The sequence below is a fragment of the Oryx dammah genome, unplaced genomic scaffold (assembly GCF_014754425.2).
Source record: "Oryx dammah isolate SB20612 unplaced genomic scaffold, SCBI_Odam_1.1 HiC_scaffold_28, whole genome shotgun sequence".
Lineage (NCBI taxonomy): Eukaryota > Metazoa > Chordata > Mammalia > Artiodactyla > Bovidae > Oryx > Oryx dammah.
The window spans coordinates 8751696-8823784 of record NW_024070212.1 but is presented as its reverse complement, the minus strand read 5'-3'; the positions used below and the strand labels follow the sequence as shown (position 1 = coordinate 8823784).

Sequence of the window (72089 nt, the reverse complement as noted above, 5' to 3'; positions counted from 1 at the left end):
TTGCTGGGAGAAATATGAATAACCTCAGATATGCAGATGACACCACCCTTATGGCAGAAAGTGAAGAGGAGCTAAAGAGCCTCTTGATGAAAGTGAAAGAGGAGAGTGAAAAAGTTGGCTTAAAGCTCAACATTCAGAAAACGAAGATCATGGCATCTGGTCCCATCACTTCATGGGAAATAGATGGAGAAACAGTGGAAACAGTGTCAGACTTTATTTTTCTGGGCTCCAAAATCACTGCAGATGGTGACTGCAGCCATGAAATTAAAAGACGCTTACTCCTTGGAAGAAAAGTTATGACCAACCTAGATAGTATATTCAAAAGCAGAGACATTACTTTGCCAACTAAGGTCCATCTAGTCAAGGCTGTGGTTTTTCCTGTGGTCATGTATGGATGTGAGAGTTGGACTGTGAAGAAGGCTGAGCACCGAAGAACTGATGCTTTTGAACTGTGGTGTTGGAGAAGACTCTTGAGAGTCCCTTGGACTGCAAGGAGATCCAACCAGTCCATTCTGAAGGAGATCAACCCTGGGATCTCTTAGGAAGGAATGATGCTAAAGCTGAAGCTCCAGTACTTTGGCCACCTCATGTGAAGAGTTGACTCATTGGAAAAGACTGTGATGCTGGGAGAGATTGGGCGCAGGAGGAGAAGGGGACAACAGAGGATGAGATGGCTGGATGGCATCACTGACTCGATGGAAGCGAGTCTGAGTGAACTTCGGGAAATGGTGATGGACAGGGAGGCCTGGCGTGCTGCGATTCATGGGGTCACAAAGAGTCAGACACGACTGAGCGACTGAACTGAACTGAACTGAACTGAAACCTATTAGATGATGAAACAGAAGAATATCTTTATAGCTCTGAGAGTGAGGAAATTTTTTAACCAAAATATAAAAAGCAGAAATAATAAAGTGAAGAGATTATTCTTTTTTATGGCTGAGTAATATTCCAGCGCTATATATAAAATCTCACACCTTCCTAATCCATTTTTCTATTGATGGACATTTAGGTTGCTTCCATGTCCTGACTATTGTAGATAGTGCTGTAGTGAATACTGGGGTGCATGTATCTTTTTGAATTATGGTTTTCTCTGGATATATGTTTATAGGATCATGTGGTAGCTCTCTTTTTAGCTTTTTAACAGCATAGTGTTCTCCATAATGACTGTACAAGTTTACATTTACACCAACAGTGTAAGAGGGTTCCCCTTTACCACACCCTCTCCAGTATTATTGTTTGTAGATTTTTTGGTGATGGCCATTCGGACTGGTGTGAGGTGATACTTCATTGGAGCTTTGGGATTTTCATTTCTCTAAAAATTAATGATGTTGAGCATCTTTTCATGTACTTTTTGGCCATCTGTGTGTTTTCTCTGGAGAAATGTCTCTTTAGGTCTTCCAATTCTTTTCTGATCAGGTTTCTTTTTAGATATTGAGCTGCATGAGCTATTTGTGAATTTTGGATATTAATCCCTCATCAATGACTTCTTTTGCAGATATTTTCTCCCATTCTGAGGGTTGTGTTCCCATATTGTCTGTGGTTTCTTTTGCTGTACAAAAGCTTTTCAGTTTGTGTCCCATTTGTTTATTTAATTTTTTTTATTACTATAGGAGGTGGATCAAAAAAGGTCTTCCTGTGATTTATGTCAGAGAGTGTTCTGCCAGGGCTTCCCTGGTGGCTCATTGGTAAGAATCCACCTGCCAGTGTAGGAGACATGGGTTCGTTCCCTGATCTGGGAAGATCCCACATGCCATGGAGCAACTAAGTCCATGCACCACAACTACTGAGCCTGTGATTTAGAGCCTGAGAGCTGAAACTATTGAATCTATGTGCCACAACTACTGAAGCTTGTGCACCCTAAAGTCTGGGCTCTGAAACAAGAGAAACCACTGCAGTGAGAAGCCCGTAAACTGCAACTAGAGTGCAGCCCCCACTCTCTGCAACTAGAAAAAAGCCTGCACAGTAACACTCAGTGCAACCAAAAATAAAAATAAATAAATAAAAATTATTTTTTTAAAAAGAGTGTTCTATGTTTTCCTTTAAGAGTTTTCTAGTATCTAGCCTTACATTTAGGCCCTTAATCCATTTTGAATTTAGGAAGTGTTCTAACTTCATTCTTTTACTTGTAGCTGTCCAGTTTTCCCAGCATCACTTATTAATGAGACTGTCTTTCCTCCATTATATATTCTTACCTCTTTTGTCATAGGTTAGGTGACCAGAGATGCTTGGGTTTATCTCTGTGCTTTCTAACCTGTTCCACTGAACTCAATCAACAGAGGAATAGATAAAGAAGATATGTTACATATATACAATGGAATATTCAGTTCAGTTCAGTTCAGTTCAGTTGCTCAGTCGTGTCCAACTCTTTGCAACCACATGAATCGCAGCACACCAGGCCTCCCTGTCCATCACCAACTCCCAGAGTTCACTCAGACTCACGTCCATCGAGTCAGTGATGCCATCCAGCCATCTCATCCTCTGTCATCTCCTTCTCCTCCTGCCCCCAATCCCTCCCAGTATCAGAGTCTTTTCCAATGAGTCAACTCTTCGCATGAGGTGGCCAAAGTACTGGAGCTTCAGCTTTAGCATTATTCCTTCCAAAGAACACCCAGGGCTGAACACCTTCAGAATGGACTGGTTGGATCTCCTTGCAGTCCAAGGGACTCTCAAGAGTCTTCTCCAACACCACAGTTCAAAAGCATCAATTCTTCGGTGCTCAGCTTTCTTCACAGTCCAAGTCTCACATCCATACATGACTACTGGAAAAACCATAGCCTTGACTAGACGGCCCTTTGTTGGCAAAGTAACGTCTGTGCTTTTTAATACGTTATCTAGGTTGGTCATAACTTTCCTTCTCAGCTGTAAAAAGAACAAAATAATACCATTCGCAGCAATGTGGATGGACCTAGAGATTGTTAAAGTGAGTGAAGTAAGTCAGACACAGAAAGACAAATATCAGATAGTATCACTTATATGTGGATTGTAAAAAAAAAAAAAAGAAAAAAGAGTACAGATGAACTTATCTACAAAACAGAAGTGGTATAGTTGTAGATAGTAAACTTATAGTTACCAGGAGATTGGGAGAAGGGAGTGATAAATTGGAAGATTGTGACTGACATAACCACACTACTCTATATAAAATGCATAACTAATAAGAACCTACTGAATAGCACAGGAAGCTACTCAATACTCTGTAATGGGGGTGGTCCTAAGATGGTGGAGGAATAGGACAGGGATACCACTTTCTCCCCCACAAATTCATTGAAAGAACATTTGAACGGTAAACAAACTCCACAAAACAACTTCTGAACACTGGCAGGGGACATTAGGCACCCAGAAAAGCAGCCCATCATTTCGAAAGGGGGTAGGACAAAATGTAAAAGATAAAGAGACAAAAGAGTTAGGTATGGAGATTCATCCCAGGAAGGGATTCTTAATAGAGGAGAAGTTTCCAAACACCAGGAAACCCTCTCACGGGCGGGTCTGGGGTAAGTTTTCGAATCTCGGAGGGCAACATTACAGAGAGGAAAAATAAATAAATAAAACCCACAGATTACGTGCCTAAAGGCGACTCCCAGCAAAGAGGTAGCCCAGATTCTCGCATCTGCCACCAGCCAGTGGGGGCTGAATGGAGAAGAGCGGGTGGCATTGCTTAGGGTAAGGACTGGACCTGAATGCCCTGAGGGCAATCTGAGGGAGCTAATGTGGGATAGCAACCCAAACTGTAGGATAGCGGGGGAGGGGGGAGGGCGGGGGAAGAGAAACTATCCTGCGAAACACTCTAACCTAAGGCACTGCCAGGACACTCACAGAACAAAGGACTGAGTGAATACCAGGGGAGAGCTAGCTGGCTGCAGACCAGCCCATACCCCACTGGACACAGGGGTCAGGCGGGCACCAGCCAGAGCAGGAAGGGGCAAACTCGGCCCCAGAGAGGGCATCCCCTACCAAACTGCAAACAGGCTTCCAGTTTCTAACCAAAGACTTCCTGGGATTCTGGATGGTTGACATCCTCTGGGAGGGCCACAGCCAGAGATCAGCTCCCCAGAAGAGACACATGGCACACTGGTGATGGGCACTCCTGGAAACCCAAACGGCTGGGACCAGGGAGCTGATAAGACGCACCGCACCTGAGAAGAGTGTGCTCGCCACGCACCTGGTCGCCTGAGCTGCTCTAACCAGGGAATGGCACAAAACGCAGGCCCAACTGAGTCTGCGCCATTGTGGAGTACCTGAGAACCTGAACCTGACTGGCTTAGACCTGAGAAGTGCACACAATCCAGGGCCCGTTCCCTGCAGAGCAACCTGAAGCCTGAGCAGTGTAGACTGGGAAAGCACATGTGCTGTGAGCAGGGGCAAACCCAGTGTGGCTGAAACACTGCAAGCACTCCCCCCACACACCAGTGATATTTGTTTACAATGTTCCTCCTTCCCCACAGCACGACTGAACAAGTGAGCCCAAACAAGAAACCACCTTTGCCCCCTTGTGTCAGGGTGGAAATTAGACACTGAAGACACCTGCAAACAGAAGAAGCCAAATAAACAGAGGGAATCGCTTTGGAAATGACAGATGCAACAGATTAAAATCCCTGCAGTTAACACTGACTACATTGGAAGGGGCCTATAGATCTTGAGAAGTATAAGCTGGAACAAGGAACAATCTGAAACTGAACTGACCTCACACTGCCTGCAACAGCACCAGAGAAATTCCTAGATATATTTTTACTATTATCATTTTTTTAATTAAAAATTTTTTTTTCTTTTTTTTAAGTCCTCTATTACTCCTTTAATTTTCATTTTTATAACCTACTGCTAAGTTGCTTCAGTCGTGTCTGACTCTGTGCAGCCCACCAGGCTCCCCCATCCCTAGGAGTCTCCAGGCAAGAACACTGGAGTGGGTTGCCATTTCCTTCTCCATGCATGAAAGTGAAAAGTGAAAGTGAAGTCACTCAGTCGTGCCTGACTCTTAGCAACCCCATGGACTGCAGCCTACCAGACTCCTCCATCCATGGGATTTTCCAGGCAAGAGTACTGGAGTGGGGTGTCATTGCCTTCTTCGTATAACCTACTATTACCTTGCAAAAAAAATAAGACCCTATTTTTAAAGCAAACTTCATATATATTTCTTATACTTTTGTGATTTTTAAAAAAATGTTGTATTTTTGAGAGTCTAACCTCTACTCTAGATGTTTAATCTTTGCTTTATAGTATTATCAATTTTGTACATTTAAGAATCCCATTTTCAGTACCCATTTTTACTTAGGAGTGTGATTACTGGCTTGATTACTCTCTCCCCCTTTGACTCTCCTTTTTGTCCCCCCGGGCTCCCCTATCTCCCCCCCCCCCCCCCCCTTCTCTTCTCAACCCAACTCTGTGAATCTCTGCAGGTGTCCCAGGCTGTGGAGAACACTTAGGGAACTGAGGACTGACTAGATCTATCTCTCTCCTTTTGATTCCCCCTTTGCTCTCCTCCTCACCTCTATCTCCTTCATCCCTCTTCTCTTCTCTGTGTAACTCCATGAACCTCTCTGAGGGTTCCAGACTGTGGAACGCACATAGGGAATTGTTTACTGGTTAGATTGCTCTCGCCCCTTTTGATTCCCCTTCTTCTCCTCCTGGTCACCTCTATCACCCACCTCCCTCTTCCCTTCTCCATGTAACTCTGTGAACCTCTCTGGGTGTCCCTCACTGTGGAGAATCTTTTCACCATTAACCTAGAAGTTTTATTATCAGGGCAATATGAATAGAGAAGTCTTGAGGCTACTCTAATAATAAGACTGAAAACCAGAGGCAGGAGGTTTAAGCCTAAAACCTGAGAACACCAGAGAACTCTTGACTCCAGGGAACATTAATCAACAAGAGCTCATCCAAAAGCCTCCATACCTACACTGAAACCAAGCACCACCCAAGAGCCAATACGTTCCAGAGCAAGACATACCACGCAAATTATCCAGCAATGCAGGAGAATTTATAGCCCTGAGCTATATATACATATAGCCCTGAGCGTCAATATACAGGCTGCCCAAAGTCATACCAAACCCACAGACATCTCAAAACTCACTACTGGACACTTTACTGCACTCCAGAGAGAAATCCAGCTCCACTCAGCAGAACACTGATGCAAGCTTCCCTAACCAGGAAACCTTGACAAAACCACTCGTCCAACCTCACCCACAGGGAGGAACCTCCACAATAAAGAGGAACCACAAACTGCCAGAATACAGAAAGGCCACCCCAAACACAGAAATCTAAACAAGATGAAAAGGCAGAGAAATTCTCAGCAGGTAAATGGACATGATAAATGCTCACCAAACCAAACAAAAGAGGAGGAGATAGGGAGTCTGCCTGATTCTATCAGAATAATGATAATAAAAATGATCCAAAATCTTGAAAACAAAATGCAGTTACAGATAAGTAGCCTGGAGACAAGGATTGAGAAGATGCAAGAAATGTTTAACAAGGACTTAGAAGAAATAAAAAAGTCAATCAATAATGAACAATGAAATAAAAAACACTCTGGAAGGAACCAACAGTAGAATAACGGAGGCAGAAGATAGGATAAGTGAGGTAGAAGATAGAATGGTAGAAATAAATGAAACAGAGAGGAAAAAAGAAAAAAGAATTAAAAGAAATAAGGACAACCTAGGGACCTCTGGGACAATGTGAAACACCCCAATATTTGAATTATAGGACTCCCAGGAGAAGAAGACAAAAAGAAAGGCCATGAGAAAATACTCGAGGAGCTTCCCTGTATAACTCTGTGAATACCTCTGAGAGGTCCAGACTATGGAGCACACATAAGGAAGTGACTATTGACTAGCTTGCTCTCTCCTCTTTTGATCTCACCACATCTCATTCCAGTCACCTCTAACTACCCCCCCCCCGCTTCTCTTCTCCATGTAACCCAGTGAACCTCTCTGGGTGCCCCTCAATGTGGAGAAACCTTTCATCTTTAGCCTAGATGCTATATCATTGGTGCTGTATAGATGGAGAAGTCTAGAGACCACCATAAAAATAAAACCGATAACCAGAAGCAGGAGGCTTAAGTCCAAAGCTTGAGAACATCAGAGAACTCCTGAATTCAGGGAACATTAATCAATAGGAGCTCATCAAATGCCTCCAAACCTACACTGAAACAAAGCTCCACCCAAGGGCCAACAAGTTCCAGAGCAAGACATACCACACAAATTCTCCAGCAACAGAGGAACACAACCCTGAGCTTCAATATACAGGCAGCTCAAAGTTACTCCAAAACTTTAGACGTCTCATAACCCATTACTGGTCACTCCACTGCACTCCAGAGAGAAGAAACCCAGCTCCACCCACCAGACCTCCAACACAAGCCTCCCTAACCAGGAAACCTTGACAAGCCACTGATACAACCCCACCCACAGTGAGGAAGTGCAACAATAAAGAGAACTCCACAAATTACCAGAATATAAAAAGGCCATCCCAACCGCAGCAATATAACCAAGATGAAGAGACAGAGGAATACCCAACAGGTAAAGGAGCAGGAGAAATGCCCACCAAACCAGACAAAAGAGGAAGATATAGGGAATCTACCTGAGAAAGAATTCCGAATATTGATAGTGAAAATGATCCAAAATCTTGAAGTCCAAATGGAATCACAGATAAATACCCTAGAGACAAGGATTGAGAAGATGCAAGAAAGGTTCAACAAGGACCTAGAAGAAATAAAAAAGAGTCAATATACAATGAATAACACAATAAATGAGATCAGAAACACTCTGGAGGCAACAAATAATAGAATAACGGAGGCAGAAGATAGGATTAGTGAAATAGAAGACAGAATGGTAGAAATAAATGAATCAGAGAGGAAAAAAGAAAAACGAATTAAAAGAAATGAGGACAATCTCAGAGACCTCCAGGACAATATGAAACGCTCCAACATCCAAATTATAGGAGTCCCAGAAGAAGAAGACAAAAAGAAAGACCATGAGAAATTCCTTGAGGAGATAATAGTTGAAAACTTCCCTAAAATGGGGAAGGAAATAATCACCCAAGTCCAAGAAACCCAGAGAGGTCAAAATAGGATAAACCCAAGGTGAAACACCCCAAGACACATATTAATCAAATTAACAAAGATCAAACACAAAAAACAAGTATTAAAAGCAGCAAGATAAAAACAACAAATAACACACAAGGGGATTCCCGTAAGGATAACAGCTGATCTTTCAATAGAAACTCTTCAGGCCAGGAGGGAATGGCAAGACATACTTAAAGTGATGAAAGAAAATAACCTACAGCCCAGATTACTGTACCCAGCAAGGATCTCATTCAAATATGAAGGAGAAATCAAAAACTTTACAGACAAGCAAAAGCTGAGAGAATTCAGCACCACCCAACCAGTTCTCCAACAAATGCTAAAGGATCTTCTCTAAAAGGAAACACAAAAAGGGTGTATAAACCCGAACCCAAAACAATAAAGTAAATGGCAACAGGATCATACTTATCAATAATTACCTTAAACGTAAATGGGTTGAATGCCCCAACCAAAAGACAAAGACTGGCTGAATGGATAAAAAAACAAGACCCCTATATATGCTGCCTACAAGAGACCCACCTCAAAACAAGGGACACATACAGACTGAAAGTGAAGGGCTGGAAAAAGATATATGACACAAATAGAGACCAAAAGAAAGCAGGAGTGGCAACAATCATATCCAATAAAATAGACTTTAAAACAAAGGCTGTGAAAAGAGACAAAGAAGGCCACTACGTAATGATCAAAGGATCAATCCAAGAAGAAGATGTAACAATTATAAATATATATGCACCCAACATAAGAGCACTGCAATATGTAAGACAAATCCTAACAAGTATGAAATGGGAAATTAACAATAACACAACAGTGGGAGACTTTAATACCCCACTCACACCTATGGACAGATCAACTAAACAGAAAATTAACAAAAAAATGCAAACTTTAAATGATACAATAGACCAGCTAGACCTAATTGATATCTATAGGACATTTCACCCCAAAACAACGAATTTCACCTTTTTCTCAAGTGCTCATGGAACCTTCTCCAGGATAGATCACATCCTGGGCCATAAATCTAACCTTGATAAATTCAAAAAAAATCTAAATCATTCCAAGCATCTTTTCTGACCATAATGCATTAAGATTACATCTCAATTACAGGAAAAAACTATTAAAAATTCCAACATATGGAGGCTGAACAACACGCTTCTGAATAACCAACAAATCACAGAAGAAATCAAAAAAGAAATCAAAATATGCATAGAAACAAATGAAAATGAAAACACAACAACCCAAAACCTGTGGGACACTATAAAAGCAGTGCTAAGAGGAAAGTTTATAGCAATACAGGCATACCTCAAGAAACAAGAAAAAAGTCAAATAAATAACCTAACTCTACACCTAAAGCAACTAGAAAAGGAAGAATTAGAGAACCCCAGAGTTAGCAGAAGGAAAGAAATCTTAACAATTAGGGCAGAAATAAATGCAAAAGAAACAAAAGAGACCATAGCAAAAATCAACAAAGCCAAAAGCTGGTTCTTTGAAAGGATAAATAAAATTGACAGACCATTAGCCAGACTCATCAAGAAGCAAAGAGAGAAAAATCAAATCAATAAAATTAGAAATGAAAATGGAGAGATCACAACAGACAACACAGAAATACAAAGGATCATAAGAGACTACTATCAGCAATTATATGCCAATAAAATGGACAATGTGGAAGAAATGGACAAATTCTTAGAAAAGTACAACTTTCCAAAACTGAACCAGGAAGAAATAGAAAATCTTAACAGACCCATCACAAGCACGGAAATTGAAACTGTAATCAGAAATCTTCCAGCAAACAAAAGCCCAGGTCCAGACGGCTTCACAGCTGAATTCTACCAAAAATTTCGAGAAGAGTGAACACCTATCCTACTCAAACTCTTCCAGAAAATTGCAGAGGAAGGGAAACTTCCAAACTCATTTTATGAGGCCACCATCACCCTAATACCAAAACCTGACAAAGATACTACAAAAAAAGAAAACTACAGGCCAATATCACTGATGAACTTAGATGCAAAAATCCTCAACAAAATTCTAGCAATCAGAATCCAACAACACATTAAAAAGATCGTACACCACGACCAAGTGGGCTTTATCCCAGGGATGCAAGTATTCTTCAACATCCGCAAATCAATCAATGTAATTCACCACATTAACAAATTGAAAAATAAAAACCATATGATTATCTCAATAGATGCAGAGAAGGCCTTTGACAAAATTCAACATCCATTTATGATAAAAACTCTCCAGAAAGCAGGAATAGAAGGAACATACCTCAATATAATAAAAGCTATATATGACAAACCCACAGCAAACATTATCCTCAATGGTGAAAAATTGAAAGCATTTCCCCTAAAGTCAGGAACAAGACAAGGGTGCCCACTTTCACCACTACTATTCAACATAGTTCTGGAAGTTTTAGCCACAGCATTCAGAGCAGAAAAAGAAATAAAAGGAATCCAAATTGGAAAAGAAGAAGTAAAACTCTCACTGTTTGCAGATGACATGATCCTCTACATAGAAAACCCTAAAGACTCTACCAGAAAATTACTAGAGCGAATTAATGAATATATAAAGATGCAGGATATAAAATCAACACACAGAAATCCCTTGTATTCCTATACACTAACAATGAGAAAGTAGAAGAAGAAATTAAGGAAACAATTCCATTCACCATTGCAACAAAAAGAATAAAATACTTAGGAATATATCTACCTAAAGAAACTAAAGACCTATATACAGAAAACTGAAAAACACTGATGAAAGAAATCAAAGAGGACACTAATAGATGGAGAAATATACCATGCTCATGGATCGGAAGAATCAATATAGTGAAAATGAGTATATTACCCAAAGCAATTTACAAATTCAATGCAATCCCTATCAAGATACCGGCGATATTTTTCACAGAACTAGAACAAATAATTTCAAGATTTGTATGGAAATACAAAAAACCACGAATAGCCAAAGCAATCTTGAGAAAGAAGAATGGAACTGGAGGAATCAACTTGCCTAACTTCAGGCTCTACTACAAAGCCACAGTCATCAAGACAGTATGGTATTGGCACAAAGACAGACATATAGATCAATGGAACAAAATAGAAAGCCCAGAGATAAATCCACATACATATGGACACCTTATCTTTGACAAAGGAGGCAAGAATATACAATGGAGTAAAGACAATCTCTTTAACAAGTGGTGGTGGGAAAACTGGTTAACCACTTGTAAAAGAATGAAGCTAGATCACTTTCTAACACCGCACACAAAGACAAACTCAAAATGGATTAAAGATCTAAATGTAAGACCAGAAACTATAAAACTCCTAGAGGAGAACATAGGCAAAACACTCTCTGACATAAACCACAGCAGGATCCTCTATGATCCACCTCCCAGAATTCTGGAAATAAAAGCAAAAATAAACAAATGGGATCTAATTAAAATTAAAAGCTTCTGCACAACAAAGAAAAACATAAGCAAAGTGAAAAGACAGCCTTCCAAATGGGAGAAAATAATAGCAAATGAAGCAACTGACAAACAACTAATCTCAAAAATATACAAGCAACTCCTGCAGCTCAATTCCAGAAAAATAAATGACCCAATCAAAACATGGGCCAAAGAACTAAATAGACATTTCTCCAAAGAAGACATACGGATGGCTAACAAACACATGAAAAGATGCTCAACATCACTCATTATTAGAGAAATGCAAATCAAAACCGCAATGAGGTACCACTTTACACCAGTCAGAATGTCTGCGATCCAAAAATCTGCAAGCAATAAATGCTGGAGAGGGTGTGGAGAGAAGGGAACCCTCCTACACTGTTGGTGGGAATGCAAACTAGTACAGCCACTATGGAGAACAGTGTGGAGATTCCTTAAAAAATTGCAAATAGAACTGCCTTATGACCCAGCAATCCCACTGTTGGGCATACACACAGAGGAAACCAGAATTGAAAGAGACACATGTACCCCAATGTTCATCGCAGCACTGTTTATAATAGCCAGGACATGGAAACAACCTAGATGTCCATCAGCAGATGAATGGATAAGAAAGCTGTGGTACATATACACAATGGAGTATTACTCAGCCATTAAAAAGAATACATTTGAATCAGTTCTGATGAGATGGATGAAACTGGAGCCGATTATACAGAGTGAAGTGAGCCAGAAAGAAAAACACCAATACAGTATACTAACACATATATATGGAATTTAGGAAGATGGCAATGATGACCCTGTATGCAGGACAGCAAAAAAGACACAGATGTGTAAAGCGGACTTTTGGACTCAGAGGGAGAGGGAGAGGATGTAATGATTTGGGAGAATGGCATTGAAACATGTATAATATCATGTAAGAATCGAATTGCCAGTCTATGTCTGATGCAGGATATGACACGCTTGGGGCTGATGTGCGGGGATGACCCAGAGAGATGTTGTGGGGAGGGGGGTGGGAGGAGGGTTCATGTTTGGGAACACATGTACACCTGTGGTGGACTCATGTCAATGTATGGCAAAACCAATACAAAATTGTAAAGTAAAAATTAAAAATAATAAAAAAAAACTGTTAATAAAAAGAAAATACTTGAGGAGATAATAGTTGAAAACTTCCCTAAAATGTGGAAGGAAATAGTCACACAAGTCCAAGAAACCCAGAGAGTCCCAAACAGGATAAACCCAAGGTGAAACACCCCAAGACACATATTAATCAAATTAACAAAGACCAAACACAAAGAACAAATATTAAAAGCAGCAAGGGAAAAACAACAAATAATACACAAGGGGATTCCCATAAAGATAACAGCTGATCTTTCAAAAGAAACTCTTCAGGTCAGAAGGGAATGGCAGGACATTCTTAAAGTGATGAAAGTGAAAAACCTGCAACCCAGATTACTGTACCCAGCAAGGATCTCATTCAGATATGAAGGAGAAATCAAAAGCTTTACAGACAAGCAAAAGCTGAGAGAATTCAGCACCACCAAACCAGCTCTCTAACAAATGCTAAAGGATCTTCTCTAGACAGGAAACACAGAAAGGGTGTATAAACTCAAACCCAAAACAAAAAAGTAAGTGGCAACAGGACCATATTTATCAATAATTACCTTAAATGTAAATGGGTTGAATGCCCCAACCAAAAGATAAAGACTAGCTGAATGGATACAAAAACAAGACCCCTATATATGCTGTCTACAGGAGACCTACCTCAAAACAAGGGACAAATACAGACTGAAAGTGAGGGGCTGGAAGAAGATATTTTACACAAACAGAGATCAAGAGAATGCAGGAGTAGCAACACTCATATCAGATAAAATAGACTTTGAAACAAAGGCTGTGAAAAGAGACAAAGAAGGACACTACATAATGATGAAAGGATCAATCCAAGAAGATATAACAATTATAAATATATATGCACCCAACATAAGAGCACTGCAATATGTAAGGCAAATGCTAACAAGTATGAGAGGGGAGATTAAAAATAACACAATAATAGTGGGAGACGTTAATACCCCACTCACATCTATGGATAGATCAACTAAACAGGAAATTAACAAGGAAACACAAACTTTAAATGACACAATGGACCAGCTAGACCTAATTGATATTCATAGGACACTTCACTCCAAAACAATGAATTTTACCTTTTTCTGAAGTGCACATGGAACTTTCTCCAGGATAGATCACATCCTGGGCCATAAATCTAGCCTTGGTAAATTCAAAAAATTGAAATCATTCCAAGCATCTTTTCTAACCACAATGCAGTAAGATTAGATCTCAATTACAGGAAAAAAAATATTAAAAATTCCAACATATGGAGGCTAAACAACACGCTTCTAAATAACCAACAAATCATAGAAGAAATCAAAAAAGAAATCAAAATATGCCTATAAATGAATGAAAATGAAAACACAATGACCCAAAACCTGTGGGACACTGTAAAAGCAGTGCTAAGGGGAGGGTTCATAGCAATAGAGGCTTGCCTCAAGAAGCAGGAAAAAAGTCAAATAAATAAACTAACTCTACACTTAAAGCAACTAGAAAAGGAAGAAATGAAGAACCCGAGGGTTAGTAGAAGGAAACAAATCTTAAAAATTAGGGCAGAAATAAATGCAAAAGAAACAAAAGAGACCATAGCAAAAACCAACAAAGCCAAAAGCTGGTTCTTTGAGAAGATAAATAAAATTGACAAACCATTAGCCAGACTCATCAAGACACAAAGGGAGAAGAATCAAATCAACAAAATTAGAAATGAAAATGGAGAAATCACAACAGATAACACAGAAATACAAAGGATCATAAGAGACTACTATCAGCAACTATATGCCAATAAAATGGACAACTTGGAAGAAATGGACAAATTCTTAGAAAAGTACAACTTTCCAAAACTGAACCAGGAAGAAATAGAAAATCTTAACAGACCCATCACAAGCATGGAAATCAAAACTGTAATCAGAAATCTTCCTACAAACAAAAGCCCAGGACTGGAAGGCTTCATAGCTGAATTCTACCAAAAATTTAGAGAAGAGCTAACACGTATCCTACTCAAACTCTTCCAGAAAATTGCAGAGGAAGGTAAACTTCCAAACTCATTCTGTGAGGCCCCCATCACCCTAATACCAAAACCTGACAAAGATGCCACAAGAAAAGAAAACTACAGGCCAATGTCACTGATGAACATAGATGCAAAAATCCTTAACAAAATTCTAGCAGTCAGAATCCAACAACAAATTAAAAAGACCATACACCATGACCAAGTGGGCTTTATCCCAGGGATGCAAAGATTCTTCAATATCCACAAATCAATCAATGTAATTCACCACATTAACAAATTGAAAAATAAAAGCCATATGATTATCTCAATAGATGCACAAAAAGCCTTTGACAAAATTCAACATCTATTTATGATAAAAACTCTCCAGAAAGCAGGAATAGAAGGAACGTACCTCAACATAATAAAAGCTATATATGACAAACCCACAGCAAACATTATCCTCAATGGTGAAAAATGGAAAGCATTTCCCCTAAAGTCAGGAACAAGACAAGGGTGCCACTTTCACCACTACTATTCAACATAGTTTTGGAAGTTTTGGCCACAGCAATCAAAGCAGAAAAAGAAATAAAAGAAATCCAAATTGGAAAAGAAGAAGTAAAACTCTCACTGTTTGCAGATGACATGATCCCCAGAAAATTACTAGAGCTAATCAATAAACCATCAATACACAGAAATCCCTTGCATTCCTATACACTAATAATGAGAAAATAGAAAGAGAAATTAAGGAAACAATTCCATTCACCATCGCAATGAAAAGAATAAAATACTTAGGAATATATCTACCTAAAGAAACTAAAGACCTATATATAGAAAACTATAAAACACTGGTGAAAGAAATCAAAGAGGACACTAATAGATGGAGAAATATACCGTGTTCATGGATCAGAAGAATCAATATAGTGAAAATGAGTACACTACCCAAAGCAATCTATAGATTCAATGCAATCCCTATCAAGCAACCAACGGTATTTTTCAGAGAACTAGAACAAATAATTGCACAATTTGTATGGAAATACAAAAAACCTCGAATAAGCAAAGCAATCTTCAGAAAGAAGAATGGAACTGAAGGAATCAACCTGCGTGACTTCAGGCTCTACTACAAAGCCACAGTCATCAAGACAGTATAGTACTGGCACAAAGACAGAAATATAGATCAATGGAACAAAATAGAAAGCCCAGAGAAGAATCCATGCACCTATGGACACCTTATCTTTGACAAAGGAGGCAAGAATATACAATGGAGAAAAGGCAATCTCTTTAACAAGTGGTGCTGGGTAACTGGTCAACCACTTGTAAAGAATGAAACTAGAACACTTTCTAACACCATACACAAAAAGAAACTCAAAATGTATTAAAGATCTAAACATAAGACCAGAAACTAGAAAACTCCTAGAGGAAAACATAGGCAAAACACTCTCTGAGATAAATCAAAGCAGAATCCTCTATGACCCACCTCCCAGTGTATTGGAAATAAAAGCAAAAATAAACAAATGGGATCTAATTAAAATTAAAAGCTTTTGCACAACAAAGGAAGCTATAAGCAAAGTGAAAAGACAGCCTTCAGAATGGGAGAAAATAATAGCAAATGAAGTAATTGACAAAGAATTAATCTCAAGAATATACAAGCAACTCCTGCAGCTCAATTCCAGAAAAATAAATGACCCAATCAAAAAATGGGCCAAAGAACTAAATAGACATTTCTCCAAAGAAGACATACAGGTGACTAACAAACACATGAAAAGATGCTCAACATCACTCATCATCAGAGAAATGCAAATCAAAACCACAAAGAGGTACCCATCTCACGCCAGTCAGAATGACTGCTATCCAAAAATCTACAAAGAATAAATGCTGGAGAGGGTGTGGAGAAAAGGGAACCCTCTTACACTGTTGGTGGGAATGCAAACTAGTACAGCCACTATGGAGAACAGTGTGGAGATTCCTTAAGAAATTGGAAATAGAACTGCCATATGACCTAGGAATCCCACTGCTGGGCATACACACTGAGGAAACCAGAATTGAAAGAGACATGTGTACCCCAATGTTCATGGCAGCACTGGTTATAATAGCCAGGACATGGAAGCAACATAGATGTCCATCAGCAGATGAATGGATAAGAAAGCTGTGGTACATATATACAATGGAATATTACTCAGCCATTAAAAAGAATACATTTGAATCAGCTCTAATGAGGTGGATGAAACTGGAGCCTATTATAAGGAGTGAAGTAAGCCAGAAAGAAAAACACCAATACAGTATACTAAGGCATATATATGGAATTTAGAAAGATGGTAATGATAACCCTGTATGCAAGACGGCAAAAGAGACACAGATATATAGAACAGTCTTTTGAACTCTATGGGAGAGGGTGAGGGTGGGATGATCTGGGAGAATGGCATTGAAAGATGTATAATATCATATGTGAAATGAATCACCAGTCCAGGTTCGATGCATGATACAGGATGCTCAGGGCTGGTGCACTGGGATGACCCTGAGGGATGGGATGGGGAGGGATGTAGGAGGGGAGTTCAGGATGGGGAATGCATGTACACCCATGGCTGATTCATGTCAATGCATGGCAAAACCCACCACAATATTGTAAAGTAATGAGCCTCCAACTAAAATAAATAAATTTTTAAAAAAGAAAAAAAAATGTAATGGCCTGTATGGGGAAAGAATCTAAAAAAGAGCGGATATATGTGTATGTTTAACTGCTTCACTTTGTTATACATCTGAAACTAACACAACATTGTAAATCAACTATACTCTAATCAAAGAGTGAAAATGTATAACTACATCAAAATTGTTTTACACTTTGTGAAAGACACTATGCACAGTGTTAAAAGAGAGCTGCATGTATGTAACCAGCTGAGCCTGAATATCCCAAATAAATAGGAATAACCTGAATATTATCAAGAACAGAATACCTCATGAGAAAATGAGTCAATAATATGCATATGAAATTCATTAAAGTGGAAACTAGAAAAGCAAGCAAACATATGGAGAGAAGCAGAATCCTTTAATAGGAATCAGAGGAGTGAATATTAAAACAACTATGTTAGATCACATACTTGACTGGCCAAAAACAAAACAAAATCCAGATACTATCAAGTGCTGTTGAGGAAGGGGGAAGGAGAAACTTTGTATACCCTCAATAGGATTATAACTTTTGTAGAACAATTGCATACATCTAGAGAGGTGAGTATTTACATAATTTATTACCCAGAAACTGCACCCCTTGTACTACCCAGAGAATCACTTACATGGGTGGCAAAAGAGATATAAAAGAATGGGAATAAGGTTGTTCATCATGGCATTATATGTAATAAGAGAGAGTTAGAAAAACTTCAATGTCTATCAAAAGGGAAATAGATAGATGAAATGTAGCATGTCTGGAGGCTGTAACACTAGACATTATTTGAAAAGATGGAACTAAATCTTCCTGTTTCAATCTGGAAAGATCTAAAAATCACAACACTGAGTGACAAAATGAAAATGAAACTGAGAATCAGAATGAGATGTCTGTATATATGTAACTCAAAAGCAATTCTAGATATCCACATCCACTTGCAAACACACACATAAATAAATATATAGATAATGGTCTAAAAGGGCCCACATTAGATAGATTCTATTCAGGGACATGAAGGTGGGAAAGAGAACAGGGTTGTGGTGTGAAGGGGGAAAATAAGAAAAAAATTAAAACAAGATATAAGAGATGTGGTACATGGACCATTGATGATTAGCCATCATGAACTGAGGAATATGCTTAATCATATTCATCCATTTCTGTAGACTTGAGTCCAACTTAAAAGCCAAAATGATTGTACATTGCTCCTATCGTGGAAGATAACAATTCTCAGTCTACATTGGTATATTTACATCTGAAGCAGAGTTCAATTTTGAGCAGCAAATTTTGAGAGCATTGACAAATCAGACTGTGTTCAGGAGACCAGTCAGAACAATGGGAAGGGCATGTAAGGGGCTTGTGTCATGTAACAGGTAATTGAAGAAAGGGAGACTTAGACAATAGAATTTTAGGACAAGGAGACCTTTATTTTTATTTTTAAAATAAATTTACTTATTTTAATTGGAGGTTAATTACTTTACAATATTGTATTGGTTTTGCCATACATCAACATGTATCCACCACAGGTATACACGTGTTCCCCATCCTGAACCCCCCTCCTTCCTCCCTCCCCGTACCATCCCTCTGGGTCATCCCAGTGCACCAGCCCTAAGCATCCGGTATCATGCATCAAACCTGGACTGGCGATTCATTTCACACATGATATTATACATCTGTCAATGCCATTCTCCCAAATCATCCCACCCTCGCCCTCTCCCACAGAGTCCAAATGACTGTTCTATACATCTGTGTCTCTTTTGCTGTCTCGCATACAGGGTCATCATTACCATCTTTCTAAATTCCACATATATGCATTAGTATACTGTATTGGTGTTTTTCTTTCTGGCTTACTTCACTCTGTATAATAGGTTCCAGTTTCATCCACCTCATTAGAGCTGATTCAAATGTATTCTTTTTAACGGCTGAGTAATACTCCATTGTGTATATGTACCACAGCTTTCTTATCCATTTGTCTGCTGATGGACATCTAGGTTGCTTCCATGTCCTGGCTATTATAACCAGTGCTGCCATGAACATTGGGGTACACGTGTCTCTTTCAAATCTGGTTTCCTCAGTGTGTATGCCCAGCAGTGGGATTGCTGGGTCATAAGGCAGTTCTATTTCCAGTTTTTTAAGGAATCTCCACACTGTTCTCCATAGTGGCTGTACTAGTTTGCATTCCCGCCAACAGTGTAAGAGGGTTCCCTTTTCTCCACACCGTCTCCAGCATTTATTGCTTGTAGACTTTTGGATCACAGCCATTCTGACCGGCGTGAGATGGTACCTCTTTGTGGTTTTGATTTGCATTTCTCTAATAATGAGTGATGTTGAGCATCTTTTCATGTGTTTGTTAGCCATCCATATGTCTTCTTTGGAGAAATGTCTATTTAGTTCTTTGGCCCATTTTTTGATTGGGTCATTTATTTTTCTGGAATTGAGCTGCAGGAGTTGCTTGTATATTTTTGAGATTAGTTGTTTGTCAGTTGCTTCATTTGCTATTATTTTCTCCCATTCTGAAGGCTGTATTTTCACCTTGCTTATAGTTTCCTTTGAGGTACAGAAGCTTTTAAGTTTAATTAGGTCCCATTTATTTATTTTTGCTTTTATTTCCCATATTCTGGGAGGTGGGTCATGGAGGATGCTGCTGTGATGTATGTCAGAGAGTGTTTTGCCTATGTTCTCCTCTAGGAGTTTTAAACTAAAATAAGCTCACTCTCCTCACTCCTGAAGTCTGAGATTTGGGCATCTTCTCTGTACTCACTGTATGTCCCTTACCCTTTGTCATTAGGGTAGCTACAGATTCTAATTTGCCTAGCCATTGCCACAGTATAATTATTAATAGCACTTCCTTTTACTTTCAAGTAGTCCCAGTAGATCAGGTGCTTGTCTACCTATGGCAGTATTTTATTGATTTATTTTAATTTTATTGGAGTATAGTTGGTTTGCATTGTTGGTTTCAGGTGTACAGCAAAGTAATTCAGATATACATATATTTATTCTTTTTTAGATTCTTTTCTCATATAGATTATCACAGAATGTTGAGTAGAGTTCCCTGTGCTATACAGTAGGTCCTTGTTGATTATCAATCTTATAGATAGTAGTCACACCAAGCTTCCAATTTATCCCTCCTCCTCACAATGTTTCCCTTTTGGTAACCATTAAGTTTGTTTTCAGTATTTGTAAGTCCATTTCTATTTTGTAAATAAATTCATTTGTATCTTTTTAAAATATTCAGTTCCACTTATGAGTGATATCATATGACATTTGTCTTTCTCTCTCTGACTTACTTAGTATGAAAACCTCTAGGTCCCCATTGTCACAAATGGCATTATTTCATTTTTTTTATGACTGAGTAATATTCCATTGTATATATGTACCACAGAGGCTTCCCCAGTGGCTCAGAGGTAAAGAATCCACCTGCAGTGCAGGAGATGCGGATTCGATCCCTGGGTCAGGAAGGTCCTCTGGAGAAGGAAATGACAGTTCCCTCTAGTATTCTTGCCTGGAAAATCTTGTGGTCAGAGGAACCTGGGGGGCTACAGTCCATAGCATTGCAAAGAGTTGGAGTGAGTGAGCACACACGCACTGGATGACAATCCCTAGTAGAAACTTAATAGCTGTTTTGTGTGTGTGTGTTTATTAATTTACTTTTGGCTGTGCTGGGTCTTTGTTGCGGCACAGGCTGTTTCTCTAGCTGTGGTGAGCAGGGGCAACTCTCTAGTTGTAGTACATGGGTTTCTCATTATGGTGGCTTCTCTTGTTGCAGAGCACAGGCTTCAGAGCATGCAGGCTTTAACAGTTGCAGCACTTGGCTTAGTGGTTGTGGGTTTTAGGCTCTAGAACACAGGCTCAGAAGTTGTGGGATCTTCCCAGACCAGGGATCGAACCCATGGCTCCAGAATTGGCAGGCAGGTAGATTCTTTGCCACTGAGCCACCAGGGAAGCCCAGAAACTATTTGTTGAATGAGTAGGGCACTGAGGAGAATTAGGAGTTCTGTGAGATAAACTTTTGCAGTCAACTTTGATTAAAGTCTGTTACAAACCCACATTGGACCTCATTATCTCTAAGGGGAAAGGATCGACTTTCCCTCCAGCATGTAAATGCTGTGAACTGGTGGGAATTCAGCCACTATTTCAACGAGTCCCTGATCACATCCTTCAAATACTGGCAAAGTGGTGTTGGGGATGCTGGTGTAGGGTGGACTGAATTGCTATGTCTCCCTCTAGTGGCTGCTGAGTGCAACTCTTCACAGAATCCTTTCTGGCTATAATCATAGCCTCTAAGTTACTGCTTCTATAAATCTTCACCAAGACATCATTCAGATTTGAGGTAGGGTTTGGGCAAAGCTTCCCTGGTGGCTCAAAGGTTAAAGCATCTGGCTGCAATGTGGGAGACCTGGGTTCGATCCCTGGGTTGGGAAGATCCTCTGGAGAAGGAAATGGCAACCCACTCCAGTATTGTTGCCTGGAGAATCCCATGGACGGAGGAGCCTGGTGGGCTACAGTCCACGAGGTCGCAAAGAGTCCAACACGACTGAGTGACTTCACTTCACTTCACTTCACTTCACTTGGGCAAGCAGCTCGAATGTAGATAACCTTCTTAATATTGGCAGATGTGGGCCATTCTTAAGTGACTAGGTGGCCACTTTTAAAATATGATTTTTAAAAAAATTTATTTATTTTCTTATCGAAGGATAATTACTTTACAGAGTTTTGCTGTTTTCTGTCAAACCTCAACACGAATCAGCCATAGGTATACACATATCCCCTCCCTTATGAACCTCCCTCCCATCTCCTGCCCCCTTGCACCCCTCTAGGTTGATACAGAGCCCCTGTCTGAGTTTCCGGAGCCACACAGCAAATTCCCGTTGGCTACCTTTTGTTTGCCTTTCCTACTGTTCTTTCCCCCTTATAGTTAATCTTTAATGTATATAGAAAATATGATTTTTCATAGATCCACTTCTTGGTATATTCATGTATATTTTAGTCTATGCAAAGACAACTAGGTGGCCAGTATGTTTCTAGATCAGTGGTTCTCAATTTGGGGGTTCTCAGTCAGTAGGAAGATTGTGCCCTGCAAAAATATCTGGTAATGTCAGGAAGCATCTTTGATTGTCATGACCAGGGACAGGGCATGTGCTACTGGCATCTAATGGGCAGAGGCCACTGATGCTGCTAAATATCATACGATGTACAAAACAGTCTGCCATGTCAAGCAGTTATCTGGACCAAAATATCAATAGTGCTGCTGCAGTTGAGAAACCCAATCTAGATTTGCTCCACAGGGGGAAGTTGAAGAAATTCAGGGAAGGCAATAACTTTGGCAGTGACAAAAATTAATCCTTTAAAAATTGTTTCTTCTTGGTGTGGAGTGTGACTCCTGACATTTCCCCTAGGAAAAGGACAACCTCGCAGTTCATCAAATCAAATCAGCCACCTTCAGGGCTTTACGACTATAGCTATAGAGACACAAGGTCATGAAACCTGTTTTGCCACACTGCTATATCACATATTCTCTGGGTAACAAAGACAAAAGTACAATTTCTTGGGTGAACTGTCTGTATTTTACTCTTTCCAGGAGGTAGAAACAAAATCTTGAGGAAGAGAAGTAACTTGCTGTAGTCAGTGGTTTCACAGTCAGCATATGGACGCTTTATCTAGCAGATCCTGGTAGTGTGACTAGAGTAAGTGTCCTAAGGAAGCTTAAGGTTACGCCCAGTTTATTTCAGAACCCCAGCCCCTTAAAACTGAGAATGGGTCTGTTCCTCCTGAGTTCTCCAGAATTCAGATATGCTCAGTCAAAAGAAAACATTAGAGAAACACGGGGAAACCAGATTCTAAAATATCAGTTTAATTTTTTATTTTTTTGTAAGACTGAGGAAAAAGAAAGCTCCAGCTCACCCACAATGTCTTAGGGGGAAACTGGGGAGCAGTAAAAGAGTGATCTGAGGGATTCTTTGATTTTCGGCTGGAATCTGGAACCTGGTGATGTAGGACATACACTGAATGCTATTTCAAGGATAGCCAAAAAGATTCCAAGACACAGCCATTCTCCCAGTGAGTTCACAAGCCTTGGGAAGGGAATTTTGAAGGGATAGCCTCTTCTTTCCCCCATTTGTTTCTTCCTTTCCGTCAGGTAGAATTCAGCCACAGGAAAAACCCAACTGCTGGGAACTGAGCTGCTAAAAAGTCTGAGTTATAGTAAACAAGTGATTGCTCATCACCCTGGGGTTTGCAAATCCTGGGTTTTTGGTATAGGCAGCTAATGAGCTTCAGTTCAGTTCAGTTCAGTTCAGTCGCTCAGTTGTGTCCGACTCTTTGCGACCCCATGAATCGCAGCACACCAGGCCTCCCTGTCCATCACCATCTCCCGGAGTTCACTCAGACTCACGTCCATCGAGTCAGTGATGCCATCCAGCCATCTCATCCTCTGTCATCCCCTTCTCCTCCTGCCCCCAATCCCTCTCAGCATCAGAGTCTTTTCCAGTGAGTCAACTCTTCGCATGAGGTGGCCAAAGTACTGGAGCTTCAGCTTTAGCATCATTCCTTCCAAAGAAATCCCAGGGCTAATCTCCCTTAGAATGGACTGGTTGGATCTCCTTGCAGTCCAAGGGACTCTCAAGAGTCTTCTCCAACACCACAGTTCAAACGCATCAATTCTTCAGCGCTCAGCCTTCTTCACAGTCCAACTCTCACATCCATACATGGCTACTGGAAAAACCATAGCTTTGACTATACAAAAGTAGTATAGTGGGAAGTGTGTGTGTCTCTGTGTGTGTGCGTGTGTGCACTCACCTGCCCAGCATTGAATCCCAGTCATTGTGTTTGTGGAAGACCCAACCACCACTATGAAAGTGGAAAATGCCAGAAGTTCAATTCCCAACCTCCCTTGGAAGTAGAACATGGACGTATGACCTGGGATTGGTCACTTGATCTTAGCTTCTGATTTAGAAACTATTGAAGAAAAGATGAAGAATGGACCCTGGAGAAGTCACTTTGGTACAGACGGTACAACAGCAGTTTGGAGTCCAAGTCTAGCTGAGGCAGGGAGGGAGTGGTGGAGTCTGAGTCTAGTGCTGGGAAGACAACAGGAATACACCTGGTACCAGCATTGTCGTCCCTGGGCTGCTTTTATTTGGGCGGTACTCCTAGCCGCAGCCAAAGTCTCCCCTCTTCTTGCTCATTTTCAAACCATCATCTTACAGAACCTCCCAGTAGTTATTGGGACTAAACAGCATTTTTTCAGGAGATTCCTTTTCTTTATAAACAATTCAGTGTCAGTTTCTGCTCATCACAAATTGGAATACAACTGGGATTGGTTCTAAGAAATGAGATGCACTGAACAACAGAAATAAAATGTGAATTGATTGACTAGGGAGGGTAAAGTATAAGGCTATGAGGACCTCAGAGTTTTGAGCTGGAAAGTTAGTGACCCTTGTTATATGGTTGTAAGACTGTTGGCAGTTTCTTAAAGTGTTCGCTGAGGTCATACAAGACCCTATCAGAAAGAAGAAGTGCTGAAATTCAAGAAGGCTTCTCTGAAAGCAGAGAATAGATGGGAAATAGGACTTCACTGGAAGAGGCTCTGTCTGCAGCCTATAATTTAAACTATTAAGTATTTAATTAGCTGAAACTGTTGGGCCAAAATATGTTAATTTTCTACTTCAGGATAGGTTTAGCGGTGAGGGGAGGTATGCAAAGATTAAGACATGTTTGATAGAGACCCTGAAAACATGAGGCCATGGATGTAAAATGGTCTCACAATCAGTTTGCAGTCTTAGTTGAGGCTCCAGGTTTGTTGCTTGATGGAACAAATAGAGAACTAGGATTTAAAAATCATTTTGGGAAGTGAAAGTCAAGTTCCTTTGTAATAGCATCACCGAACACGGGCCGATTTTCTTTAAATCTGACTGCCATTTCCACAGAACAGTACTCTTAAGCATCTTAGATTTTTTTTTCATTCTGTTATTCAAAGCTCAGAGACCTCAAAATCATGTTTTCAGTTTATTGACTCTTTAGCTTCCAGGTTTTACAAATAAAATACTTTATTAGCTTCTTTTATAGAATAATGTCAGAGTGTTTTACATACAATGAGGAATTCATCCTTCACTGTCTGTTCAGAGAGAGAAACTGAGGCACAGAGCCTTGATCAAGTCTATTTGGTGATCAGGAGCAGCTCCCAGACTGAGTTCAGGCAGCCAAGGTGTAAGCAGTTCCAGACTCTGTGACTGGTGGTCAGCTGTGTGAGATAGGTCCTAGACATCCTGTGCTGGCTTTCTGCCTTTAGCTTTTATCATCAAGTTGCGGCAAAACGCAAGACACCTGAAGGTCCAGACTCACTGGACTAGCATTATCCATTTCATCGGCTATACCCCGGAGATGTAAAGTTGTATCAACTAGCTCTCTGCTCTGAGCCTGGGCCATGCACAGAGCAAAGTAAGTGCTTGGGAAGCCTCACTTCCGTATCCATTTCACAGGTAGATGTGGAAGCAACGTCACCAGGGAACCAAACCGAGAAGAATGCAGATGTGCAGATGTCACGAAATACTTGGGGTCTGGGACCAAGTTCAGTGTTTATTTTGGCTCTTGTATATTCCTTCAGAAAGTCCTTTCACTGACTCTGTGATGTCAGCTCTCTGGAAGCGTCACACTGGCATAGACTGTGAAGGAACCTGATTCCTGGGGGAAAAACAGAACAAGTCTGTAAGAAGAGGGACCAGCACTAGGTTTACAGGCTATAAATGGAAAGTGTGATGCTTAGGAAAAGGAAACGTTCTTAAGAATCAGGTAGCATTGCACCTTGCTCAGCATCTGTCACAGCTGGGTTTATCAAGATTGTTTTGATATGAATCATTTTTAAAGTCTCTGTTGAGTTTGGTACAATATTGCATCTGTTCTATGTTTTGGTTTTGGGGGCCATGAGGCATGTGGGATCTTAGCTCCTCAATGAGGGATCAAATCCACATCCCCTGCATTGGAAGGCAAAGTGCTAACCACCAGACCTCTGGGAAACCATAGAGTTAGAGGCAGCACTCAGGTCCCCAGACTGTCTGCCTGCCCACAGATGGGCTGCAGTTTCCTTCAAGCATATGCAAGCCATCAGGGAGACTAGGACAATTGACCCAGTCATCTGAGGGCTGGCACTCAACTTAGAGCAGCCAAGAGAGTTCTAAATTAGCAAGTTTTAAAAAAGGGAAGATCAGTGAGACCTAAAGGGAGAAGGAAGAAGAGGTTCAGGTGGGAGAGGGATGGGGAGGAGATGGAGACTGAACAGAGAATTCTCATAAGGAGAGGAGATTCAGGAGTCAGAGACACAAAGAGACAGGAGTGGGGGAATTCAAGTGGTTTTGCTGCAAAATGTGAATATATACCAAGTGCTGTGTTTCTTCCCCAAGAAAGCATCATTAAAAACCTACATGATTTTTTAAAGTCAGATCTATGTTTTTACTTCCCTTTGGAGAGGAGTGTTCTGTAACTAAACCTCAGAATGAAGATAAGGCATCCTTCTAGGCATTGCTGGGTATGTGTACAGTAGGCTTGAGGAAAATAGGTAAAAGTAGGTATTTCTGTGGTCTTTTGATCCTCCATTATCTCCTGAAATGCTTTACTTAATAAAGCCCAACTGGAGCCAAGACCTCAGCCCAGAATTTACTTCTGTTCATTTAGTAAAAGGAAGATTTTTGTCAAGTAAACTTCTTGCAACGGGATAAAACAGGTGGGCTAGGCGTCATATTCTTTACACGTTTGCAGAGCTCTACTCCTAAATATTCTGATAAATAGGGCTGAATGAAACTAGGCATGGGTATTTTTACAAAGCTCCCTTGGCTATATGCAGCTGGACTTGAGAAGTCCTGGACTCAAGATGCACTTCCTGAACTTAAGCATGCATCAGGACCACCTGGAAGATGTTGTTTTTTAATGTGCAGATGCCTGGTGACCTGTTATAGACATTCTGATTGAACAGATCTTAAAGAGAAGTTTCCAGAATCTTTATTTTTAAGAAATATGCCAGCTGATTCTGATGTGGTCCTTAGACAGCTCTCAGAGAGATACTGGCAAAGAGAAAGCGAGCAGGGATGGCATATGAGAAGCCGTGAGGGTTTTCCCAGAAGCCCTGCAATCAAGGCTGCAGATGCTCTTTGCTTCCTGCTTGCTAGGACCTGCGTTCTCCATTTCAGCTCCACACAGGTTCCACCCTTTCCCAGCCTCCATCTAGTTCCTCTCTACAGAGAGGAGGCACAGAGTGATGCCTCACCTGGATGGGCTCTGGGACAGGCTCTGTGGCAGCGACATAAATGGTGGTGCAGGGGTCCTGTGCTGGCAGGGGGTCAGGTTTCTTCTGAATGGACTACAAGGGAAACAAAGTGAACAAGCCATCAGTTGAGCAGCGAGTTATTTCCCATCTAATTCTCCTCATGGAGAAGCGCAGAATCAAGAAGTTAGGAGCTGCAAAGTTCTTTGGAGTCATTTGGTCCTTTTCAGGTGAAAATTCTCCCCCAGATTCCCTGGAACTCAATTCCCTGGGCTTTGCTTAAGACTCCTCGAGTGACATCTTGGAGCTTACAGACTTGTGAGGCAGGCTGATTTACCATTACCACTTCCCAGCTGTTTTAAAAGTCTTCCTCATAGTGAACTGAAATTGGTGTGGCTCTTACATGAATAGCTGATGAGAATGAGATATATATAGTATTTTAGTCTCACTTGTATCACCTACATAGGACTTCTCTGATACTCAGACTGTAAAGAATCTGCCTGCAATGTAGAAGACCCAAGTTTGATCCCTGGGTTGGGAAGATCCCCTGGAGAAGGGAATGGCAACACACTCCAGTATTCTTGCCTGGGAAATCCCATGAACAGAGGAGCCTGGCAGGCTATAGCCCATGTGGTTGCAAAGAGTCAGACACAACTGAGTTACTAACACCCACATACACACACACACATCACTCACAACATGCAGAGGTCTTGCTATTCCTCACTATCACGGCTTCTCATCAATTCTCTTTCCTATGTAAATATCGAACTTAATAATAACCATACATATGCAAGTGTTTTAAGCTTACAAAGTTCTTCACAAATATCTTCCCATTTGTCTCACATCCACTCTATATGTTAAATACTATTGTTACTCACATTTCATAGATGAAGATGCTAAAGTCCAGAAAGGTTTAGTGCTTTCTTAATGACACATACAAGAAGTATCAAAGCCAGGATTTTAACTTAAAGCACATGTACTTTCTATCATGTTCTTCTTTGGTTGCCCCAACTTATGATAACTTCTCCTTTACTTAAATTCCTTAGGTACTTAAAGTCTAATTCTCACATTATGGCACTTAACTGTACACTGTATACAAGACACTCTGATATATTTATATGTTGCTTCTCCAAACAAACCATCAGTTCCTTGACAAATAGCCTTTTTTGTTTTGTTTTGTTTTGCATTCCCTACAAAGCAGTGCTGGGCACACAAGAACCTTCAGTCGATGTTTGTTAATGTTACTTAGAATGAATTAAAATGCACAATACCAGGACAAAATCAATGTAGGTGTCAACTGAGACCACATCTCTCTAAGATGGAGATGACATATCTGATGCCTAGAAAGTCATCCTTTCAACATACATAGGGGCACTGGTGTAGGATAATATTATACTCTCCCTTTCCTGAACATAAAGACTTAACAATGAAGCCCATGGGTTTTAATGGGAGAGAACTTGGAATCTTGTCATCCGATGGAAGAGATCTGTGGTGGATTCATGTCAATGTATGGCTAACCAATACAGAATTGTAAAGTAAAATAAAAAATAAAACAAACAAACAAAAAGAAATTGGAAAAGTTTACTAGAGGAAAGAAGATTCTAGATGTGACATGATCTTTGTTTTCGTATATCTGATTAATTGCCATGTAGAAGAGGAATCACATTTGTTCTGTACTTTAGCTTTAAACCAAGGTTGGAAGCTTTAGGGTAAGATTTTGGTTCAGTATACTGAAGATTTTTCTAATAGTAAAAGAAAAGAAAGAAAGCGTTAGTCGCTGAGTTGTGTCCGACTCTCTGTAACCCCGTGGACTGTAGCCCTCCAGGCTCCTCTGTCCATGAGATTCTCCAGGCAAGAGTACTGGAGTGGGCTGCCATTCCCTTCTCCAGGGGAGCTCCCTGACCCAGGGATTGGACCCAGGTCTTTTGCATTGCAGGCAGATTCTTTACCATCTGAGCCACCAGGGAAGTAAGAGGTGCTCAAATGTGGGATGAATTGTCTTGAGAGGCAGTGAATTCCCCACCACTGGAAGTGGTTGGGGTAGAGCAGGAATTCTCACACTTTAATGTGCATAAGAATTTCCTAGGGATCTTGTTAGAAGTTTGGTTCTATTTCAGAAGATCTGAGGTGGGAACCTTCTGCATTTGTAATTAGGTCCCAGGTAATGCTTTTAGTAAAAGATTGTTTTAGTAAAAAGGAGCTAGCCAGCACTTTGGAAGTAATGTTGTAGAAGATAATTCATGCAGTAACTGGGTGAAATTAAAGAAGATCTAAATAAAGGAAAGGACATAACATTTTGTGAATTTAAAGTTCAATATTAAAACATACATGGTCTTCTCAAATTGATCAATGCAGTTCTAATTAAAATTCCAGCAAAATTTTAAGGAGGGTCTTGAAAGTTGAATCTAAAATATATAGATGAAAATGCAAAGGACTTTTCATCTACATGAAAGTGAAAGGCCAAGAACTTGAAGAAGAGCAAATGAAAAGAAAGAAAGTGTTAGTCACTCAGTCATGTCTGACTCTGCAACCCCGCTCGCCAGGCTCCTCTGTCCATAGGATTCTCCAGGCAAGAACACTGGAGTGGGTTGCCAGGCCCTTCTCCAGGGGATCTTCCTGACCCAGGGATGGAACCTGGGTCTCCTGCATCACAGGCAGATGCTTTACCATGTGAGCCACAGATTTGTAATAAATCTGTAAGCACAGGTTTGTAAAGACAGTATGGAACTGGTGCAAGTGTAAAGAAATAGAACAATGGAGCAGAATAGAGAACTTCAGAATAGATCCACACATATACGGACCCTTGATTTATAATGATGTGGCACTGCAGTGGGTCAAGAACAGTCTTTTAAATATAGTCAATAGGATATCCATACGGAAAAAATATAAAACAACCCATCTCATACCATACTCAAAAGACCATTTTCAGGTACATAACAGACATACGTTTAAAAGATAAACCACACTGTTTTTAGAAGACTATAGAAGAATATCTTCTAATATTCTTAACTGGAATATCTTGAAAATTTCTTAACCAGAATACAAAAAGTTTTATCTACAAAGGAAGAGATTACTAAATTGTTTTATGCAAAAATTGAGAATGCTCCTTTATCAAAATGTATCTCTGAGAAATTTCAGAGGCAAACCAGAAGATGGGTGAAGGTATCTGCTAACATATAACTGCCAAAAAGCCAAATATTTAAGTATCTTAAGAAAATCCCACCCCAAACAGACTGAGACTCAAAGGAAAAATGAGTAAGAGATTTAACAGCCACTTTAAGAAAGAGGATATTAATATGGCAATAAACAGTATGAAAAATTGTTCAACTTGCTTAATAATTAGTGGAATGCAAAATAAAACTATAAAAAGGTATCCAACAGAATGACTAAAATTTAAAAGACTAATAAATAAGAATAAATAAATTCTTAAGTGAACAATGCAAAGAAATAGAGGAAAACAATAGAATGGGAAAGACTAGAAATCTTTTTAAGAAAATTGGAGCTATCAAGGGAACATTTCATGCAAGGATGGGCACAAGAGAGGCAGAAATGCCAAGGACTTAACAGAAACAAAAAAGATTAAGAAGAGGTGTCAAGAACACACAGAATTATACACAAGAAGTCTTAATGACCTGGATAATCATGATGGTGCGGTCACTCACCCAGAGCCAGGCATCGTGGAGTGTGAAATCAAGTGGGACTTAGGAAACACTACTGTGAACAGAGTTAGTGGAGGTGATGGAATTCTAGGTGAGCTCTTTCAAATCCTAAAAGATGATGCTGTTAAAGTGCTGTGCTCAATATGTCAGCAAATTTGGAAAACTCAGCAGTGGTCACAGAACTGGAAAAGGTCAGTTTTTATTCCAATCCCAAAGAAAGGCAATGCCAAAGAATGTTCAAATTACCACACAATTGCACTCATTTTACATGCTAGCAAGGTGAAAATTGCTAGAGAATGTCCAGATGTACAAGCTGGGTTTAGAAAGGCAGAGGAACTAGAGATCAAATTGCCAACATTCACCAGACATTAGAGAAAGCAAGGGGATTCCAGAAAAGCATCCACTTCTGCTTTACTGACAATGCTAGACCCTTTGACAATGTGATTCACAGCAAACTATGGAAAATTCTTAAAGAGATGGAAATACCAGACTACCTTACCTGTCTGCTGAGAAACCTGTATGCAGACCAAGAAGCAACAGTTAGAACTGGACATGGAACAACAGACTGGCTCCAAATTGGGAAAGGAGTACATCAAAGCTATATATTGTCACCCTACTTATCTAACTTATATGCAGAGTACATTATGAGAAATGCTGAGCTAGATGAATCACAAGCTGGAATCAAGATTGCCAGGAGAAATATGAACAGACTCAGACGTGCAGATGACAACACTCTAATGGCAGAAAGAGAAGAGGCACTAAAGAGCCTCTTGATGAAGGTGAAAGAGGAGAGTGAAGAAACCTGGCTTAAAACTCACCATTCAAAAAGCTAAGATCATGGCATCCAGGTCCATCACTTCATGGCAAATAGTAGGGAAAAGTGGAAACAGTGACAGATTTTATTTTCCTAGGCTCCAAAATCACTGCAGATGGTGATTGCAGCCATGAAATTAAAAGACTCTTGCTCCTTGGAAGGAAAGTTATGACCAACCTAGACAATGTATTAAAAAGCAGAGATATCAGCCAACAAAGGTCCATCTAGTCAAAGCTATGGTTTTTCCATGTATGGATGTGAGAGTTGGACCATAAAGAAAGCTGAGCACTAAAGAATTCATGCTTTTAAATTGTGGTACTAGAGAAGACTCTTGAGAGTTCCTTGGGCTGCAAAGAATCAAACCAGTCAATCCTAAAGGAGATCAATCCTGAATATTCATTGGAAGGACTGATGCTGAAGCTGAAGCTCCAATACTTTGGCCAACTCATGCAAAGAGCCACCTCATTGGAAAAGACCCTGATGCTGGGAAAAATTGAAGGCAAAAGGAGAAGGGGGTAGCAGAGGATAAGATGGTTAGATAGCATCACTGACTCAATGGACATGAATTTCAACAAACACCAGGATATAGCAAAGGACAAGGAAGCCTGGCATGCTATAGTCCATGGTATTGCAAAGTGTCAGACACAGCTTAGCGACTGAACACCACCACCATCAAGTTTTGATTAGAATGTGTAACAGCTGAAACTCTGGTATACAGGTGCAAAAAAGTAAATTGATATACATATTTTGAAATACACCTTGGCCTTGTCTAGTCAGTTTGAAGACATGTATACTGTATGACTTAGCAATTCTACCTCTAGACATATCCCCAACAAAAATATGTGCACATATCTACCAAGAAGCACACATATTAATATGATAGCTGTAGTTTTCATAATCCCTCAGACTAGAAATAAAGTAATTGTCCATCAATAGTTAATTGGAAAAATAAACTCTAGTATATGCATACACAGATATTCCATAAAGCAATGAATATGAATGCTTTGTTTCTAAGCTCAAAGACATGGATGCATCTTCTAAAGGTAATATTAAGCAAAAGAAACCAGATATAGGGGGAAAAGTACTGTAGGATTCCATTTTTATAAAGTCAAAAAAAAGGAGTAAACTTTATTTTTAGGAAGTCAGGATAAGGAATCTTTGAGGAGACAGAAAAGAGTGATTAGGAGACATACAAGGGGGTCGTCTAGGGGTCCAGATGATGTTCTGTTCCTTGATCTAGGGGTTCATTTTATGGTCCTAAAAGACTCAATACTGAGAGCTATAATTTCTCCTCAAATATAATAGATGTGCAGATTCAGTGCAATCCTAACAGGATTTTTTCCGTTTTTGTGATGCTTGAGAAGCTGATTCTAAAATACAGATGAAAGTACAAAGGGACAAGGATAGTCAAAACTCTTGAAGGAAAACAGGATGAGAAGACTTTATTAGATATGAAGATGGGATAATTCACTGAGGTGACATTTACAGATTGCACACTGCTTAGTATGTATGTCATGCTGTTAATCGCTCAGTCGTGTCCGACTCTCTGCGACCCCATGGACTGCAGCCCGCCAGGTTCCTCCGTCCATGAAATTCTCCAGGCAAGAATACTGGAGTGGGTTGCCATTTCCCCCTCCAGGAGATCTTCTGAACCCGGGGATTGAACCCAGGTCTCCTGCACTGCAGGCAGATTCTTTACCATGCGAGCCACCAGGGAGTAAAAAGAGAGATGCTAACAAAATGGGATAGAATAGACAGGGAAGGCACCATGGTAAACTTGAACCTAATTACCTAAAAGTATTAATGCGAAAGAGGTTGCTCTTGGGCCTCATGTATTTAAACGGAGTTTGGTTCTCAATGGTAGTCATGGCCTGTGAAACAAATCCTCTAGGCCTCTAGGGGACAGTGGAGAGATTTTTGTCCAAGAGTTCATCTCTGGTTTACAGAAATGCATTTACTGTCATTTGATGCAATTTCCCAAGGTGTTAATCAAAACTGTATTTACCTTCACATCTTTTACTCAAGAATTTGCCTTCCCTTGTAGCCTAAAGGTCAGATTCTGGCCTATACATCACTTAGAATTGCTTTCAGTTGTGAAAAACTATATCTTCATCAGTTCAGTTCAGTCACTCAGTCATGTCCTTCTTTTTGCGACCCCATGCACTGCATCACGTGAGGCTTCCCTGTCCATCACCAACTCCCAGAGATATAATATCTTCATATCTAACCATTATCCTTTTACTTCTAACATATCTGCTCCTCAACTTTATCTTGACTCTTTTTTAAAATCCAGCTCTTCTATTTCAACCCAACCATCACTCCATCACAGTTCTGCTTTCATCTCCTGCCTACATACCCTCTTCCATCTCACCAACCACTCTCTAGGCAGAATCCTCAAGATCCTCCTCCTCTATCTCTTTGATGTTTGCAAACTCTTAAACTTGGATCAGACCAACATGTCACACAATAGCCTCTCTCAACCATTCCCTCTCTCCTCAAGCTGCATCTTTTTCCTTAGAGAAGGAAAGAGTTTGATAACATAGAACTGTAAACTGCTAAAATGCCAGCGGGGGAAGGAGCCGTACATTACATGTTTCTAGTGTCCTCATTTTTTTCCTATGAAGAAACAGATGGCTAGAAAAGTACCCAGTGTTTCCCATCATTTCAAATGATAAATCATCCCATCTGATACTGAAGTTTAATGCCCTTTTAGAGAGCTCTTGTTCTTGCCTTCTGCTTTCCAAATTTCTTCTGCTTCATAACTCATGTAGAACAATGAATGTCAGGCATACAAAGTGAACTGACTGGCCAGGGAGTCCATGGGAAGCATGACAGGTCCACCCCAGACAAAGAAAATATGGAACTTACACCTGATTTCTGCACTTGGGCATAGATAGTAAGGCTTTTTGCTTCCATTGTTGGCTGGTAATTGTCTGTTTTACCTGGGGAAAAGAAACCATAATTGTTATCTCTCTCTCTGGTTTCCAGCATGAACTCTCTGCTTGCACTTCTCTGGTCTTTGCACCTCGGTGCATACCCACACACCCCAGGAGTACCACAGAAAAAAGCATTGCGTCCCAAATCCCATGCACATTTGTCCTATGACATTGGGTTAGTCACTCGGTCTCTCTGAGCCTAATGTCCCTATCTGTAAAATGAAATTGAAATACCTGCCTCTCAGGGCTGTTGTGATGATTACATGAGATATTACCTGTAAAGTGTATAGGATGGTGCCTGGCACATAGTGTTACGTGTAATTGACATGCCATTTAATTATTTTGATCTCTATTGTTTGATGTGCATATCTAGTCTCCTATTAGAATTTCAAGTTTTTAAGGGTATGGAAAGTTATTTATACCTCTTTTTTATTCTTCAGTTCATAGAGGTTCATTCACAGCTTTCTCACCTCCTTGTTTCTGGGGAACCTGGTAGAGGTGTAGTGGCAGGGGTATAAGAGGGATGATCTGCCAGGGACTATTTGGAATAAAGCTGCCATGTCATTCTAATGCCTACATCTTTTTTTTTTCCCCTCTAAGTCCAGACTCTCTGAAAATTAATATGCTGCAGAATATTTAAATTTTTAAATAGTTTTAATCTTTTTTCTTTTTAAATCTATAGAAATAATTCATTGCTACAAAAATTTAAATAGTAGAGAGCAAAAAGTACTTCCTCCTTCACCCAGTAACCAGTATGATTTCATTCTCAGAAGTAATAGTTTTCAACAGTTTGATGTATCTCCTTCCAGATGAACTCTGAACAATAGAACTTCATCTTTGATGATGGAAATGTTCCCTGTCAGCAATCTAAGTAGCCGCAAGTCTCACATGACTACTGAGCACTTGAACTGAGGCTAATGCAACTGAGGAATTGAACTTTCAGTTCAACTCAATTCAATTTTAAATTGCTTTCAATACTATGAAAAGAATATACATAAATGCATAACTGAATCACTGTGCTGTGCAGCAGAAATTAACACAATGTTATAAATCAACTATACTTCAATAAAATTTTTAAAACAATTGTACTTAATTCTAATTAATTTAAATTTAAATAGCCACATGTGGCTGGTAACCACCAAATTAGGCAGTGTGGTTCTGGACACTTGTATAGATTTTTTTTAATGCAAATATGGTCATTCCATACACACTTCTCTGTAATACGACCTTCTCCCTTACCATATATTAAGCACATTTTCCTTGCTAAAGCAATAGATCAATCTCATTCTTTCTGATGTTTCATGGTATTCCTTGCATGCATCATGTAGCAGTGAGGATGATGGAGGGAAAAAACAGAAGCAAGGATGCCTGTTTTGGGGACTATTCCAAAGTCCAAGCAAAAGCAATGGGGCTTAATGCAGAGGAAATCACAGTCTTTAGGGTAGACTTATTTTAACACCGGTTAATTTATTCTCTCGAAAAACTAGACATGTCTCTGAGGAAATAGCACTTAGGAGAGGTGTATTTTTATTTGGAAGGAAAAGGCCTTGTGTGTGTGTTCGTGATAAAGGTGGTGGAACGTGCTGCTTGAGGGTGTGACCCTTGGGGAGGAAATGATGGGCAGCCCCAGGAGAAGCTCAGAGAATTCAAAGAAACCAAAATATGGTTTTCCTGTGTGGGTGTGGGCATGGAGTGCTTACCTTCCTGGTGGTTGCAACTTCCCTTTTTTGGTCTGAGTGGATCATTGGCTAAGGAGTGTGCATATGTTTGGATATGGGAATGGAGTATAGATGTTGGGTGATCAGAGGAGATAACAGAGGGGTTGCAAGTTAGTTCTGTGAAATACATCCTTTCAGTTCAAATCTGGAGTGTCTGCACAGATATAACCCTCACTTAGCATTGTCCTCAGTGTTGTAGGGGAACAGAGATGGTACAGAATAAATTCCAGTCCTTAAGGACTTTCAGCCTTTCAGGTCAGCTCAAGCTGAAAATTACAATAGAGGGGACAGTCTTAAACGGTCAGAGAGATGCAAAAGGCTGAATGTTGCTTCTCAAAAAGACTGCTGGATCAAGATAATTCAGTCTCATGCATTTTCTCCTCAATGCAGGGACAAGTTTTCATGAGCCAGCTCAACTCTAGTCACTGAGACCTTAGGATCTAATGAAAAAGTTCTTGGCCTTCAAACTGGGGTATCTACCTTCTAGTCCTCACTAGTTGTGTGGCATTAGATAACACATGTCATCTCAATGGATCTCTTCTCCTACCTTCACTGTAAAATAAAGGAGTGGACTGTCTACTATTCTTTTTCAGCTCTTACCTGCGGCCTTAAGTTATCTCATGCTGCCCTAATCTCAAGTATTGATACTTTAAATCCACTCTCTGTGCCCGTCCCAGAGCCTTCCAGTGCTGCCCTCTGCTGGCAACAGGATTTAAATAGTAATGCCTGCGTTAAACACTGTTTATTTGTGTGTGTGTATGTATCGATCCATCAATTTATCCATTTATTATCCATCACTTATCAGTGCTTTCTGGGATTGACTCTTGAATCCACATAAAAACGCCATGAAGTATGTATTATTATCCCCATTTTGCAGAGGAGAAGTTAGATTATCTGTTTGATCACAGAACTCATAAGTGGCAAAGTCTGCACTTGAAGGCTAAAATCTCTGTTCTTACCCAGTGTACCTTCTGAGCCCAGAACTTCCAGAGAGCCCATTTGAAATCCTTTGCATGGACTGCGTTCTGGAAATGACACTCGTAGAAGTTGCCAATAAAATTTCTTGAACCAAGTCTTATGGGGTTACAGTAATTGAGTATAGGTTTTAACCACAGATTTAAGGCAAGATTTTTGCGTGTTCCTGGCTTACAAAGAATACACAGTGATTAGAAACAAGGATGGGTATTTGTGTTGGAAAAAGTGTTGGAGCATTACTGCGGGGGGTGGGGGGGGAGTACTAGTCCCTTCAGAGGCAACCATGTGATAGCAGCATGTAGCTGAGGATAGTGTGGGTTAGGATCCCAGGGCCTTCACCAGCAGGGTTAATGTATGTACGTTAATCTCAGTGTTCTCATTGCTAGTATTTCAGTGCTTCTTCATCGTCTTAGCCAACAGTGGTTACCCTGCCTCATCCCCATAAGCTTTCATCGTGATGTCTGTCTGAATCGCCCCACCCCCTCCCAGTTCCTCCCCAGCTACCACTTAGATGGAGGAAATGAGACAAGGTAGGTGGCCTGCTATGACCTAGATTATTTTATATAAGCAAAACCAACATCAGAGTGCTGAGGTAGGGCTTTTCCAAGAAGGTTGTATGTGGAGAACATTAATCTGCTTGAGAATGAGATTGGCCATCAGATCGGTGGTGTGAAGATCAAGTTCTATCTTCCCCGTGGGCAGACCAGCCCGGGGACCTGTCCTGATTGTGGAGCAGGAGCTTCTGCTGCTAGCGTGGGCGGGTGGTGGGTAGTGTAGCCAAGGAGAGCACATGGGCTTGAAATATTGAATCACAGGACAACATGGAGGAGAGGCCAGGAGATACTAACGCTAGGCATTGAAACTTCAAGGGAGTCACTGGATTTTAATTGTTTCAGTCCACCCTGGGTGACTTTCCATAACTATTTAGTTTGGCTTTAAGTGACCTCATAGATTGCACGCTTGACCAAGGTGAGTCAGAATATGTGCTAAATCGTAGTAAACTGTGTTCCCTCTGCTGTCTTCCGATGACCTGTGGGCCTTCCCAGAGGGACATACCCTGGGAGTTGGAACACATGGTTGCAGTTCTGATTCCCTCACCAACCAGTTGGGTGACCTTGCAGGAGTCACTTAGCCTCTCTGTGCCTTGGTTACACCATTGCTAAGTCTCAGAGACATATCTTAAGTGTAAAAAGAAAATATAGAAAGGTTTCAACCCTTGGGTAAAAACATCTTACTATAAGGTTCTTTTTATCAGTCAGTAGATATAGCTTCACTTAAACAAGATCCAAGACTCCTCTGAATTCTGCTCCTAGTTTCAGCCTCTTATCTGGCCCCCTTCAGCAATCTATACACACTTCAGCTGCAGTGCTAGTCATATTGAATTTAAATTATCTGTGTAATGTCTCCTGTGTTAGATACCTGTGGTTCATCTTTCCTTTCATCCCTATAGACTAGCATGGGGGTGGGGGTGTGATCAAGCAAGACATGTTGAATGAGACTGAATTAAGCAAGGTCTCAGGATATGTTTATTTAGTGTTTTTGCAAAGGTGCTTGCTCCCTGCAGAAAGCCAAATGGTGAGAGCAAGTGATTGTGGGGAGAGGTCCCCTGCTTACCACAGGGAGCCTGATAAGAATCTCTTTGTTGTCAAACACCTACCTCTTCTTCTCAACAGTAGTATCACCACTTGGAGAATCATGATAATGCCAACGATGCCCCCTAAGAAGAGCCCAGCATATAGTCCCCATTGTCTTGATTCTGAAAAAAAAGAAGTTAAAGGGCAAACTCAAAAGTGCTGTGAGTTTAAAAACATCCCACGCAGAAGTGGGGAGACCTAGCCTCATGTTTTCTGCCTATGTTCTTTCTCAAGGGAGACATTAATTCTCATGGCTTTAGAGATCAAATTTAGCCCACTGAAGAGTTCCAGATCTGTTTCCTTATCCTGATTTCTGTCGCTATACTTGACTTCCATACACATAGTTTTTGTAAAGACTCTTTTACTCAGATGTTTTATTTTTCACTTCACTTTAGACATTTTACCACGTGACTAAAGCTAAACTTATCTTTGTTTTTTCCTAAGTCAATCTCTCTGCTCGGTTTCTCTGTAAATTTCTAATGTGTCCTGCATCCATTTCGGTAAAAACAACACGATGGCTCCACATGCCGTCCCCACGCTCCCACACAGTTCTCATGAGACACCAGGAGGAAGGAGGATCTACTTTACTTTTAAAATAAACACAATAGTGCTATTATTGTCCTTCCATGCAAATAATTGTATTGAACCCACTAGACCTGAACTGAAAGAAAAGCATGTAGTTTTCCTCTGAATCATTCCCGTGTTTAATGTTAGCACTAGAGTACCAGTCACTAAGTTAAAAATCAGAGAACCAGTTTTCATTGCTGTCTCTCCTCTCCCTCCTTTACCAAATCCTTCTGAACCAGGAGCAGCATCTTAGTAAATAAGATATTTAGCTCAATAAGATAATAATAGATACTTACTGAGCATTTACAATGGACCAAGAATTTTTTAGTGCATCTTGTCTATTAATGCATTTAATCCTCAGAGCAATCCTATGAGGTAGATACTCATTACTCCCATTTAGTGGATAAGGAAGCGGGCACAGAGATCCTTGAGAACTATAGGTTGGTCTAAGAGTAGAAATATGGCTGAATATTGAAGGCAGACTTCTTGGAGAGTCAGGGAGATATATGGGCTTGAGGTTAAGTTACATCAGGGTAATGAATAGTGGCAGACAACCCAAAGCACTAGGGTTCTAAGTGAAGTAATAGCATTCACATTCTAAACAGAAAGACATCAAGAGGTACTGTTACATTAATGTGTAAGGGTAACTTGTTAAGATGATTGTGGAATCAGGCTGTTTGTTGTTAAATCTGTGATGGATTTGCTGGGAAGTAACTGAAAGAAAGGAATAAGTAGGGGACAGAAGGGCAGGGTACTTACAGACACAATTCAGACATTTACAGAGTTGGCCAGAGATATATAGCCTGAAGTTGCAACAAACTGATAAAATGCATCCTGCCAAGATCCAGCTGGGCCTGATAGATGAGCAGAAGTTGCCTCCAGGATTTGAAAAGATTTTTTTCTTTTTAGGTCTTTAACACATCAAGTCATCCCAGGGAATCCCACTGAACTGGGGTTTTGTAAGCTTCTTGATTATAGAGTTTCTTCCCAGAACTAAACATATTTTAACCCTGCCAGATAACAATTTTAGCAGTCACATGACCCCCAATCAAAACCCAAGGGTGCAAGCAGAGTTGTAAGAAGGCTTTTAAATTTACATAAAGCCTGAAATGAGTACAAAGTCAGTGCGGAAGCTGGAGTTGCCCTGTGAACAGCTCTAGCCTGAATGGCTGACGGTTGCTGAGAGCCCACTTCACGTGTGTGTGTGTGTGTGTGTGTGTGTGTGTGTGTGTGTGTATCTGAGGAATAGTGACAGATTGATTATTTAGTGCTTATGTTGCCAACACCAGAAAACTCATGGAGAAACCTTTCGAACCTAAGATAAAGAAGCAGGGCCCGCAGCCTAAGTACCACCAGGTTTCTTCAACCCATGGGATGGACCCAGCAGACGGTTATAGTAGCAGGTAGTATTTCAAGACTATTTCCTCTTTTTTCTTCCCTCATGTATTTTGAGACCTTCTAAAACAACAGTTAATTTAAGAACAAGCACTGCAACTACAAAAGTGAATTTTAAAAGTAGCATTTCTTTCAAATTTCTTTTATAAAAAAAAATAAAGCCAATAAGGTGGTGTACCTAAAACTAGAAAATAGCAAGATAGTTAAGTAAATTAATTAAAGTAAAACTAGAAGATGACATAAGTGCAAAAGTAACACCTGCCAAATGAGAGTTTCTTCTGTTGTGACAGCCCAGCCCCCTACCTACTCAGATAAACTAAAAATAACTGGGGCATATTACTGGCCCAGAGGACATAATAGCAACAGCTCTCTCTTTCTTTGCAGGGTCTCAGGAGGATGAAAGCTATCTGCTCCTCTTGTCCTATGACATACATGACCACCTTCTAAAAGCCAGGTCAGCCACATCTGAAAGGCAACCTGGTCACAGTCCTGAAAGATATTTCATAAGCCCCAATTTCCCCCTTAATCTTTGGATACAGATTGATATGAATCTATTGGAGGATGTAAGTTATAGGACCACAGACTTTTTTAACTTTAAAGGAATTACTGAGCTTATCTGACTCAGCTCACTAGTTTTATGTTGAGAAAACTGAGACTCAGGCAAGCATACCTAGAGTCACAGAAGAAGGCAAAGGCCAAAACAGGTGAGAAGAGACCTGAAGACTTCGCCGTTTGCTCTAGCCTATGGAGGTGAGGCCTCTTACAATGAGCAGCAGCAGGGTAGGACACCTGGCAGATGTTCGGAGTCAAAAGCTCTTGAGCCCCAGCTCCCCCTTCACCACCCTTCATCCCACATCTGCAGGTGTGCTTCCTCCCACAGCACCTTCACCAGTCCCATCGCCTGCCTAGCCCTGGCCCCAGGCCAAGCTTAATTGCTCTGTGTAGCTTTTCCTTCCACTCCAGCTCCCATTCTTCCCTCTCTTTTGGACTCTGAAGCCCCTTGATTTATGTCCTACATCTTAAAATTATCTTTGCTGTGGAGACTGTCTTCAGGGAGGGCACCTGGAGCCAGACAGATGGACTCAAATTCTGGGTCTACGCTTGATAGCTCTGTGACCTCCAGAGGCCGCACACCTCCTGGGGTCCCTGTTTCCTCAATGGCAAAACAAACTTAAAAATATTCAGTTCGCAGAGTTGTTCTGATGAACCAATGGAATAACATATGGATAGTGCTTAGGGCAGTGCCTAGAATCTAGCACGTAGTGAGTACATGATAAATCACTTCTGATTTATCACAACAAAGAGTTGTGTCCGATTCTTTGCGGCCCTAAGAACTGTAGCCCACCAGGCTCCTCTGTCCATGAGATTCTCCATCCCATGGACATTCTCCAGGTAAGAATACGGGAGTAGGTTGCCATGCCCTCATTCCAAGGGATCTTCCTGATCCAGGGATCAAACCTGCATCTCCTGCACTGGCAGAGGGGTTCCTTAACATTAGCACCACCTGGGAATCCCAAGGCAAGTGGAATTGATGTTTATTCACCACACGCTTCCCAGGTGTAGCTTCTACACTTGGTGCTCACCTTTTTGGTGCTCTTATTCAATTATGATATGTACATGGAAACTAAATGCTATGGACTGCCTTTGGGAATTTAAATAAATACGGACAAAAAGCTACTTCTACAGCTTGTGGGGGTCAGGCTGCCCCCGATCTCTTTAATTTCTGTCAATAACTTCCTATAGTCCCCTGAGTTCTCTCTCCTGCAGCCCTGTAGTCTGAGCTGTCCTGAGTGCAAGGCTCAGTGTCTTCACCCGTTTCCACACACACACACACAAATAAAACAAAACTAAAAAAACCTATACTAATAATTTTGTTGGGGGACTTCCCTGGTGATCTAGTGATTAAGACTCTATGCTTCCACTGCAGGGGGCATGAGCTCGGTAGCTGGTCTGGGAATTAAGATCCTGCCTGCTGTGCGGTATAGCATGCTGTGTGGTGTAGCAAAAACAAACAAACAAAGAGAATGTCATGGGTTCTACTGTAGATTTGGATGTTCACAAGGAGCAGATTCCATCATGAAAAGGGAAGGTTTCTAACACGTGAGAGGCTCAGACCTTATCTTTCTCTTCCTATATCTGCATAAGCAACAGCTTCCCCCATTATAACACAGAAGTATTGAACCTACAGCTGGATTGTTTGGGGAAGGGAGGTCTTATCTTCTGTTCTCCATAAAGAGCAGCTTACACTCTTCATAAAGCATTTATGAAGCTCTTTATCCTAAAGAAGCTCTGTTCCCTCCCAAAGAGGAATTCTAATAGTGGTTTCTTTAATATGATCATGTGTTCTAACCCAGTAAGGTGTAGGAATCCTATCTAGATGGTAAACTCCTTGAAGGGAGATCCTGTACCTTATGCTTCACATGCATTCCCCTTTCCACATTACACAGTATAGTGCAGGGGGGCACTCAATATGCACGTGATGGACAAGTGATTTAAGTTAAATTAAATTAGGAGCCATAGAATGAAGCTTGGAGAAGACTGCCATATACCCTTTGGCTAAGAATTATCCTAACTCTAAGTTCTGATAAGTCAGTGGAAAAGAATCCACCTTCCAATCCGGGAGACACAGGAGATACAGGTTTGATCCCTGGGTCGGGAAGATCCCCTGAGGGAGGAAATGACAACCCACTCTAGTATTCTTGCTGGGAAATTCCATGGACAGAGGAGCCTGGAGGGCCACAGTCTGTGGGGTTGCAAAGAGTCAGACGTGACTAAGCGTGCATGCACATACACAAAATAAGAAGGTCTCAGAAGGAATGCAGGGTCACCTTCTGAATGGCCCAAGGCAGGAGTAGAAGGGAACAATCAATGACCTACTTGGCAGTGCTTTATTATAGCCGAATGGAACCAGAAACAAGGTGTGCATCTGTGCTTTCAGCACCATCTGTGTTCCCATTTTCAAACCACCACTTCCTGTGGCAGAGACTCTGGCTCTTTTTGCTCTCCCTCTTTTTGCTCAGTCATATAGTGAGGCCCCTCAGGATGACGATGCTCAGAAATCAGATCAACATTGTTCTGGGGTCCACAGGTCCCAGTCTTCGTCCAAAAAGAATCCTTATCTGAACAGTCTTCTTTTTAAAAAAAAAATTAAAAAATCATTTTTAAAAATCTTTATTGAATTTGTTACAACATTGTTTCTGTTTTATATTTTGGTTTTTTGGCCAAAGGCACATGAGATCTTAGCTCTCCAACCAGGGATCAAACCCACACCCCCTGTATTGGAAGGAAAAGTCTTAACCACTGCCAGGGAAGTCCCTGAACATTCTTAAAGAGGAGACTTAGGACTTTCCCCCTCCGTGGAACCTCTTAGAGACAGCTGAGCAGGCTGGTTGAGAACTCCAGTGCCATTTATGAAGAGTTCTTTGCATGAGTTTCCATCCTTTGGTCTTCTATTTGATTGGTTGTGGTTTAAACCTGATAACTCGGCAGGTAGTCACGCCTCTAAGGAAAAGGCTGAAAGGCCTTTTTTATTTATCTCTGAAAGTCTGCTGCCACAGAAACACAAAAGTCTCTCTCAAGTCCCCAAACTCTAATTGTTTAAGGGAAGATAAAGAAGAAAATAAAAAGGATCTGAGAAACAAATGTAGCTCACCCCAGGAGATACCGAGATGCTAATATAACGGTCTGAGAGCGCCATATCTCTTTCCTGCCTTTCATGTGGTTCTGTCAGCAAGGCCGTCTGCCTGGAGCACATCAACGTGAAGAAGTCAGTCATCTTCAAGAGACACCTTTTTGTTGATGGCAGCTTCCTCTCAGAATTGGGAGTGGGGGAAGGGTGGTCCCAAACCATACACTAATTTAAGATATGGTGCCGCCCAAGTAAAAATGATTACACAGAGTTCTCAGCTTCCAGAAAAATCCCTCACACTTGCTATCCCACCCAGCATCGTGTTGCAGGGACGACTGGGTGTAACCCCTGGGGCCATTTTCATCCTTCCCCGACAAAGCAAGTCTTGTCCAGTCACATGACTGCCCAGCTAAGGACTCCATTTCTCAGCTTCCTGTGTAGCAGGTGCGGCCACGTGACAGGGCTCTGGTCCATGAGAGGGGACAGGTTTCATCCTTCCAAGATTGTTGCCATGCTTCCTGGGTTGGGAGTACCAGGGAGAGGGACTTGCCTGTACACAGAACAGCTAGATGACTCAGTAGCAATGGGAGCTCCCTTTTGATGAGATGGCCTTGTTAGAAAGGGGGAGCCCCCGGAGCACACTGGCAGGCGTCAGATTTTCCTTCCACTGAGCTAACCTAGACTTGCTGAGCCAACCTTTTGCTGATCTACTGAAAGGGGTCCTCTTTTCAAAATGAGCTCCCAGGGGCATTCCCTCTGAGTTCAACTGTTTAAGGTTTAGTATTACTCACTACTGCACAGACAGAACTATTTCAGAACACAGTCATGAAAGATGGCAGCAACTCACTGTCCAGTGCTGACCCACGTTAACATGACCTAGGAGAAGGCTTGGTAGCATCCCTGGATTTGTTTTTTGTTGTTGTTGTTGTTTAGTCACTAAATCATGTCCAGCTCTTTGGGACCCTGTATACTGTAGCCTGCCAGGCTCTTCTGTCCATGGATTTCCCAGGCAAGAATACTGGAAAATACTGGTTGCCATTTTCTTCTCCAGGGAAACTTCTTGACCCAGAGATTGAACCGGCATCTCCTGTATTGGTAGGTGGATTTTTTTTTTTTTTCACCACTGAGCCACTAAGAAAGTACTTTGTAGTAAAGAGGCTTCATAACAATAGATATGAAGGTATTTCTTGCTGTAAAACACTGAGATAACAATTGGAATAAAGATGAATATATGATGGAGAGCCTGGAAAATTGTTAGGAAAAAAAGATCTTGAGAAACAAATATGTTCTTGTGTGGTTTAGTCTGAGTCCTGATGAGAACCAGTGCTGACATCATGTCACATTTCCTTCTATCACATCATTACCATTCGAATTTTTCATTAAGGAAAGTGAAAAATGTCTCAAGATCACTGTCCTTATTATAGATGACAAAGAGACCTCTAGCAAATCCTCATACCCCACCACATCATCCCAAGGCTGGGATTTCCCTCCCTTGAATGGGATCTTTGTTAAAGGAACAGCCAGTGCTCTGGCTCAGGACTCATCATCTCTTGATGGGTAACTGCAATAATGGGCCCTCCCCACAGCTAGTTTCTTTTTCTTCTGCTTCTTCCCCACCACAGTCTACTGTCCACACCACTGAAAATTCTCTCTGAAATGCAAAACTAATCACATTACTCCTCTGTCTAAAACTATCTATTAGTTCCCATCAGAATACCATAGGACAATACAGAACAAGGCCCAGTTATATCTGCTTTTCTCTCTGCCTTGAGTGTCTTTCTCTTATCTGCTTGGGTAATTTCTACTTATTCTTCAAAACCTAGTTTGTGTCACATTCTCCGTGATGCTCTTTCTGATTCCCTGAAACAGTGTCAATCATTCCCTCCTCTGGGTTAACTTGCACATATTTCTGTTTTGCCCTTATCGTACTACTTAACCTGGAATAATAGTTACTTATAGAGCTATTCCCTTTCTTAAGAGCAAAGAGTGTGTCTTTTTTTTGTCTTTGTGTTCTCAGCACCTGGCACAACATTGGAACATAGCAGAATCTCAGTAATGTTTTGTTTGTTGAACCAAGCATGTTATTTTAAAAATCAGTGATATTCCTTTGCAAACCCAAATCAACGAAATAATGAAATTCTGTTTTCCATATTTAGGCAATCTGGTGTACTGAAAATGGCATGCCACAGACTAGCTGTGTGATTTGGTTCTCGAATGCTGTGGTTCCCCATCCCTGGAGGCAGGGCAGGGGATCTCTATTTGTGTTATGGGTTGACTGTGTTTCCCCAAAAATTCATATGTTGAAGTCCTTAAAATGTGGCCTTATTTGGAGACTGGGTCTTTACAGAGGTAATCAAGTTAACATGAGGTCATTAGGGTGGATCTGAATCTAATCTTACTAGTGTCCTTGTAAGAGGAAATCTGGACATACAAAGAGTCGCTAGGGATGAGCATGCAGAGACCACATGAAGACACAGCAAGAAGACAGCCATCTGCTGTTCAGGAGAGAGCCCTCAGGAAAAAATCAACCCTTCCAACACTTTGATCGTGGACTTCTAGCCTCCTTTATCCTGTGAGAAAGTAAATTTCTGTTATTTAAGCCACCTCATCTGTGGTGTTTTTTGTTTTTTTTTTTTACGGCAACCCTAGCAAAGTAATTACAGGTGGGTCCTAATCCAATATGACTGGTGTCATTTTAATAAGGGGAAATTAGGACAGACATACGCAGAGAGGGAAGACAATGTGAAGAGACAAAAGGAGAAGACAGCTATCTCCAAGCCAAGGAGAGAAGCATGGAACAGCTCCTTCCCTCATGGCCCTCAGAAGAAACTTAACACTATTGACATTTTGATTTTGAACTTCTAGCCTCCAGAGCTGTGAGACAATAAATTTCGGTTATGTAAGTCACTCAGTTTACAGCACCTTTTTACAACACCCCTAGGAAATGAATGTACAAATGGTAATCCTTCATTAGCATTTCTTATTAATGTACATAAAAATGGACTTATAGACTACTTACTCTGGAAAGAACTTCAGGAGTTCACCCTTTTCAGTTTGCATATAATGAAACAGAGGTCCAAGAAAGTGCAATGGCTGCTGATAGTTGCCTTAACGCCTGAGTCGAGGTCCTGACAGGGTTTTCCCATGGTTCCATGTTTCTGCTGCTTCTTGTCCCTCCCCATCTCATGAAGGCCTGCTCCATATCCAGTAAATCTGGTCACACTAGTGCATACTCGGTCCTCAAAGTGGTTTAGCTGGACCACTCAAACATCTTTGCATGTTTCTTTTTTCTTTCCTTTTTAAACATTTTATATTCCATTTTTATTTTATTTTTTGGCCATGTCATGTGCCATGTATGATCTTATTCTCTAGAAAGAAAAAAGTGATGTCGCTCAGTCATGTCCAACTCTTTGTGACCCCATGGACTATAGCCTACCAGGCTTCTCCATCCATGGAATTTTCCAGGCAAGAGTACTGGAGTGGGTTGCCATTTCCTTCTCCAGGGGATCTTCCTGACCCAGGGATTGAACCTGGGTCTCCCGCATTGTAGGCAGATGCTTTAGCCTCTGAGCTACATGCCTTCTGCAGTGGAAGTGCAGTCTTAACCCCTGGACCACCAGGGAAGTCCCTTTATGTTTTTTAAAGAATGTCCTGAGCTAAGTGCCACTAGCAGAAGCTTTATGGCCAAGACTTTGAGACGCATTAACTAAATTCTTGTTAAACCATACTGAGGAACATGAAGAGAATTATTCTTCTTTTCTGAGATGGGTCAGGGTAAAACATTTGGTGCCCTAAGAGGGTTGCTATGACCCGAGAAGGCTGTGCTGAGGTGAGGGCTACCACTTTCTTAGCCACAAAGGAAAAACACACATATTTATTATGATTTATAAGGCATGTTAAAAGTGTATTATATATTCTGATAGTACCCATGAGGATTTCAGGATCAGACAGCTCAACTCTGCCACTTGCTCAGTGTGTGACTTTTGCATATCTTTGTTTCCTCATCTGTAAAGTGGGGATATTAATACTATTTGGTTGCTGTGAGGATTAAGTGAGAGTCCACATAATTGACACATAGTCAAGAAAAATTTTCAGGTATTATTTTAGATAAAGAATCTGAGTCTTAGGTTAAGTCGCTTATCCTTGTGAGTAAGAAGGGTAACACTAGATCTAGAGTTTACATTCTGTGTCTTTTTGTTGGAGCATTTAATCCATTTACATTTAAAGTAGTTATTGACATATATGTTCCTATTGCCATTTTCTTAATTGTTTGGGGTTGATTTTGTAGATCTTTTCCCTTCCTCTGTATTTCTTGACTATATAAGTCCCTTTAACATTTGTTGTAAAACTGGTTTGGTGATACTGAATTCTCTTAACTTTTGCTTGTCTGAAAAGCTTTTTATTTCTCCATCAATTTTGAATAAGATCCTTGCTGCGTACAGTAAACTTGTTTGTAGATTTTTCCCTTTCAGTACTTTATTATTTAAAAAAATTTTATTTTTACTTTATTTTACTTCACAATACTGTATTGGTTTTGCCAATGGGTGTACTTTAAATATATCCTGCCATTCCCTTCTGGCCTGCAGAGTTTCTGCTGAAAGATCAGCTGTTAAGTGTATGGAGTTTCCCTTGTATGTTACCTGTTGCTTATCCCTCGCTGCTTTTAATATTCTTTGTTTGTGTTTAGTCTTTGTTAGTTTGATTAGTATGTGTCTTGGTGTGTTTCTCCTTGGGTTTATCCTGTATGGGACTCTTTGTGCCTCTTGGACTTGATTGACTATTTCCTTTTCCATGTTGGGGAAATTTTCAATTATAATCTCTTCAAAAATTTTCCCATACCCTTTCTTTTTCTCTTCTTCTTCTGGGACCCCCATAATTAGAATGTTGGTGCATGTGATATTGTCCCAGGGGTCTCTGAGACTGTCCTCAGTTCTTTTCATTCTTTTTACTTTATTCTGCTCTTCAGAAGTTATTTCCACCATTTTATCTTCCAGCACACTGATTCATTCTTCTGCTTCAGATATTCTGCTATTGATTTCTTCTAGAGTATTTTTAATTTCAGTAATTGTGTTGTTTGTCTTTGTAGGTTTATTGTTTAATTCTTCTAGGTCTTTGTGAATTGATTCTTTCATTTTCTCCATTCTGTTTTCAAGGTTTTTGATTTACTTTACTATCATTATTCTGAATTCTTTTTCAGGTAGCTTGTCTATTTCCTCTTCATTTATTTAGACTTCTGTGTTTCTAGTTTGTCCCTTTATTTGTGTAGTATTTCTCTGCCTTTTCATTATTTTCTTTTAACTTACTGTGTTTGAGGTTTCCTTTACCCAGGCTTCAAGTAAAGTTGAATTCTTTCCTTGAAGAAGGTTGAATTCTTTCTTCCTTTTGATTTCTGCTCTCCTAAGCTTAGTCCAGTGGTTTGTGCAAGCTTCCTATGGGGTGAGATTTGTGCTGAGTTTTTGTTTGTTTTTCCTCTGATGGGCAAAGCTGACTGAGCAGTAATCTTGTTTGCTGATGATTGGGTTTGTACTTTTGTTTTGTTTGTTGTTTAGATGAGGCATCCTGCACAGGGTGCTACTGGTGGTTGGGTGATGCCAGGTCTTGCATTCAAGTGGTTTCCTTTTGTGAGTTCTCACTATTTGATACTCCCTAGGGTTAGTTCTCTGGTCTAGGGTCTTGGAGACAGTGCTCCCACTCCAAAGGCTCAGGGTTTGATCTCTGCTATATATCGGGCTTGGTCTGTGACACTTGAGGAGATCCAACAGTAATCCAAACAGAAAATGATGCTCCTCGTAGTATTGTTTTCAAAGGTTAATCTGACGGCTTGTAGAGAACTGGCTGCAGGGGGCCAAGGGTAGCAGCAGGGAGACCAGGAAGAAGGCTATTGTAGAAAACCAGGTGAAAGAGGACAGTAGCTGGAATCAGGGTGGTAGCTCTGTGATGGCACACTTTGGTATCCCCCTCAGCGTGGGCGCAGTGTATGTGGGGACTCTGAGTGGAGTTGCAGGTGCAGGCACCCGAGATCAGGGTCAGGCAGGGATGAAGGGCCTGTGATCCCCTAAAGTTTACATTCTATAAGCTCTACACTCATGAAAGGCTGCTCTCTTGATCCCACCAGCATATTCTGAATAGCTGTGGACAGGGAGAGAGGTCTGAACCGGGGGAGAACCTCTGAATGTGGTTCATGTGCAAGGTAGGCAAGCAGCCAGACACCTCAGGTGAGTGCACAGGTGGCCGATTCTGCCAGGAGTGGCTGGGGGAGGTAACATGCAGCTCTTAGATGCAGAAGGTAGGTGGATTTCCCCAGCAGTCCATCTGGAATACCTCAGGGGAGTTGCTGACTGGATATGCTATGCTGAAGGGCATGACCTGGCTGGATTCCCCTGTCCCTAGATCCTTGGTTATCTGGAAAAGCCTTCCAAATATACATCAAGTCTACTGTGGGCAAGAGTCTCCTTAGAATGATTCCTGTTTACTCTCAGTGGATGCAGAAGGAAGAATGTCGGGGCACAGGTAATGACTGGCTGGGCCAGCACACTGGTTCTTCTGCCCCTGAACCTACCTGAGGCATGGACACAAGATCTTAGTGAAAAGGCTCAGTCATCTGTTTCCAATCTCAGGTGGTGAGATGGGCTTACTTAATCAGCTCTTCCTTCCTTTTTGATAACAAAATAATGATGCTTTATCTTTCCAGAGAATTAGTCAGAAGATCTAAGTTTAGGTTCTGACTATCATTTTTAAGCTGAAAAAACTTAAGAAGGGTTCTTACAGGCTATGAGCTTCAAGTTCCTAATCTGTAATAAAATGAGGATGAGGACAACACTTATCTGATAAGGCCATTGTGAGGAACAAAAAGAGATCATACAGTTGAAATGCTTTGTCAACAATAAAGTGCTATATGACTTACCACTTTCCCAAGAGGTCTTAGTCAGAGATCTGACTCCCTTGACCCTCTGACCTGCTGTGGGAGTCACAGTCCATTTCATAAAATGTTTCCCTTTGTTACATTTTGCTTTTCATTATTGAGCACATGTTTCATGTATTATCTGGACAGCAGACGTTGTATATTATATCTGTTCCCAATTTCCTACAGCACAGGTGACTGATAAATACTTATTGATGGTGTAGAACCATCCCACTGTTAGTGGAGCATGAATTGGAAGTCAGGACCTGCCCCCAACACTCCCTTACCCCACCTGCCTTGTAGATTGGCGTCAAGGCAGGAGGGGAGAGGAGGGTTCACCCAGGGCTCTAGGTCTAGTTCCATCATTTCTCACTAGTTTTCTCAACTATGAATGGAGCGTAACGACACCTTGCTCATTATGAAGAGTAGCCACTCACTGAATGCACATGGGAGGTTTTTACAAACCATAGAGAAAATATAAAGTGTTGTTCCTAAGGTGAAGGCTATGGCTATGGAAGCAGAGCATTGGTCCAGGTGGGGACTGAGTCCATATCATTAATGTGGCACAACAGCTGCCTCTCAGACACTTACCTGGGGGCCTGGAGCTGCACCTGGACCAAGGGATGAAGGTCTGAGAGCTGTTGCTGATGGGGTTGCTCGCAATGCAGATGTAGACGTTGTTGGCATGCTGAGGGCCAAGAGTGAGATACAGGAGGTGGGAGCTATTGGTGGGACTCAGCAGGGGGGTGCCTGCTTCCTCACTCCAGTTGTAAGTCACGTGGTCCCCTTTCTCCACCATGCAGGCCAGCGTGAGACTGCAGTTCCCATCTTCCTGGGTGGAGTTCAACACCTTAATTTGCGGAGTGGAGACCTGCTCTGTCAAGAGGGGGAGGAAGGGAGCCATCACTGAAATGAATCCTCTGGAATGGTGATTTAACCTTTTCGTTAGAAAAAAAAATGCAACCTAACAGCATCTTTCCCTCCCTATGGATCTGCAATGTAATATATTTCTAGTAGGAACCTACTACTTCACACCTTCCCTCCCCTTACTACCCCTCTATACTCCTTTCCAGGACCAGGAATAAAACAGAGAAGAGAAATATTGTCTTTTAGTTCCCTACCACCAAGACTGTTAGGGCTCCCCTTGTATTCCTCTTGTTTCTAATTTAGGTTGCTCTCCTGTATTCCATCTGGGGAGTTTGCTCTCAGCTAATTCTCCCATGGGTTTGAATGTCCTTGGCTAAAGTATTACCTTCTAAATCTAAAAGAATGACTTTTCAGTGGTGGGATTTCATCTGTACTCTGTGTGTGTGTGTGTAGAGCAAGTGCTTTAGGATGTCTGAACTTGGGATAGCCACAGGCCTCACCAAACTTTTTCACTCTAATGATGTAAAATTGGCAAGGTAAAGGGAAAGTCCTTTTTATTTAGTAACTACTATAGGACAGACAGAATACTAGGATTTCACACTCATCATGTTCTTTAATCTTTTCAACAACTTTCTTAACAATTATTATCCTAGTTCTAATTATTCTCATTTTATAGATGAGGAAACTGAGTCCCAGTGAGGTAGAGTGTCTTACATAATGACACTCAACTTCTAACAGCCAAGCTGAGATCTGAATGTATGTCTGTCTGATTCCAAAATCCACCCTCTCTCTTTGACTTGAGAGAATACCATGGTTGCAGAAAACATATTTTCTAAGGTGAGAATTTGATCATAAAATGTGATAAGATGTGACAAAGACAGTGAGCCATTCTAGAAAACCTATGTGTAACCTTTGTGCTTATGGCAGCCTTGCCCTGGGAACACTGCTGGAATGATCAGAACACCGTGATACCTGGTGAAGGGCTGTGGGAATTCTGCAGACACTGGAAGGAAAGATACCAAGGGAAGGCTGGGGAGGGAATTGCTATCTTGTGGTACCTGAGAATTTTAAAGAAATGTTGTGTGTATGGGGCTTCCTGACCCATCTTCAGAGATAAGAAAACCACTATGAAGAAACAGGACACCACACATGGCTGCCAGGATCCCTGGGAATTCAAAGGAGCTTTGGGACTGAAGAGACAAACTCTGGGCACATTCAAGAGGGGCTGGCAGTTAAAGAGGCTCAAAAAAAAAAAAAAAACCCACTGGCCTTGGATTCAGATGGACCTACGTTTTAGTTTAAGTTCTGCAACTAGGTGATTTTTTTTTTTTTTTTAATAACCAGGGCCTTTGTTTAACTGAGAAAACTATGCTTCTTCCACCAGGTAGATGCAATCCTCTGCCAGGATGCAGGGTTTGGTGAGTGGTGTGTGGGCTGTTTCAGCTCTCCTTCTCCCAGGACCCCTAGTGTAGTGTACCACCTACGCAGATTTGAGTAGGCATGTGCAAACCACTTATCTCTTGATTTCAGTGTCCTCGCCTATGAAAGAGAGGTTTTGCTTGATCAGTGGTATTCAAACTTTTAAAAATCAGAAGAAAAACCCACTTTTTTCAAACAAAATCTTATTCGTAATTTGAGACTCTTGGGGCTCCAGGCCCTCTAGCATACAGACAGCTGGGCTCCTTTCCTTTAGAAAAGGGGGTAAAGGTAACTAGTGCTAATCAGCTATTACTAATGTGCAATTTGGACCAAAAAAAAAAAAAAAGATTTGTGAACCTCTAAAACTTTTCCCTGAAACCCTGTTTAACCCTAGACTGAAGATGTCTTTCAAGTTGCTTTTGATTCTGAACACCCTTTGCTTCTGAAAGAAGCTTGAATTTTTAGGCAAGGCACTATGGCATTCCTTGTGGGCCAAGGAAGCCACGGTCATTACCATAAAGCTTCAGCTGCAGGCTAAAGTGTTGGACTGAAACATTTTCCTCCAGGCTTATAAAGTACCAGCCTTCATCCTCCTTCCTGCTCTTCAGGATCCTCAGGCTCAGGTTTTCCAGATGAAACTCATAGCCATCCTCCAGACGTGGAGAGCCACCTTTCCGCAGATCTAGGGACACTATTTTCTTCTTGACAGTGTCTTTGGGTGATTCTGCCATTGTGACAAGGATGTGGATGCTCTTATTCATGCTCCTACTTATCTCCTCAGATGCCAGGGGCAACAGTACACTGCTTCCCAGCTGCCCGCGAACCGTCTTTGTGGAACTGGTCAAGCCCTCACCTGTGGAAAGAAGGAGAGGGAAGTATCTTATCATAGAAGCCTTCGAGACTTAAGTCCGTGCAGCAGGAAACACAGACTGGAGCACCTCTCTCTTCCTCTTGGCCAATCCCTGAGGTTGCCAGATCCTTAGTAGTTTATAAGGACTGTCATAAGGATCTCACTGCATTCTCAGTATTTAAAAAATCCCAATGGAAGTCTTGTGATAGAGCTGTATAGACTAACTAGAATTCTTTGTCTTTATGATCTAGGAAGGAATTCTATCAACTCAGATTTACAGTTAAGGCACCTAAGGCATAGAGAAGTTAAATGACATGCCTAAAGTCATATAACTAGTAACCAGATTAATTCCTCAGCCAGACTTCTCACCACCACTGGATACAGTAAGTCCCCTACATATGAACATTCAAGTTGCAAACTTTCAAAGATGTGAACGTGCCCTTATATGCCAACTGTTTACTGTATTGTGCTATTGTACTTTTCAAGGTACTATCCTGTAAGATTAAAAATGTTTTCTTTTAATTTATTTTATTTTATTTTTAACACCCAAAACTTTTGTATTGGAGTATAGCCAGTTAACAATGTTGTCATAGTTTCAGGTGAACAGTGAAGGGACTCAGCCACCCATATACACATATTCATTCTCCCTCAAACGCCCCTACCATCCAGGCTGGCACATAACATCAAGCAGAGTTCCATGTGCTATACAATAGGTACTTTGTTGGTTATCCATTTTAAATATAGCAGTGTATACATGATCTTCTCAAAATGCTTTTTATGTGTTTGTTTTTTAAAGTATTATTTGTGTGAAAAATATCATCAACCTAGTACTGTCCAGTACTATATAGCCAATTGTATTAGTTGAGTACCTAGGCTAACTAGGTACAACAAATAGGATTTACGAGCAAATTGGACTTATGAGCTCCCCCTCGGAATGTAACTCATTCACACATAGGGGATTTAACCCGTTCATACATATGGGACCTACTCATAAATAGTATGAAGGAAGGAGAGTAACTGAAACTAATTCTGAGCTCGTGAGCCCAAGAGACCAAGGTTACAGAAGCATCATTTCAAATGAGAAAGAAAGAGAAAAGTCTAAGTGATGTGAAGTCAAGGAGGAGGCAAGCCTGTGGAATCTTCTCTCTCCAAAAAGCCATTGAGATATTTAATAATGTTGAGGGAGAGAAATTATTTTATTTCTCTTTTTCAAAAGTGCCAAGCCAAAAAAAAAAAAAAAAAACCCATATCTTTCAAACCACTGTAAGTGATCCTACTGCTGATTTTTTAACACCTCCTCTCTCCTCAAACCCACAACCTCAGTTGATGAACCTACCTCTCATTTCACTGAAAAAGGAAAAGAACAAAAGAGAGCTTCCACTTGTTCCCACTACCAAGTCAACCCACATACTTGGATGGATGGTCTCTGCTCTTGGGTAAGGCTAGCCTCTTCCTTCGTGGAGCACTCACCCACTTCAAGGCTTTGCTCCTGCAACTTTTGCCACCCCTTGCACCATCTATTTTGTTATTGTTATGGTACACTGTGGGTTATTTCTATTAATACCCAACATACCAACATGTAATTTCCCTTATCTTAAAAACCCTGATCCCAGGTCCATCCCCAACCAATTTCCCATTTCTCTGTTTTCCTTTATCCTAAAGTTCTTTAATGTGTATTTATCTCTTCCGTTCCCATCTCCTGACTTATTTTTCCCTTGTACTCATTCCAGATAAGCCTTCTTCTTTACCCCTCACTGGAACCATTCTTGTCAAGGTCACTGTATACCCTATGATACTAAGTCAATTCTCCATCTTCATCTTGCTTTCTCAAGAGTGCTGAGAAAGTTCACATCCCCCCCATTGAAACACTGTCTTCATTTGGCCCAGAGAACAATACACTCTCTTGGTTTTCTTCCTATTTCATTGGCTGCCCTTTCTCAGTCTCCTTGACTAAAACCTTCTGCTCTTAAAGACCTCTAAAATTGGAGCATTCCAGGAATCAGTACTCAGACTTCTTCTCTTTCCCATCCACACTTATCTATTAATAGTTGCATAGTTTGACAGGTTTCTGGAATGCTTACAGAGATGTATCTCCCATCCAAATCTTTCACTGCACTCCAAACTGCCTACACCAATTGGTATTAGTGTCTGGAGGTCTAAAGGGCATCTTAGACTTAGCAAATGAACTCTTGATTCTGTAGCCTCTTCTGCAAACAACATTACAATTCCCAGGCCAAAACACTGGAATCACCCTTGACTCCTTTCTTCCTTTCATAGTCCATATTCAATCTAGCAGCAAATCCTATTGGCTCTGCCTTCACAATATATCCAGCATCTGAGAACTTCCAACCCTCTTCATTTCTACCACCATCATCACAGGCCTGGCTCTTCTTTTGTCTTCCAACAAATCTTCCTGCATCTATACAATGGACAGAGAAACCTGTTAAGACTATGCCAGATTTTGTCTCTCTTCATCGAGAAACAAAATCCATAGTCCTTGTTATGGCTTCAGAGAATCTGAATAATCCAGTCCCTCGGACCTCTCTGACTCCATCTCCTGTCTACTCTTCGCTCACTACACGATGGCCACACCGGCCCCAGCTGGTCCCTAACTCATCCAGAGCATTATCATCTCATAGCTTTTGTATTTATTGTTCTTTCTCTTTCTGGAAATCTCTTCCCTTATGTATCTAAAGAGCTCATACTCTCATTTTCTTTTAGATTTCTGCTCAAAAAAGTCATCTTTTCTGAAAGACCTGCTCTGATGATCCTATCTATAGCCCATCCTTTCCTGCTGCACTTATCACTGTCTGATGCTATACTGTATATTTGGTCATTTTTATTTCTGTCTCCCCCCCACTAGAATGCCAACTTCTCAAGAGGAAGAAGTTCATGTTGTTCATTGCTTTTTCCTTAGGACCTATAGCAGTGGTTGGCATGTAATAGGTTTTAAATAAATATCTGTTCAATTTATGAATGCTGAAAGCCAAGTTACCTGACTAAAATCTCTCTTATTTAGCTTTGACCCATATGTGGCTTAACTTCATAACTGAACTTAATCATAAGCTAATGTTCATAAAAGAAGGAGCCCATGACTCAGAGAGAGCACAGATTGTTCTAGTTGATAAGAAAGTCAAAAGAGTACAATAAAACTGTCTGCTTAAATAATGCAGACACCTAGAGAAGGCACAATTAACTTGTGGTTAAGATGGGTTGTTGGAAATTTGGGCAAACAGATTCAGATGTTCTTGATAGCAAAATGCTTTGATATCCTGTAAAGGGCCCTGCTGATATCAGATTAGAGATTTAAAGGTTGGGAAAAAGAAAATTCGGATTTGAATGGTTGGCCCTTGTACGTTTTTTTTCCTATGCTATGTGACTTGTGGGATCTTATTTCCCCAACCAGCGATTAAACCCCAGCCCCCAGCAGTGAAAGCACTGAGTCGTAACCACTGGATTGCTAGGGAATTCCTGGCACATAACTATTAAGGAATGGTGGAAAGACAATTAGCATTTGTTCTTTTGCATATTGCTATTAAATCAACTCTTGAAATAGAGTGCCTAATTAAACAGTTGCTTAATTTATTAGACAGGAATGCTATTCTTGGTGCTGGTATTTTATTTTTACAAAGCTATGTTAGAGAACATGTTGAAATTCCTTCTAGTTGCACTTATGGATGCCTGGCTGTCCAGATAATGTGGTACATATAATACCCAAGAATCCTGTATGAGAGACAGCAAAAAGAGACACAGATGTATAGAACAGTCTTTTGGACTCTGTGGGAGAGGGAAAGGGTAGGATGATTTGGGAGAATGGCATTGAAACATGTATAATATCATATATGAAATGAATTGCCAGTCCAGGTTCGATGCATGATACAGGATGCTTGAGGCTGGTGCACTGGGATGACCCAGAGGGATGGTACGGGGAGGGAGGAGGGAGGGGGGGTTCAGGATGGGGAACACGTGTATGTATACCCGTGGTGGATTCATGTTGATGTATGGCAAACCAATACAATATTGTAAAGTAATTAGCCTCCAATTAAAATAAATTTATATTTAAAAAAATTTTTAATAAAAAGCAAAAAAAAAAAATCCTGAACCTAAACTTCTACCAATAAAGGGATGGCAGAAAACTAGAACCATCCATGCAAGTAGAAATATCACATGGTATACAGGCCCCCTAAATTGAATATAGAAGTCATATAGGTAAGCATATGTACATTTTTTCTGGGAGCATAGCCATGAATGTCAAAGGTATCTGGGCTTCAAATCAAGGTTGAGAATTACCATCACACTGTTTATTTTTTTAGATCAATTTTGATATGGAGAAGAAAACAATGCAAATGATACCCGTTTGTAGACCGTAAGCCTCCACCCTCCCTTGTGTTGTGTGTGGCCTTTCCACCCCCCTAATCCAACAGACTCTTTACACCATGGTTGTTTTTGGAATTTAGAAATGGAAGGGAGCCAGGAGAAGAGGAGACAGAGGATGGGGCAAGAAGTAGCCAAAAAAAGAAAAAAAATTTTTTTTAAATTTTTTTATAGAAAAGAAGAGGTTAAGAGGGAAGGACAGGGCAGATGAGAATGACAGGATGAGTGGTTTAAGCAGACTTGGTCAGGGGGAATGGAATCCGAACTTCATTAAGAACAGACCCTCACACACCACAACCCACATAAGAATGATGATGTAACAACTGAGTGTGTGAGTAGCCGGGTCTGTAGGGGGTGTGTGACCTCACTGACACCTGAGCAAGAGTGGAAAAACAAGTGGGGACTTTAAAGTGGTTCATAAAACCCTTCAAGTAGAGTACCAGCTCCTGAAACATCCTACTGCCTGATGAGTGTTTTCCAGTGGGTTTGTGATTCAGTCAGACCCTGTTTACTAAAAGAGTCTGGAGGAAACATTTGTAGCTGTTAACACCAACTCACTTTCCTTCCAGGGCAATTCTACTTAGAAAGTAGAGTGATTCACATGAGCCCATGGATATTTTCCTGAAATTAGTAGCATTTAGCCAGCCCTTTCATAAGATGGGACTCTACCTCATGATAACCATTTTTGGTGGGGGGCAGCCCTGACGCTGGCGTCTTGCTATAGCATTTCTTTCAGGGAGGACTCAGAGCCCTCATAGTTCTTATGGGAAATCTGGGCTCACAAAGAAAAGATAACGTGTCTAAGTCTCCTTTTTTAATTGAAGTCCTACCAGGTGTCCTTCTAGTCCCATTCCTTGATGCTGCTGGGTCTTTCTATCTTAGAATATTTGTGCTTACCGTTCCCCAGCCTGAAAGTCGGCCACTGCCCTTTATTTGCCTGGCTATCTCCTTCTGTCCTTCAGGCCTCTACGTTTGGCCCCTTGGCTGAGATACGGCTTCTCTGCCATGGGCTTCCAGTGCACTCTGGGTCCCTCCTTTCATATCACCCATCACACTTTTAACTCTCGTTCAATGCTTTTTATCCTTATGCAATTACAAGCTTCTAAGAGTAGGGTCTGTGTCTGTTTTGTTTACCACTATAACAGGGAGACAAATCTCTCTTCAATACCCTTTTATACTGTTGAAGTTTTATAGACCTACGTAGGATACTCCTCCATAAACAACTAGTTAACAAAAAATTAAAAAAAAAAAAAAAACAACTACAGGATGAAAGACGTTTCTATCTACTTGGCAAATCCTGAATCAAATACTTCCATATGCCTTCTTCTGCCTTCTCTGATTTATCCAACTTCTCTCACCTTTTGTGAATTCCTACATTTAATTTCAGTTCAATTAAAATCAACTCATATGGTTCAATTATAGACAGCACAATCTAATTTTTACCATGGGACCTGAATACAAATTTTAGGATTCTCCTCCCTAAACATAAGCTTATCCAGTTTCATTCCTTGAGCCTTTGGAGTCAAGCTGTGTGATTAAGGAGAAGTTACTAACTACTCTGTGCCTCTTTTTCCTCTTTTATAAAATCATAATGTAGCAATACCAACTCATAGAGTTGGTATAATTAAATGAATAAATACACATAAAGCACTTACAATAGTGTTTGATATATAGCAAGAAAATTCTGTACATACTATTATTAATCATTCAACAAACTTTCATAGAAGGGCTCTCGTGTGCCAGATTCTGTGCAAAGTTCTGGGCAGAGGCTGTGGTTGTTCATTTTACCCCACATGTCACCTAGCGCCAGGCATACCATGTGTCCTAATAGATAGTTGCTGAATGGGATGGTCCAAAGTCAATCTATGGATAAAACCAAGTAGCCCTGAAGTTCTGATTTCCAGTCTAACACTGGAGATAGTGAAGTCAGTGGCCTTATGTCACAGTATTAAAACTTTTGAGAAATAAAAGTGCCTAGATCTAAATATTGGGGTAGAATGGGACAGTGAATACTCAAGATTGGGCAAAGTCTAGAACCACCCCACAACTTGCCCCTCACTTCTCCTCTTATGTGTGTGAAGGAAGTGAGGAGGACCTGAATGGAGGAATAAAAAAATCCTACGGGGTAGATTCATCAGCTGTAACAGACGCACCACTCTGGTGGGAGATATTGATCATGGGAGAGGCTATGTGTATGTGAGGGCCATGGGAAATCTCTGTACTTTTCAATTATTTTGCTGTGAACCCAAAACTGCTCTGAAAAAGAGAAGCCTATTAAAAAAATGTATCACTGAGGGAAATGGAGATTTCAGTTCATTGGGGGAAGGGACATGTGGACTTTTTGATTTTTACAGTTTTGACTGGGAATTGGAAGGTGAGCTGAGTAGAGATGGGAAGGGGAGTGGGTACTCATTTTACAAGAAGTGGGCTTCTTGGTTGGGTAAATCTGTCATGGTTGACCTGTCCCATTTGCAAAGCATTTCCATCTAGGTTTCATTGGGGTTTCACAAGAGAGTGCGTGTTTAAAAATAAAAACAGTATAAAATTTTTGTACTTATTTCAGAGAAGACAGTCGTAAGAAAGATGAACACTGCTGATTGGATAGACACGCCTTTAAAGGGCTGGGCTGTTTCTTACTAACCACTGACCTCCGAAGCTTTGCCTGCAGCTGCTGTCAACAGAACCTGAGATGCCAGGGCCAGGCCGACCAGACGGCAAGTCAGCACAGGGATAGAAAAGTTCAGCTCACTGTTCAAATCCGTCACTCCTGATAGTCACCAGAAAGTATTCCAAAAATGGTGGAGTCGTGAATGGGGTGCCCCCAGGAAGGTTTGACTCTTCCTGAAGTGAAGTGAAGTGTTAGTCACTCAGTCATGTCTAACTCTATGCAAACCAGTGGAATGTAGCCCGCCAGGCTTCACTGTCCATGGAATTCTCCAGGCGAGAATACTTTGTGTCGCCATTTTCTTCTCCAGGAGATCTTCCTGACCCAGGGATTGAAGCTGGGTCTCCTGCATTGCAGGCAGATTCTTTACCATCTGAGCCATCTCCTCATTATGGCTTAAAGTAGTTCCATATAGCTTTCTGAACCCTGAATTCAATTACTGCTCTCTGAGACCTTGGGCAGCAAGAGCCATCAGTCTGCCTGATTCTGAGGAAATGCAGGGCCAAGGAAGAGCTATTCATCTGGGAATTTGTCAAAAGATCAATCTCAGGTGCAGCCCCTCAGATAACCTCAGCACATCTCTGGGCTTCTCCTGGAAAAGTCCATAATGGATTTGCGGTCTTGAAAACCCCAAGAACAAAATATCCAGAGCCTCAGGATTTTCCCTCTTTCCCTAATGCTGCTTCCACTTTAGGCTGCCTCCCACAAAGTCTGAAGGCATTTAAGCAGAAAAGAGATGCTCATCCACTCCTTAGTGAACCCAAAGTTTGCTCCTTGCTCGGCTTTTTCTTTTTCAAACACCTTTTCTCAAAGTTCTAAAAAGAGTAGTTCACAACTACTAAACAAGAGAATGCCAGCGAACCAGAAAGATAGGAGCTAAGTTCAGTTCCAAACACTTTGGCTCTACACTAAAGCTACTCTGACTCTGAGCATTCCTGATTTACATTTCTCACTAACTGTAACCAGCCTTGGGCTTCAAAAATCCTGGCCTCTTCCCCTCTTGCTGCCTTGGAGTGCTACTTCCAGGAAAGTAGCCACCAGCACAACCACGCTGTGGCCACTCTCTGTTCCCAACCATTGCCTGGGGTTTTCACTTCTACCCTCTCTTCCCGCTACAGCCCTTTCTTGTACGTGGACCATGTTTTTGGTTTGTCTGCTTGTGTGTGTGTGAAGATCCCCATTCAGGACAGGGTTGTAGGAGTAATTTTCTCCTAGAGCTCCCTCTCTCCAGCTCATTCCCTTAGCCTGTGCCTTTGCCAGAAGGATACTCACACAAAACCAACCACTCAGCCAGGACTTTGATTGCAGCCTCTCACCCAGAGAGGCCGGTCTAGAATGTGACCAGTGTCTTTGACTGGAACTCCTGGTTTCCTTGGAAGCTAGGACTGGCGGGGCTAAGCCTTGGACCCAGGAGCCCAGTAACTCACAATCTTCCTTCCTCTTCGACAGAGGCAGGAGGAACTCAGTCTCTGAGGAAGAGGCAGCAGATCACAGCCCTACCCCTATCCACCCTGCCCCCTACCCGCAGCCAAATAACAACCCCTGGCCGCTGAGTTCTCTCTCTGTCTAGGTGGCTATAGCCGATTCCTGGTAGGTAATCCTAGGATCCAAGCCCTCAAACAGATGAACACTTACCTGTTCTGCAGCTCAGCTCAATGATCAGGGAGAAAAACAGCAGGACATTCGAGGAGAGGAGCCCTTTGGGATCCATCAGCCAGTGAGGATAGGGAAGGGAGTCTGGTGAGAGCGGGACAGCTGCTCTCAGACACCAGCCAGAGCAGAGAGAGCTCTGCGCCAGCCAAGTGCTGCCTCTACTGTCTAGTTTATGCATCAGAAACCAGCAGGCTTCCTGTCTCACTGGGGCTTTTTCTGCCTGTGCCTCGAGGATTGGTCATCTCTTTCAAGCCTTAAGTCACTCTGCCTTCCCAAGAAGTCAGAGTCAGGTGGTTACACTGCAAGAGCCGGGAAGGGATCTGTGTAATCACCTCGGTCAAACCCCCAGCCTTGGCAGAAATGTCCTCCCCCCTCTCCCTTTCGTAGCTGTCTCCGGGAAAGGGATGTCAAGCCTCTCTGGGTGGTTCTGTCTGGTAACTCTTATTATAGTGCAAAGAAAAGATGTAGTTGTGTCAGGCTACCCCAAATTTGGATGAGTTAGCTCAGGTTGTACTTGGATGATTTACTTTTTTTTTAAATTAATTTATTTTTTATTGAAAGATAATTGCTTTACAGAATGTTGCTGTTTTCTATCAAACCTCAAAATGAATCAGCCATAGGTATACAAATATCTGCTCCCTTTTGAAACTCCCTCCTGTCTTCCTCCTCATCCCACCCCTCTAGGTTGATGCAGAGCCCCCGTTTGAGCCATACAGCAAATTCCCGTTGGCTATCTATTTTACATATGGTAATATAAGTTTCCATGTTACTCTTTCCATACATCTCACCCTCTCCTCCCCTCTCCTCATGTCCGTAAATCTATTCTCTATGTCTGTTTCTCCATTGTTCCCCTGTAAATAAAACTGGAACAATACAGAGAAGATTAGCATGACCCCTGCGCAAGAATGATTGACTTTTAATAGCTGATGGACATTTTACTTCTGATTTGTTCCATAATTTCAGAGAACATGTCTCCATGCAGTCAGGTCCTGGTGCCAAAATCACAGAGAGATGGAGGTGGGCAAGGGTGGGTCAGCTGGCAGAAACCCAATTTCCCTGCTGGGTACATTGTGGTAGAATTTAGTGAGCCCTATGCTGTGTTTGGAGGGGCTGCCTTATTTTAGAACTTGCAACTAATCTTTTTGTTGAGGAGAAGGGACTAAAACTGATGGAAGATGTTGTGCTTTTCCGTAAGGTAAGCAGTAAATATGAAACACACTATTACTGGCTCACAAGGAAACTTTGAAATGCAATTGTAACCAGTATTTTCTTTTGGGGGAGGGGGTCCTGTGCTGGGTCTTCATTGCTGGGCTCGGGCTTCTCCAGCTGCGGTGCATGGGCGCTTCTGAACCATGGTGCTCAGGCTTCTCTTGTCGCACAGCACAGGCTTCAGGAGCTGTGGCTCTAGTGCTCTATGCACGGGCTTAGTTGCCCCATGGCATGTGAGATCTTCCCATACTCATGTCCCCTGCCTAAGAATCCACTACAAGGTGGATTCTTAACCACTGGACCACCAGGGAAGCCCCTGTAACAGGTATTTTTAAAGTCCATATAACAGGTCAAAGTCACTTTCCAATGGGCCTCCCTAAGAGGATAAGGGTAATAAGAGCTGGTGAGATAGTGCCAGTGCTCTTTATTCTCATCATTCCCCTTTCTGCATACATCAACACCTGGCACCCAACTATCCTGCCCGCCACAGTGCTGTGCTGGAGTCAGCACATATCAACTCATGAGAGCCAGTTGTTAAAGTTTCAGAAAGCTTGTGAGCTGGTTATTGATAAACATTATATTACTAAAAAATGGAATTATATAAATTTACAATTAAATAAAATACATCCAAAACTGAGGGAATTGAAAACTCAAAACTCATTACTTCTTAATTATTTTACATTTTACTATTCTTTATGCTCTTGAGAGCATTATATCTATTGTATCTCTGTCATGGGAACAAAATATCTGATCATGGGTGCTGCTACACGGCTTTCCCCAGCTTTGCATTCAATCACATCATACTGGTAGCTTGAAATCAGCCAGGGTGAGAGTATATAGACCATGAAAAGAGGAAAATGATATATATCAGAGTTTTGATTCATTGGGTTTTAAAAATATTTATTTATTTGTCTGCATCAGGTCTTGGTTGCGTCATGTGGGATCTTTCTTGTGGTGTATGGACCCGCAGTAGTTGCGTTGCTCGGGGTTAGTTGTTCTGTGGCATGCGGGGTCTTAGCATTCTGTCCAGAGATCCAGCCCACATCTCCTGAATTGCAAGGGGCATTCTTAACCACTGGACCGTGAGGGAAGTCCCTTGATTTATTGTTTTGTTACTTGTCTAGATGTAAGAAAGTGAGAAAAAGATTAAACTTAAAAGTGTGTCATGACTGTAGTTTTAATTGTGAAATGCATAAAAAATTGAGGAAATATTTTCTAGTATTTAAAAACCTTTAACATAAAGTCACTAGTGTCACAATATATGTCTTCTATATGTCTTCACATTTCTTTAACTTGAAAAGAATTAACTGCAAGCAACAATTGAGAATGGAATAAAATACTTAAAAGTGTTGAGGAAAAAACTTATAATTATATAAATTCATATATAATTATAACAATATAATTATAATTATATAATTATAACCACCAACTTATAATTTTCTGTATCTTGTGAAATTATTCTTCAAAAGTGAAGGAGAAATAAAGATATTTTCAGACAAACAAAGATGGAGGGAATTTGTTGCCATAGTTCTGACTTGCAAGGAATGTTACAAGAATTTCTTTAGAGAGAAGGAAAATAATAAAGGTCAAAAACTCAAATCTACTGAGGAAGAGCATCAGAGAAGGAATAAGTGAAGGTAAAAATAGAAGCTTTTATTTCTTTTATTCTTAACTGATCTAACAGATAACACATTGTTCAAAATAATAATAGCAACAATATATAAACAACATACCAAATTATGTAGGCTTATGCATATGCCTTGTGTATATATGCTTATATATAAGTGAAATGAATGACAGCAATGATACACAAATCACAGGAGGGAGGAATTGGGATTATTTTGCTACTATTAAGTACTCATACTACGCATAAAGCAGTATAGTGTTATTTAAAACTGTGCTTGGATTAGTTGTAAATGCATATTGCAAAATCTAGGGCAATCAATAAAAGAAGTTAAAAAAAGAAGTATAACTGACATACTAAGAAAGAAAAAATGAAATCTTACAAAAGCTCAATCAAAACCATAAAAGGCAGAAAAAGAGTGGAAGACAAAAAGCTCAACAAAGAATGAGGTTAACAAATAGAAAATAGTAACAAACATGGTAGATATTACCTCAACAATATCAGTAACCACTTTGAACGTTAACAGTCTAAATGAACCAATTAAGAGGCAGAGATTGTCAGAGTGCATCCAAAAACAAGACTTAACTATGTCTTCAAGAAACCCACTTTAAATATAAACACATATAGAATTAAAAGTAAATGAATGGAAAAAGAAAACAAGTTAATACTAATCAAAAGAAAGCAGATGTGGCTATATTAATTTCTGACGGGCAAGCCATCAAAGTAAGGAAAGCTATAAGGAATAAAGAGGAGTACTACATAATGACAAGGAAGTCTCCACAAAGACATAACAATCCTTAACATGTGTGCACCTAACAACAGAGCTCAAATAATAAGGTGAAAACTGTTAGAACTACAAGGAGGAAAAAAAACTATATACTTCCAACAAAATAGGATTTATCGCAAGTACTAGTTTAACATGTGAAAATCAGTTAATCCATCATATCGTCAGGCTAAAGAAGAAGACTCATATGATCACATTAATAGATGAAGAAAAACATTTGACAAAATTGAATAGGTTTTCATGATAAAAACTCTCAACCAGCTAGAAATGAGGGAAGGGGAATTTCCCAATTTGATAAAGAATATCCACAAAATCCTATAGTTAAGCCATCAAGTTTGTGGTAATTTGTTATAGCTGCTTTGTTACAGCTGTCACAGGAAACTATTTTAAAACCTAAAGGGCAAGGTGACTAACCTGAGGTTTGCAGTTATTAACTTGGTACACCAAGCTGCTTCATCAGCTATAAAGAACAGACTCTGACAGATCAACAACAAAAGATACACCGGTGATAATGCTTTGTATTTAGAGTCATATTCAAAAGCCTTCACATTACACTGGACAAGAATCCTAACCAGTCTTCAAGCTTGTGTTGATCAATAGCATATCCATAGAACATTCCATTTGGCACAGAGACAGGCATAGGCAACAGGAGCATCCAGATGAGTACAATTTCTGCCCCACACATTCATCACTTGTCACAAAGCACCACTTCCTTCCCTTTGCCTATGTGTAGCCCCTCCCTGAGAGCAAGGAGGACCATGTGTCTGTGAAAAAAAAACCCTCTGCAAACAATCTCAGGTGGGCTGCACAATGAGGTCATCTCCTGCTCTTAAACAGGACAGTATAAATCCCCCTGAGACTTGCTACTCTCTCTTCTGACACTTTAAGGTGAGAGATGGCAAAATGACTTGCCTGAAGGTTTCCGGTTCTTGACTGCCGCTGAGCATTCCAGCTTCCCAGCCAATGACCATTCTCTGGTCTCATACCAGAGGTCCCTATAATATAAGCCAGCCCCACAGGGAAGGGTCACTGAGAAACAGTCCAGACCACCTGGCTACTTGGAGCCCATGATGAGTTCATTTATCTGGATAAGTAAAAAAAAAAAAAAAACAAACAAAAACAAAAACCCCACAAAAACAAAATGAAAGTATGAAATTCCCCCAAACTCTGAAACATCTCCTAGGAGACTTGATTGCAGAGTCTAAAACTGGCCTGGGGAAAGCACTGGGAAAAACACCCTGGGGTCTGCCCTGTGGGGTGAGATGAGGAAGCTCATTGGGGACAGGTGTCTGCTATGGAGGCTGAGCAGACCAGTGTACCAAACAGCCCTGCCATGGCCTGGGGTTGTAGGGTTGAGGGGAGACGGGGGCGAAAACGAGACTATGAGGTGGCTGTCACTCAGATCTAGACCCAGGTTTTATCCAGCATCTTTCCCCTGAGAACTCAGGAATTTACCTTCCTGAGCAGATCGATGTGCCCAGGCTCAAGGAAGGGAGCTGGGTACGTAGCACAGAACAGTCTGTGATGATGCCCACTGGCAGTGTCTTCTGACCCTTACCTGATCTGTGCTAATCAGATTGCCCACTTCAAAGCTTTTTACCAAGTTTCCCACATCAGTGCCTGCTCTAATCTGGTTCAGAGCATTGGAGTCTGGAGGTTGAGGAGAGAAATCTATGAGCATATGTAATCTGAGGATTTTCTATCCCAAATCTTCTCACTTCCCTGATGCTTTTGCCATCGTTCCAGACCTCAGAGCCAATGCGTGGAGAGCTCTCCCTTTCTGAGACCTTTTCGGAAATTGATCCTGAACTTCTCATGTCCCTGAAGTCTCTGCAGCTCTTTGGGAAGCATTCTTAGTAGGGTTGGGGGTATTCTTTAATGTCCCCCAAATTGCCCTACATGGCAGCCATGTAGTTTGCTAGCTTGCTTTCTACAGGCATAAGCCACTAGAAAGAGGGAAGTGCCCTTATCAGCCCACACCTTCTAGGAAGGAACAAGCCTCAGGAACCAGTAACAGTGGCTGTTGAGGCACCAACCTCAAACCTTTTCTTGTGCACCAAAAACTGCCTCCCATAACTCTGATCCACCTTCTCTCTCTCTCCATTTTTTTTTTTTTTTTCGCTGCACTGGGTCTTCCTTGTGACGCTCTGCTCTTCATTGCAGCTCATGGGCTCTAGAGCACGCAGCTCAGAAGCTGTGGCATGCAGGCTTAGTTGCCCTGCAGCATGTGGGATCTTGGCTCCCTGATCAGGAGTTGAACCCACATCCCCTGCATTGGAAGGTGAATTCTTAACCACTGGACCACCAGGGAAGTCCTTGATCTACCTTCTTAGACAAGATAGATAAATATGACAATAATTTGTGAAGTGCTCTAGAAATCCCGAAAAATCACTGTCAGCCTTATTCTTCCCTCTATACACAGCTCAGCCCAAGCCCTCATCTTCAGTCATTCTGGAAGGCTTTTTGGTACGTTACTGAGCACTTCTCCTGCAAAGGTTGGCAAGGAGCAAAATGCTCCTTTCTCTTTGAATAGATCCAGTCTCCAACCACCGTGGCTTCCCTGAGAGACAGAGCTGGGGAATGAGCACTGCACCTTCTGTGAGATAATTCAATGATTGTCTGAGATGCTAATGGGCCAGCCCAGAACAGGGATTCCTGTGTCATCATGCCAATGAAGTGGACTGACTTGAAGCGAGTCCAGGGAAAAGGGAGAAGTTAGCATACTAGCTAAGTTCTGAGAAAGTGAGCCTCTTTCCTCTTACATATGTAGCCCCTAGAACTACATATGTTGGCTGACCCACCTGTTTGTATTTATTTCCCAATAAAAGAAGGGCTCTTAAAGGCAGCAAGCAGAACAAAAAACCAACAATGAGCTATAGACTAGAAAGCTTTAGCGAAGAGTCTAGCTGGGGTCACTGGAGAGCACAATGAATTATGTGGACAGACCCAGATGAAGGATGGTATAGGGAGTTTAGTAGCTTCCTCTTCTCCATCCGCTTGCTTGCTCCAGCACTAACCCTGAGAAAACCATTCCACTTGGTTAAAATATAATGACTCCAAACGCTCTTTTTCCATGTAATTGTATGAGGACTAACACATTTAATTATCAACCACTTGGATTATTTTATCAGATATCACTACTAGTTAAGAGCAGAATATTTAGGAAGTGGAGTTTTTAAATATTAGGATTCTGTCTCCTCTTTTAAAAATTGCAAATATAGCACAATGTTGAAGAAAATTTTTAAAGAAAGAAAATAAAATCTTCCATAGTTTCCTAGCCTTGTCACAACTTTTCAACTTTGCAAATCTCCTCTAAATCTTTGTTTATAAGGTGCTAGAGTGACTGGTTCAGAATTTTGGCTCAGCATTGCAGTTACATGGTTGTCACACTGAGTGAAGTAAGTCAGAGAAGGAGAAATTTTGTATGATATTCCTTATATGTGGAATCTAAAAAGAAATGATACAAATGAGCTTACTCACAGAACAGAGACAGACTCACAGACTTAGAGAATGAACTTAGGGTTGCCAAAGAGTGGGGGAAGCTTGGGGGGAAGGAATAGCTAGGGCGTTCGGTTGTGCCTCAGCTGGTAAAGAATCTGCCTGCAATGCGGGAGACCTGGGTTTGATCCCTGGGTTGGGAAGATCCTCTAGAGAAGGGAAAGGCTTTCCATTCCAATATTCTGGCCTAGAGAATTCCGTGGACTATATAGTCCATGGGGTCGCAAAGAGTCTGACACGACTGAGCGACTTTCACTTTCACACTTCCACTTTGGGATGGCCATATACACACTACTATTCTTAAGACGGATAGCCAGTGAGGACCTACTGTATAGCACATGGAACTCTGCTCAGTGTTATTCGGCAACCTGGATGGGAGGGGAGTTTGGAGAAGAATGGATACGTGTATATGTATGGCTGAGTCTCTTTGCTGGTCACTGGAAACTATCACATTTGTAGACTAAACCCCAATACAAAATAAAAAGTTTTAGAAAGTTAAAAGAAAGAGCTCAGTTCTGTAGTCAGACAGACCTGAGGTTAAGTCCCTCGTCTGTTATTTATACATCATGTGACTTTGGCAAGTTATTTAATCTCTCTAAGCCTTTCTTTCTTCATCAGTAGCAGAGTTAAAATGAACCACCCTCTCATGGGGTTGTTGGGAGACCTAAAAGACATTAATTCAAGTAAGGTGTCCAGGCTTCCTGGTGGCTCAGAGGTTAAAGCGTCTGCCTGCAATGCAGGAGACATGGGTTCGATCCCTGGGTCGGGAAGATCCCCTGGAGAAGGAAATGGCAACCCACTCTAGTATTCTTGCCTGGAAAATCCCATGGATGGAGGAGCCTGGCGGGCTACAGTCCACGGGGTTGCAAAGAGTCGGACACTACTGAGCAACTTCACTTCACTTCAAGGTGTCCAGCGCAGTATTTGGTGGGCATTTTGCATTTGGCATCTGTCATTTTCATTATTTCCTGAAAGTAGGTGTAAGTGATTAAATGATGGACCTCAAAGCTGCGGCAGGTGAGGCACAGGGAATAGTACCTGTGGGCCAGACCAGGGACCGTCCTCAGAGGCCTGGGCAGAATGCTTCAGGCGCTCTGGGAAGGAACATCATTCCTGGGCCTCTTCATAAGACCGACGGTAAATTTCCAGCATAAATTAGAGACAAAGCACATGATGAACCATTAAGAACTTTTAGCAATTGAAGACAGAAAGATAAATCTTCTGCAATCAATATTTAAAGGATAAAGCAATCAAAAATTCTCAGAACAGACTATCACATTTGATCAAGAAAAATATCAGTGGTTAAAACAGAACAGGAACAATAAAATATGAATCAGAACTGAAAATTTGAAACAGAACGAAAATATGAACTGAACCCTTAGTTACACCTGATACAGTTTTGCAAAACTCATGTGTGAGAAGATTTGAAACCAATATAAA

The 72089-nt window shown here is 41.1% G+C and overlaps 1 protein-coding gene and 1 pseudogene across 1 annotated transcript; one reads left to right on the top strand and one right to left on the bottom strand.

Annotated features, from left to right (window-relative positions):
* Nucleotides 1-25824: 25824 nt before the first annotated feature.
* Nucleotides 25825-63678, bottom strand: SLAMF1 (signaling lymphocytic activation molecule family member 1). The gene is made up of 7 exons (XM_040230093.1): nucleotides 63517-63678; nucleotides 54507-54845; nucleotides 52298-52582; nucleotides 39239-39337; nucleotides 34821-34894; nucleotides 27483-27575; nucleotides 25825-25906 (listed from the first exon to the last, which is right to left on the bottom strand). Exons 1-7 carry the CDS (start codon nucleotides 63590-63592, stop codon nucleotides 25856-25858), a joined length of 1017 nt encoding a protein of 338 aa, XP_040086027.1. The 5' UTR covers nucleotides 63593-63678; the 3' UTR covers nucleotides 25825-25855.
* Nucleotides 63679-64379: 701 nt separating this feature from the next.
* On the top strand, nucleotides 64380-64474 carry LOC120857100 (annotated as a pseudogene).
* The last annotated feature ends 7615 nt before the right edge of the window (nucleotides 64475-72089 follow it).

Coding starts and splice junctions, on each gene's coding strand:
- SLAMF1 (XM_040230093.1), bottom strand. CDS start 63,592: ATGGATCCCAAAGGGCTCCTCTCCTCGAATGTCCTGCTGTTTTTCTCC. Junction 54,846..63,516: donor TGAGCTGAGCTGCAGAACAG/GTAAGTGTTCAT, acceptor TTCTTTCCACAG/GTGAGGGCTTGACCAGTTCC. Junction 27,576..34,820: donor CCCAAGTGCAGAAATCAGGT/GTAAGTTCCATA, acceptor TTTCCCTTGTAG/TCCATTCAGAAGAAACCTGA.